We start from the raw sequence: 70,401 nt of genomic DNA, 5'->3' as shown, positions 1-70,401 counted from the left end.
ACTTGTTCCACCATTGATTTTTTTGAAGAGATTCATGTGTCGTGCCTCTAGAACTATCCACATGATAGAGGTGCTCTTAGACCTCCACTTCTTTTCCTCTAATTCTTAATTTACTTATCATAATTTACTTAGTCATTCCATGTATTCATAGAATTCATTATAAACATTACAATTGGATAATAATGAACTAATATTTTATTCAATTCACTTAATTAAAACGTGGGAGTGTGATTTGGCTTGACGACCACATGTATTCATGGACCTCTGATCATGCAGATGAATATCTTTAGTGTACACTAGTATATCATCAAAAACACTAAAACATAGCGTCGAAGATAGTTTTTGAATATAGACTTCATGAGTGACCAGAAAGTAGCATGCATATTTGATAGTCCAAACAACATTACATTGAATTCAAAATGCTCATGATGTGTCTTGAATGTTGTCTTGTTAGTTTCTAGAGGGTTCCTTATTACTTGATAATATCCTGATCAGAGGTCTAATTTAGAATAAACTGCCATCCCATGTAACTCTTCCAGAAATTCGTCAAACATGTGTATAAGAAAGTGATTAGGAATAGTCATTTTATTCAGTGCTCTAAAATCAATGTACAAGTGATAGTTCCCTTCTTTCTTCCTAACGAGCAATGCAGGACTAGAAAAATAGTTATTGGAATTCTGGATGATATTCTGATTAAACAATTATTGTGTAAGTTTTTTTAAAGCATTCTAATGGAGTTGTGAGTACCGATATGGCCTTATATTGACCAGTTGGGAACCTGGTAGTTGATGAACTTGGTGGTCAACTTCTAAACGGGGGTAGCATTTGTGGTCTTTGAAATACAGCTGGAAAGGATGCTTTGATCCAACTAACAAGAGAGAGTATACCTCTATAGTAGCTAATCTTTGTTGTTTGTTGATCTACTTAGTCTGTTGTATTGTGTTACCCATTCTTCTTCAACTTTTTCATCCTCAAATGGATAGTGACACTTTCATTCATCTCAGGGATGGCCTTTATAGTAATGACTTGATCCTGCCACAATATCTTCAACATTAGGTGGTTATAATTTGAATGGAACCAACCCAGAGTTCTTAGCCAAGGTGGAAAGATTTATCTAGTTTACCACATTCTAATGGGATCATGTTTTTTTCTACTAAAATTTCTTGTAACTGAAGCTGAACATTTGTGCAAAGTCCTGTAGTTAGTCTGTAGGAACCGTCAGCTAGCACCACTCTAATTTGGTGATACGGTCACATGGGTATACCCAATTGCAAAAATGAAATATGATAATGGCTCCCCCATCTATTAGAACTTATACTTTCTTGTTTTGAATGTATCCCCTAAATTTTGATGAGCCCAGTGATCTCTATGGGATATATAGGGAATTAAGTTGTAAACTTCTTCTTTCCTGCTCGATCATTCATATTAATAGCTGGGGTGGTTCAAGCTTGTTGGTTGACATTCTGACTTCACCCACCATGTATATACAATGTTCATGGCAGAGATTTAAAATTCAGATTAGGATCAGGATTAGGAGTTGTTAAACATTCTCCCTAATGGCCAATTATCCAGGACATGTAGATTACTTTCTGATTCAAGTGAAAATCCATTATCTCTTACATGCCATAAGGTATGTATTTATTCAATTCATCCTGACATAATGCTTTAACCTCCTGAGATATGCAATTTCATGTACACCCGTAGGTAGGTGAGATAGGAAAGCTGCTAAGTTTTAAAAATCAGATTTAAATTTGAAAACCAAACCTATTTGACAAAGGTTCACGAAAGTTTGTATCAACACTCAAAATGTTGTTTGAACATCACCCAATGATCAAAATATGTGAGATGATCATGGCTTGCAATTGTACTAAAATATGTGAGAGGATATTTGTTATCTCTGGTTGTTCTAGCAATACTCCTTTTCCCTTGTCATTGAATTCCTCCATGATGTTAATAATACGAGAATTTGGACAGTTTGCCCTGAATTGACCTTGACTGATTATCCTTTACAAACATCTTCTGATTTCTTTGCCCAAATCTTTAATGTTTGATGTTTCATAACTGTGAAAGAAAATTTTAGATGGAAATTATGATTTTTAGCTTCTCCTTCCGACCTCGTCGTTTAATATGATCAGCCTACGTAGGCTTTGAATATTTGTGTTCTTGCTTCCTATGTGCTTTTTAATAAGTCACTACAGATTGCTTGTCATTGATGACACTAATCATTGGTTCCTTCAAAAGAGTGGAAAATCAAGGCTGACGCAAGCTCTGATACCAGTTGATATGATCATGTATTTTGATCTAATAGTTCATCGAAAAATCCGAGATGTTCCATTTCAAGATTAGTAGTTCATCGAATGAAAGATCAAAGAGAGAGAGACAAGTTCAATTTGATGTAGAAAATGTATGGAGAGAATAGAATGATCGAAGAGTCAATGAGGAGGATTAAGCCAATCCTTCACCCCTTCCTCTGGTCGCAAGTTCTCCTGCCCTTTGCCATAGTACAACAACCACACCCCTTCCTCTAGTCGCAAGTTCTCCTGCCCTTTGCCATAGTACAACAACCACACCCCTCCCCCCCCAAAACTTCTTTAACAAGAAAACCCCTTCTCCGTCGAGCTCCTTGTCTACTTATTACACAGCCTCTTGAATTGAGATTCACACATGAGCCCCCCCCCCCCTGCCCCACATGTGCGACTTGACTTATCATGCTCTTTTGTTGAAAAGAATGTATCACACACACATGTATACATGATGGTGATGTGTAATCTTTTATGGGTTATCAATATCTTACGCATGGAAGTGGTGCACGCTGATGCAAAGCCATGTCACACTCTTATAATCATTAAAGCTTGTTTTTTCTTGTCTTTTTCTATGAAGACTATGGATTGAGAACAATGTGGCAGCATCCCATCCAATCATTAGATAATACTCATTAAAGTTAAGGAATAAACTCTAGATGAGAAGTGGCAGTGGCGCCAAGGATAAGTGAGAGAAATATTTACATTAAATAACAACTGATATTTGAACAACTTCAAGGCTTGATCAGAAAAGCACCATTGTCCTGGCGTAACATAAGGACCTAAGGTAAGTTCTCTTGGTTTACATTGATTCATCTCCATCACATCTACTAGGTTAGATCCATTACTTCTCTTTTTCGTATTTCATTCTACCATCACCGTCCCATATTTCTGTCTCCTTTCCATTTAATCATAAGCCCTAATTACCCATTTCAATACCTTCTTCCCTTATTCATCTTCTCCTTCCATTATCACCCCTTTTCTATCTCATCCATATTAATCCCCCATTCTTGCTTTCTCCATTCACGTCATCTTATTTGTGCATCTTATTAATACTTGTCCAAGTCTTTTTAAGTAGTTGTTATAACCTTCTCACCACATTATTTCATTCATTTCACTACTCATATATGTATGTATCTCCTCTCATCCTTCTTGAATCACCACTGAAAGATAGTTAAATCCCCAATTGTCATTCCCTATGGGGACTGTCAGAGAATTAGGATGTCAGACACTTCCAGCTGTCAGAGAATCGTGCCGCCAGTCATCTCCACCATTCTGCTGTTATGATGGACCTGTCAGAATGTCCAATAATCATGACATGTTGCCTTCTTGTAGTCATGATGACCTGGCCACAGATGTCAAGGTCACGTACGGCTCACGGCACTGCCTATCAATGGAGCCTCCACCGAATCGTACAGACGCTGACACCGGTCGAGTTGTGTCTCCTGAGGTGACACAAGTCCAAAGCTCAAAGGCGCTGGCGTGTCTTCCTAATGTGCTGCACACCTGCCATCAGAATCAGACACGACAGCCAGTGTCAGTCATCATGCTCAACAGCATGATGATGGACATCCGAGTTAGTATAGCATTCATTGCACTATCGCTCTTCTTCCCCTATATATACCGATCTCTGGGTATTGTTGTTCTTATGGGATTTTCCTCCTCAATCCCAATCTCTTCTTCTTCTTCTCAATCTCTCCCCTTCGCTACAACTCCTTCTATCATGGTATTAGAGCTGCAGGAATCCAACAGTCTTCCTATGCCCATGGCTATGCCTGTCCCTCCTTCGCCAATCGAAGCTCCCGTTGCAGGCATCCCTCAAGCTTGAGCTTCCACTATCACCACTATGCCGGCGATGTCCCTCAAGCTCACGAAAACAAATTACCTGCCATGGAAGATTTAGATCGTACCTATTATAAAGGCACAAGGCTTGGGAAGGCACCTTACTCATCCCATACCAGCTGAGGAAGAAGACACTGATGACAAAAATACTCTGTGGAAGCGTAACGACCAACAATTACTATCAACGATCATCTCCTCTTTGTCTGCGGAGCTTTTTCCAGTTGTCTCTGGCCATCTCACGACACGAGCAGCATGGGAGAAGCTCGCCATAAAGCGTTCATCTGCTTCAGAGTCACGGATAATGGAGTTAACCTCAAGGTTTCACTCCATTAAAAAGGGAACCAAGTCCCTTGATGAATATATTTCTGAGTTTCGTCATCTTTTGGCCGAGCTGGTTAACGCCAGGGAATTTGTCACCGATAGAACAATGAATTTTTTTTTCCTTTGAGGCCTTGGCTCCAAATTTCGATCATTCCGAACTCAAGTCACCACTCGGAATGAGAATCTCTCTTTTGATGACTTGCTTCCCTCCGAGCCGAGGTCTCCCTTGATATTTTTGAAAGTGATGACAAAGCCTCTGAAGCTCCCATTGCTCCTATGGAAAATCAAGCCCAGATGAATCACCCCAACAAGAAGTATATGCCTCTAATCATTCTCAATCATCCTCCTCACAATGAGAGCGCAATCCACACTATGGCTCAAGGGCTGGTGACAACCGTGGCCGAATAAGGTGTACTGGAAGATTTATTCCAAGATGCCAACTATGCTTGAAGCAAGGTCACCGAGCCCGAGAATGTCGCACCATCAAAGGACATCCTCCTCCGACCATGGCAATGCAACAACCAGCTCAGGCCTTCGGGAGACCTCCATAGGCATACACTGTCTTGTATGCTAGATCGACGGCTCCACCACAGTTGCACCCCTATCAAAAAATCTGGTACCCTGACAGTGGGGATACCCACCATGTTACAGCTAATGCAAAAAATCTACACGAAGTCGTCCCATATGCCGGATCAGAACAACTCTATGTGGATGACAGTTCAGGTTTGTCTATAAAATCTCTTGGTTCCTCATATGATTATTGCCCTCTTCTTAAAAATTGTCTTCATGTTCCTCAAATTTCAAAAAATCTCTTGTCTATACACAAGTTAACTACTAACAATCATGTCTTTGTTGAATTTCATCCAAATGCTTGCTATGTAAAGGATCGCACGACGGGGGAGCTGCTCCTCACTAGCACGGTTTGTGATGGACTCTACTGCATCACTCCTTTACAAGCAACAATTATTTTGGCCGAGAGACAATCGTCAGATATATGGCACTTACGGCTTGGTCATCTGGCCTTTAACGTTTTAAAACAGTCCATCTCGCATTTTGGATTACCTTTGTCTCAAACTCTTTCCTCGTTTCTATGTTCTGCTTATTCCATGGCTAAGTCTCACAGGCTTCCTTTTAATTCGGCCAACTTGAGCTCTACGTGACCCCTCCAAGTTGTGCATTCCAACTTGTGGGGGCCGGCTCCTAGAAAATCATACCTCGGTTATTCATACTATGTCTCCTTTATTGATGAATATAGCAGGTACACATGGCTCTACCCTCTGAAGGCCAAAAGTGATGTTCACTCCACGTTCATCAGTTTTCAAAGAATGGTGGAAAACCAATTCACCACAAAATTCAGATGTTCCAATCCGACTGGGAGGTGAGTATCAATCACTATCCATAGATTTTCTAACTTGTGGAATAAAACATCAGGTTGCATGTCTTCACACTCTGGAGCAGAATGGAACCGCGGAACGCAAGCATCGTCACATAGTGGAAACAGCCCTTAGCATGCTACATCAAGCCTCACTTCCAATGAAGTTCTCGGACGAGGCAGTTGTCACGGCAGCTTATTTGATCAATTGCATGATTTCACAATTATTGAAACATAATTTACCCTATGAACTTTCATACTCCAAAATACCCGATTATTCATTTTTAAAGGTTTTGTTTGGATGCTTATGTTTTCCCAATTTACGACCTTATAATGAAAACAAGTTTTTACCTCGATCAGAACGTTGTGTCTTTCTTGGATACTCCTCCCTGCATAAAGGATATCACTGCCTCGCCTTATCTAGTACTCGTATCTATATATCCTGTGATATAATTTTTAATGAATCTGTCTTCCCCTTTTCAGCATCATTTAATAAAAAACTACCTTCTGATGGATTACTAGGATCAGGACCTCCAGACGATTTATGCTATCACTTTATCTCCAGTTCATCAGACTCAACGTCTCCCGCTCATAACTCAACATGTTTAGATCAGTCGACAAACCCACAGTTGGATGGCGACAAGTCTCCAGATCAATAAACAGGTATGATATATGAAACAACTCACACTCCTTCACCCCTTTCATCCAAAATGTCAGATATTGCTTCATCCACTCCATCTCTACAAACTCGTCGGATTTACAATTTACTCAATCTTCCTCACTCATCGTATGAACGAGCACAAGTACTTTGTAAATCCAATGCACTCCAAGTTCAGGTTCATCCGTCCACTTCCCCCTCTTCTATTGAACCCACAACTATAGTTCAGGCACTCAATTCTCCAATCTGGAGAAAAGCAATGGAGGCAGAAATGTCTGCACTCCATCTAAACAAAACCTGGGAACTTGTCAAACCTCCTCCTCGAGTCAATATTGTTGGCTCGAAGTGGATCTTTAAACGCAAACTAAGAGCAGATGGCTCCTTAGAAAGATGCAAGGCAAGACTGGTAGCTCAAGGGTTTAGTCAAACTACAGGAATTGATTATCAGGATACATTTAGCCCAGTAGTTAAAATGACAATTGTGCGACTTCTACTTGCCATCACACTAAGCTACAACTGGGTAATTAACCAACTTGACATATCAAATGCTTTCCTACATGGTGATCTTTACGAAACCATCTATATGAGGCAACCACCTGGATTTGTTGAACCCTCTTATCCTAATCATGTATGTATGCTTAAGAAATCATTGTATGGACTTAAGCAAGCACCACGAATGTGGCACAAGAGACTATCTGACTTTCTAACTCTCCAAGGTTTTCATAGTTCTAAAACTGATACCTCATTATTCTTTAAAAACGTATCATCCTCAAAATTGTTTCTGTTTGTATATGTCGATGACATTCTTGTTATTGGCTCTAACCCCTCTATTGTTGCAGAAATAGTTGCCACTCTTCAACATATCTTCCCCATGCGTGATCTTGGTACAGCTAAGTACTTCTTGGGAATTGAACTTGTCCAGAACTCTAAAGGTATTTCTCTCACTCAGTCCAAATACTTGGCCAAAATTCTGCAAACTGCCAACATGGGTGAATGCAAACCCTCTGACACGCCATGTAGCGTCTCTGGTTATTCAACCACTAAAACAACTGAACGCCCAGACCCCACATTTTATTATAAAGTTATTGGGAGTCTCCAATATTTAACTGTCAGTAGGCTGGATATTGCCCATGCGGTAAATAAAGCATGTCAACATATGCATGATCCCCATGCTGAACATGGGGTTGCTGTGAAACATTTGCTTAGATACCTTAAAGGTACTGCAGATTTCTCCCTAATGTACACTCGAAGCTCTTCTATGCAACTTAGTGTCTATAGTGATTCAGATTGGGCTGGTGACCCAACTGATCGCCGCTCTACTTATGGTTATCTTATCTTTATTGGGCCTAACCTCATTAGTTGGTCCACCAAGAAACAACCCACTGTCTCACTCTCCAGCATTGAAGCTGAGTATAAATCAATTGCTAATGCAATAGCGGAGACTATCTGGGTTGAATCTCTCCTTGTTGAACTCAGACTTCACTCAGGTATACCTCCTACACTATTGTGTGATAACCTGGGTGTCACTTACCTCACAAAAAATCCAATTTTTCACTCACGCACTAAGCATATTGAAATTGCATTTCCCTTTGTTAGGGAACGAGTTTCTACTGGTAGCCTACGTATCTCTTTTATTTCCACTAATGATCAACTTGCAGATGTTTTGACAAAACCATTGAGTAAGAAATGATTTCAATTCCTCCGCTCAAAACTCAATGTGGCATCCACATTGGTTTTGTGGGGGCATGTCAGAGAATCAAGATGCCAGACACTTCCAGATGTTAGAGAATCACGCCGCCAGTCATCTCCACCAATTCGCTGTTATGATGGACCTGTCAGAATGTCCAATAGTCATGACATGCCGCCTTCTTGTAGTCATGATGACCTGGCCATAGATGTCAGGTTCACGTACGGCTCACAACACTGCTATCAATGGAGCCTCCACCGAATCGTACAGACGCTGACACCGGTCGAGTTGTGTCTCCTGATGTGACACAAGTCCAAAGCTCGAAGGCACTGGCGCGTCTTCCTAATGTGCTGCACACCTGCCGTCAGAATCAGACACGGCAGCCAGTGTCAGTCATCATGCTCAACAGCATGATGGCGGACATCCCAATTAGTATAGCATTCATTACACTATCGCTCTTCTTCCCCTATATATATTGATCTCTGGGTATTGTTGTTCTTATGGGATTTTCCTCCTCAATCCCGATCTCTTCTTCTTCTTCTTCTCAACCTCTCTCCTTCACTATAACTCCTTATTAGACATTCTGATAGGTCCATCATAACACCGGAATGGTGGAGATGACTGGCGGCGTGATTCTCTGACAACTGGAAGTGTCCGGCATCTTGATTCTCTGACAGAGACTACCGGTGCTCATGAATTACTACGTAAATTGACTTGCGTGAGTATCTGTTTCTCACAGACCAATTGATTGGTTAAACTATAAATCACCAATGACATAATCAGACCCTATTTATTTAGTTTATCACTTTACTTTCCATAAATACATATTCTTTTCTATCCAGCTTGAGAAATATAATTAACTTGAAAGGGAAACCAAGTTTTGGAATCCATTGAATTTGAATATTACGTTTTTTGAGGATTAACTTAATACTTGCAAGAAATTAATTTTCATATGGAAGTTCATGTCAAGATTTTGTTTGATTTATTATTTTAGTTCCACTAGCAAAATGGTAACTTTATAGTTTAATATCAACTTTGAACTATTAATTGGACTTCAAAACCATTACTACTTTTTAACTTTTGACTTTGACAAGTAGTAGTCAACATGGCCAGACCAAGATCAGATTGGACCATTCCTAGACCAGACCAAACTTCAGGTTTATGTTTGGGTTTTTCCGACATCCGAACTGAGACTGCACTATGACCTTCCCTATTGACTGATGACTTTAATCATTCAACAAGACTAATTGAACCACGCCAGTTATTGATTGGTCACATCTATGGGTTTCTTTTTTTCATATTAATTTCTTTTGAATACAGCTACCACATCTTCGACTTTCCTTCCAGTAGGTGGTACTCTAGATTTTTTACTCCATAAAAGATTGATCTTTACCTAATTATTCTAGATGGATTTTATCGCCTTCCTCCAACAAAAATGAACGTTCAGATTCCCAAATGCACCGAACCTTCCCCAACGGCCACCCTTTTATCTTCTTCTTTATACAGGCCCCAAGAACACGCCACCCTTGAAGGTTTTTCTGTCATTTAAACGTGGGACGATCAAGAGAAGATAGTTTGAGGGGAAACAATTGCAGAAGAGATCGCCCGTTTACCCTTGGCTTGCATCTCCATGATCATCTCCTTCACCACTCCCACCGATGCCTGCAGGTTAGCGACCATGTCCTCATTAATGCACTTGGCTGCCGATTCCAACCATGTTTGGAAGCGATTCTTGCCATCTGATTATAAGGGAATTCTCTGATGTGCGGTTTATCCCATGAATTACTTGTCCTTGAAGGAGCTTTTCTTCAAACTCTGTGAATCCATTCTGATTGACGGTGGTTGTAAGGTAATTCAGTTTCCGGAATTCTGCCTGTCAAGAAAATATTAGTTTTTAAAAGAAAGTCATCAATGGGTAAGTCGTACCTTCTTAGTCATACATTATCCTTATATTCTTTACAACAGTGACATAATTTGGTCGTACCTGCTTTAAAATTTTCGTCAAGATGGCAATTCAAGGGACAAGATGCATATACATCTTAATATTTCTAACAGAGAAATATGCCCATGAAATTTTCCTTGTGATGTATTCGGGACGATCTGAAATATCTGGCCTGATCGATTAATCAGCTATCTTCATTTTCTCAGAGATTATATTGTTGTGTCCTGATATGTATCGTAATATACAGAGGTTTTCGTTGAAGCGATCAAACGGTAAAATATCTTTCCAACTTTCAGCGAGACATCTTTATATTTACGAAGAATGGCCGCCCGCATGGAGTTAGGTTTCTACGTACGAGTCAAGGTTTATCTGCTTCCATCCTCTTCTACCCTAATATTCCATGCATGTCATTCAAACCAAACAAGAAATTTTGATCAGCCAATGAGATTTTGGACCATCTTCCGTTATTAATAATGAAAGAAACCCAGAACCTTGTCACCAACGTATTTTAATCCATGCTTTTGTTATTATATTGTTTGATTATTTTTTAGGGTTTTATTATTTACTTTCATGGATTAGTGCAGTTCGCTCTTCTGGGAAGATCTAGCTCTAGACGGAGCTCCACCCTTGACCACAAAATTCAGAGATTTGGCTCTCTTGCAAAGGAGTGCTTCAACAGAGGTCAGCGGATCAGTGTTTTCCCGCATGCTCTCGCCAAAGACGTATTACGGTGTTCGTCTGATCTTCAAAATCAAATCCGATTCTTATAATCTTCACTATCCCGTAGAGACGCTGATTCTCCTAGATCTCGTCCCATGCTACAGGAAGATTGTTCTTAATCCACGTATGGGACGTGGCAAACCGATGTTAAACAAGCGAAATCGGATGTATTCTGGTTTTAAGGATCCGATATTTCTGCCCGAGTTGCCGGAGTTGAGAGATGGGTAGGTTTTTCTGCGACGGTGAGAATGATGGGCAGGTAGACTTCTCGCTGCTGGTTACACGTTACTTCAGGAGTGGCCTTCTTATTCATGGTATTGAAGTGTGGCCCCTGAATTCGCAGATGACCCTTGTCATCTATCTCTCACTTTCTTTCTTGCTGAAACACAAATTACAGAGGTTGAAACTCTGCCTATCTCGTGCACAGACCCACGAGAAGTTACTTTGTAGTGCTCCCCACACCACATCCACATTCACTGGAACACACTCTCTCTCTCTCTCTCCTTCCTCTCTCTATCTATCTTTCTCTCTCTCTCTCTCCCTCTCTCTCTCTCCCTCCCTCTCTCTCTCTCTAGCTCTCTCTTTCCTTCCCTAGCTCTCTTTCTCTCTCTTCCTCTCTCCCTCTTTCTAGCGCTCTCTTTCCTTCCCTAGCTCTCTTTCTCTCTCTTTATCTCTCTCCCTCCCTCTCTCCCTCTTTCTAGTTCTCTCTTTCCTTCTCTAGCTCTCTCTCTCCGTCTCTCTCTTTCCTTCTCTAGATCTCTCTCTCCTTCTCTCTCTCCTCTCTCTTTCCTTCTCTAGCTCTCTCTCTCTCCGTCTCTCTCTCTTTATAGCTCTCTCTTTCATTCTCTATCTCTCTCTCCTTCTCTCTCTCTCGTTCTCTCTCTCTCTCTAGCTCTCTCTTTCCTTTTCTAGCTCTCTTCTCCCTTTCTCTCTCTCTCTCTAGCTCTCTCTCTCTCTCTCTCCATTCAAGTTTTCTAATACAACAATTATAGCTCAATATCATACATTAAAAGCATCTACCTCTCTGGTGTCACATAATATCCCTCTCTTCTCCTCCAACCAGTTTTCTATACAATAAGTATATCATAATATCACACATCAAAAGCATGTGCACTCTCTCTGGTGTCACTGAATCTATCTCTGTATCTATCATCCTCCATCTCGTTTCCTAATATGAGTATATCACAACATTATGAGATCATGTGTTATCTCATTTGATACATTTAGATGAACACCTGAGATTATGATCGCTTGATGGGCACCAAAGGGATTCTATCAGGAGTGCCCTTCATTTTCTGATAATAAAATCCCTGTATTAGGGTGTTCTAGCTGAATTCCATGTTAGGCTGTTTGTGCCAGGTGTCGTACTGGTACACTACTCCCACCACCTTCATCTTGGCAAGGGTCTGATTATTTCAAAGACACTCACTGATTTGCCATCACTTCTCTTCTATTGATTCATACATGTTCTCCAATATTTTTTTTGATACAACAACAATTGGAGAAACCAAAAAGATTTTCAAAGTTTATCTCCTTGTTTATAGATGTCAAAAGAGTTTATCTTTCTCTATGTCTTTTATCTCTATCATTTCCGCTATGCTGAAAAGATGGATAAAATGGAAATAGGGACAAATCCATGAAATGCGAAGGTTGCATGGATAGTTGTCGGGGCGAGAGGAGCAATGGTTCATAGCCTTTATAAGTGCCTAGAACTAGTAAATGGAAAAACTCATGGGGCACATACCCATGCTCCACCATCAGAAGTGATGATGCCTCCTCAGGAGGATATGACACAGGTAATGACACCTGTCATTGTCAACCCCGGCTCTGAAATCTGAATTCTATTTATTTTTAGCCCTTGGTCCCTGACTTTTATAAATTTTTTGTTATTTTCTCTCTCCTCCAAGGCATATCAATAGTCCATTGCTATAATGGATCATTTGATGATTTTTCTGACGATACTGCCCTAGAGATTCCTCTCTACCACCACCCGCTACTCCCACTGAAAATGGGGCCTCCTCTCCATGCCGCACCATGCCGTTTGTGTTGTGTCGTCTCATCCGTGCTGTGCTGCAACATTTCCATCACACTGTACCATTCCCACCACACCACCCAACCATGAGTTCCCATTCTAAGCAATGATTCCCTGCACTGCCGCATACGCATCATGTCATCCTATTTGCATTGTGTCACCTTGTTCACGCCACATCCATCATGCCTCATTTCCCCGTCCATGCTACATTTCCCAGTCTGTGTGGCCCTGTCTGTGGTGTGGCATCCACATTTACCTTTTAGGTTTCATGTTTGGGCATGTCAAAGCATGTGTCTGTGTCATACACCACACATTGCTCATACTTCTTGGAAACAAAAGGTGCCTAAGCATACTTGGTATGCATCTGACCAAGAAAATGATTATAGAACTAAAGATGATCAATAATCTGAAGACTTATCCAGTGCCTTTTAAGAAATAAAATGGCGAGGAGAAAACTACTTTTTGGTGAATACTTATAATGAGAAGATTTGATGTTACAGATATTCTATGAAATCATCATATGGAAATTCCATTGGGAGCCAAGAGACAAGTTTAGGATAATATACCAACAGTAGTTATGAAATATTATAAGATAACAATACATAACTTCCGTACATAATTATAAAGACCAATTTGAGATAACTAGTGTTCAAGATCTGTTTCCTTGACATAATGACAAAGATACACTTATCACTATATGCTAATGGATAGAATATTATGAGTAATTATATTATTTGTTCAAGTCTATGTGAAAAGAGGATCACATGATGAGACATGTGCTCTAATGCATTACATAAAATTTTGAAAGCTTGAATTTTAATGGCTATTAATGTAATGGGGATGATACTTAGTAACTGTTTTTTACATAGCATATTTATAAAATGAAAATTTTAGAATAATATTGAGGTGTCTTATGGATTTAAAACTATTATATATTGGTATGAAAAAACTATGTTATTACTACGTATCAGTTCGATATTATAGAGAACTTATGTACAACAATATTTGTCATGATAATAAAAACATGATCATAGTCCAAATATGATATAGAATTTTAATCCAACTGATCCATTATTATTTTAAAGGAAGAAAAATCTAAAATTAATAGCAGTGATATGAATCTTATAGCATTAATTAGTTACTTATGATGATATATAATTCATAATAAAGATGGAATACTATCCTGATAATTCATATATACATTATTTAAATATGTTGAATGTGGAAGGCTTTTAAGCTTAAGGTAGAGTGATGTTCTAATATCTGGTTTTTTTAGATAAAGATAAGGAGATGGTTTTCCATAGATTGACTACTTTTATTATTAGTTTCCTACTTTACTTCAAATCTATTAAAAAAAATTGTATGCTTACATGCTCATTTTCTATTAAAGCCTAAGGGATATATGAAGTAACGAAATTATGTTAATAGTTGAAATGACATTTTTGGGTTAATGTGAATATAAATTATCATTTCTATAGGTTCTGAAGGCGTGACTCTGGGAGGGAAGTCAAGAAATTTCCAAAGGCACGTATGAGCAGAAGCGACAGAGCGAGGTGCGAATTTATGAGCAGAATGCTAGCACCCTATTTTTGTGTTCTCTATCTTACCAATTTCTATCTATTTCCTCTCAGAATCTGGTATGGATTCTTCTTCTTCCTCATCGAGCCAGCTTCGGAAGATGACACTAATGAAGCTTCTTCTTATGAGGAAGATCGTCTGATTGAGGAAGAACAAGAACCTCTCCCCGAGGTTCAGCATGAACTGTAGATGTGCCCGGAAATTTGGAATGAGTAATAAATTATATTTTTCCCTTGATGCGATATCTGGTCTTAGAGAAATATATGAAGTAAATTTCAAAAAATTTTATCCATCTGATAACCCTAGTGTGTAGTCATCAGAATTTTTTATAATGAAATAACAGTGTAAATATGTTGTGGATTCACAAAAGAAAATTTCATTTATTAATATGTCTTATATAAATTCATTAAATCTAGGATAAACCACATTAAATTGAATTCTTGATGAGCATGTCATTAGAGATATTGATCTCAAGCTTATTAATATCAAAATATAATTTGTGAAAAGATTCACGGAACCTCAGATAGTAGAGAATTTAGAATGTTTAGAGGGTTCACCTACTTGTTCATTTATTTTTAATCCAATGTTCGAACTTTGATGTTCCCTCAGTAAATGACACCAAGTAGTGTTGAACTTATTTTATCAATGAGTGTACGCATTAAAGTTGAGACATCCATATTTATTTTTCAATATTTCTTAGAAATCAGAGTCATGTAATGGAGATCATCACTCATACAGTCATACACGATCATCTTTTATATCATGATTTTCTAGAACCTATTTAATGGAGCTTAAAGTCAAGCGTAATCTTTTGAGAGGGAACTCACAAATTAAAGCTTATTCAGTACTCACTTTTTATAATTTTCGAGGAGTAGATAAATAGTTATTCCTCCATTTATTCAATAAGAAATGATATGTGAATTTTATTGAGATAATAACTACATGAATATAAGTACCCAGAGATGGGAGGAGCCATCTTGATACTCAAACGGTGAGACAAATATCTTAGATAACTGTCAACGTTGTCATATGTTTAAGTAATAAATCGTGCAGCATTGAATAAGATGAAGGTCTTCGATTGATCAGAATAGGGATCTAGGGGTCAATGATGTTGGAAAGACAAAGTTGAATGATTTTGAAGAATGCTCATTTTTCACGACAGGGATTCAACGAGCATTTCCTTAATTCTATTAAATTAGGCAATAGCCGATTACAAACATATGCATAGTCACCAACAAATCAAATCAAAGAATTGTGATATTATCCCATCATAGCTAAGTTGAAAGCGGTTTTGAGTCTTAAATATGGAGTAAATTTTGATTTTCACATAGGTCCCAAAGGAGAGTTGAGATGTCAACTTGTAAAAATATGATACAATCCCTAAGCCCCAAACCCCCTCCTAGGGGTAACCGTGTCTTTTCCCTTACGCTTGGTTCCCTTTAAATAGGGTGCCCTCCCTTTAGCAGGGCAGCCAGAGAAGTGTTTGCAATTAGACGTACTTATCCTTCCTCTGTGTCTGAGGTTCTCCTCTTCCCTGTCGATCCCCATCCCTCCTGATCATTCTCCTCTTCACCGCATCTTCAGGCGGCTCGTCCTTGGCCGATCCCTACCCTGCTGCTCAGTAGACGTGGTCGTCCTGTTCTTTTTGTGCGAATTTGTGCAAATTGTTCGTTCTGTTCGGTTTTCCGAACAGAACAAAAACGAATTCGAACAGAGCATCGCACAGAACCGTGTGCAGTTCTTTTGTTCGTTTTGTGGGAATTTTGTTCTAGTTTTGTGCGAATGTGCGAATTTGTGCGACTGTGCGAATTTTGTTTGTTTTTTTTTTTTTAAAGAACAGAACAAAGAACAAGGCTTTGTGCTGTTCTTTTGTGCAAATTTTTTGTTCGTTTCAAATGAACAGAACAGAACAACAATGTCTACTGCTCAGCCCCTCCCCAACCATTCCCATTCTCTTCTTCATCCCGGGAACTATCTTAATTGTCAAATTACATCGTAGACAATACGTCCCCAGTGGGATCATATCAAAATACAAATAATTTCCAAATTTTTCGTATTCTATCTAAAATGGCTATATTAGCTCTTTTTGGGCTCTTAACCAACAAGCCCTTGAAACATGGATCAGCTACATAGTTTTCCATGAGTAAAAAGTTCACCCGCTTAAACAAACATAATCGAATTCCCTAGTTGAATCAAATCGGATCATGTTTCAGTTGAATCAAATTGCATAAGAAATCAATGAAAGTCCCAAAGTGAAAGAGTCTGCATAATCGGATTATTTTACTTACAGTTTTGAATTACAAAGATTATTCTTAAACCAAAAGCTTCATTCCGAAACATGTTAAACAACAGAGTCCTCCAATTGCTAGGAATCTTCCTTTCTAACCTATCACATCTGATTATATGCTTGAATAGGGCAACAAAAACTGCAGTATCACCTGCTGGAGGCAATGAGAACAAGCTCACAATTCAGCATCTTGGAATCCCAAAAGTATTGACATCAGCTACTTTATTTTGGCATGTTTTTTTGCTGAACATGCATGATTTACAGAGACATAAACAATCGCTAACGCTGATATGAGAGCTGAAGCAAGGGTAATACTTGACACCAGCGCTGAAATTTCTTGATTTCCAGAGGGCACGTCCCAAACAACCCTTTCCTCTGAACTCACGTCCCATATATAAACAAAGGAATAAAAAATCTCCTCTGAATGCTTGGGCTTGCAGAGCATCGCAACATTTGGTGGACCTATCTCAACTCTTGAGTAGCCACTAGAATCAAGGGGCTGAAATTGAGAAAGAATTTGAAGAGTAGAGTCATTAATGGAAAGTAGAATCCCAAAAAATGTAAATAACATATCAAATTACCCACAGAAGGAAACTCAAATGTCGTTTACTTCATCATAAAGCCATGGTACTTAACGTTAAGCATTGACATGAAGAACCAGGCCTATATTTAAAATAAGGGTGGGCATACGATAAAAAAATTTTCTTTGTCATTGTCATCCATTTTGGGCTTAGGGAAATAACTATGAAGATTCATCATCAAATAGTGGATGAAAGGACGAAAAAGCTCTTGGAAACTGGATGATGATGACAATGACAATATGTTGATACCAAACTAGAATTGGCAGACTAAGATGAGTTTTTCATAGTCATCTATGTCTGAGCTTGGAAAAATCTTGATGGTAATGACAATTCGTCATCAACCAAGGGATGATGATGTGGGTGACAATTCAAGCGGGGCATTTCATTTTTACTGTAAAAAAATTTAGGACAAGTGTCAGATATCTGGATAAATCCATATTGACTGTAGGATAAGAGAATCATCCAGAAGGCAAGGTCTAACTCTTTTGATAAATAAAAAAATGATCCGAGTACAATAGAGGTCCCGTTGATTCTCAAAAAAAGAGCAGCCACCCGTCTAGACACCTCAATCTTGTAGGCATCAAACTTGAGGTAAATACTCCACAATTAATTTTAAGATTCTTCACAGTTATCAGCTCTCTTATATTGAACATAAACAAGGCGAGACACAAAAATGGATACCAATGGACTGAACTCACACTGGAGCAAGCCACAAAAGAAAAATTAAAAAAGAAATGATACGGCAGGGGCTGTCTAATCTTATAACGGCGCACCGAGATGTGAAAAGAAAATGATACAGGCAAGCAGATACTTACAAAATTTTAGAAATATTAACTACAAAAATTACTCAATTTTGTTTGTTCTGTTTTGTAACCAGTTTGTGTTGCCATGTTTTGGATACTACTGAAGATGAATGGAATGCAAAGACATTTTGAAATAATGCAAATCTCTGTACTCATACAGCATAAATTTTTTCATGCAAAATACCCCTTCAAACATTTTTGCGTAGTTTAAATGACTTGTTTTCCAATAAAACTGTTTTTCTTTGACCTACATCAAGTAAAAATGCGAAATATCCATAGCAAGCGCATGATGCCAGCATTCAAAAATGTAAAGTATTCATAACAATTATGTATAAAAATTCGAAGATAAATTGTTTTACGTACTGGATATCTAGCATGAAGAGGCAATTCACATGACAGCCGATGCCTTTGGTTTGTAAATAAATCACTGTCCTCAGTGTTCAAATGAATTTCAACAGTCGACCTATTGGAAAGCAAGGAAGGTAATTCCAAATTTTTATCCCCATATATCTCAGCATCACGGTACACTGCAATACACAAACAGTAAAAGAGGTTATTCGTTAATATAACTATAAGCATCACGGTTCAATCCCAATTGATATGAATATTAAAGAAGAACAAAAGAGGCGATCCAAAAATTAAAAGATTTACCTCTTTTGTCGACAAGACGAGACAACTCAAATGAGTCAGCAAAAAGTCCAGTTGAAAGGCTTTCAATTAGCACCACGGTGCAATCAAAAGCATCAAGCTCACACATTCCATGAGGTGGAATCTCAAAGATGGCAGATGTAATTAAACGACGATGGGAACCATCTCCCACAAGATTGCGCCGCATGACAGACAGCTGAGGGATATTACAGTTCATTTTTGGAAGACTTTTACATGAATCATATGAACTGAGTTTCAGACGGAGTAATGTTTTGATCTCGGTCGAGGATAGGGTCTGATTCCCCTCAGAGAGCATGGTAAGAAGATGATTATGTGAACGGGAAATGTAACCAGCAGAAGAGAAAGAAACGCCATCACTCAAATCAGGAGGCGGGTTGAACCTTGCTTCCTGAAAGATAAATATGAGCAAAAAAAATCTGAAAAGCATTAAAAAAGATGACAAAGACGGACGCCAATGAAAGGTCTCGAATGAAAATAGAAAGCACGCCTAGAAATAATCAGAGAATGGCTGAAAAAACCCAAACCGTCATCAGTGATCCGTCATCAGTGATCAGAAATAGCTACACTAAAAGAGTAAGAAATAGAATACAATCAGCATCCGTCATCAGTGATCAGAAAAAAATTGTTCACAAGAAAGAACGTGACACAAATTTTGTGAAATTTAATACACAATTTCTTTATAGAAGTATGGATTAGTTCCAGTTGGACAGAAATCTGAGATCATTTTTCTCAATTAGACCAATTAAAACTTAAAATCCAATCTCGGACAGGTGAAGAGAAAAACGGACCGGTAAAACATGATTGATAGCAAAATTATGACCTGGGCATGTGAATATGATAATGATCTGTTGAAAAACAATCCTGCTAATAGTGGAAAGGTAGCGCGCCAATGCTATCAGCTATAGCTTTAAGTACAGTTGGTAAGCGCTTTGATCTAACATGATCTAAAGATGTGATACCAGGTTGCATCTATGAAATATTTCGGCCCAGGAAAGCATAAGAAGGCCTGGCCCAACTTCAGGGCCCTCTTTAGCCAAATGGCTCAGAGAATTGATTGGCTTTTGTCATATCACAAGTGCCCCTATTGTTCCTTCCGTGTTCCACCGTCTCCACCCTAAATGTTGCCTCTCGCAAATCTCCATTTGTGCAAGGGTAGAACAACCCTTCCCTCCGGACAATTGACGTTGTGAATCCAGTCTTGTCCATCTGTGTTGTCAATCTTACCGGACCTTCCTCTCCCTTCTCTTCTTTCTCTCCATTTATATCTTGGAGCGTCGAAAGACTTGATTTGGGATATTTGAAGTCATCATGGTTTACATCTAAGTGGTGTTAAACATTGCCGATAAAACTACGACTTTGTATCATCTATTAAGCTCAAATTGTTAGGAACATGGAATATAATCAAACATCTCCAGGTACAATCTATTTTTGTATAATGCAGAGAAAACTGTCAACCATATAGGATTCTCTTATGAAGAAATTCACTCTCTTCGCCACTTCTAAAAATTCAAAGCTCTAAAAAGAGGAACTGAAATGGCGTATAGCCAGTTTTCAGTAGCATCATCTAATCACTGCTCTTGACTGACCTCAATTACTGCCTACAACACAAAAAAATATATTGATAGATTACAAAACCCAATTTGGTTTTGTCAAAATGCATAGGGAGATTGAAATAGAAAGAGAAAAGCGGGCATATTTAATCCGCATTAGGGCCAAAGTACGTTGAAATATAAGAAAAAAGATGGACAACCTTATGAGAGACAGGATCCAAATTGCAATCGGATGTCTCAGCAGATCCCGCGCCGAAGCATGTACATAATATCAGCCATAAAAGAGAATAAATGACTGTTTTGATCGCCATAAGGAAAAGTGACAGGGAATCTGTAATCCCGAAGAACGGTGTTCTTCACCAAGAAAACATTTTTCGAAGATACGGTAGCCTAATGTCTCACTCGATAAATTCCCAGATGCCAATAGTCCCTCCAGTCAAAGGCCATGTGATGGGTTTTCCCCGAAAGTAGAAAGATTGTGAAGAAGATCAAACTCCACGGTGTACCGGCACTGATTCAATTTCTAATCTGCATTGATCTCGAAGTTCAATATCAACCAAAACACCGGCCAGCGATGCGATGAGAAGAATCGCCCACAATTGAAAATCTAAGCCACTTCCACAACCATTGATGGCGATTAAATGATTTTATGCTAATCTGTAACAACTTATTTACCATATAATATTTCATAAATATGATGATGAGCTATGGATAATATATGGAACAACCTTACTTGAATTAATTTTAAAAGGCAGAATTTGTTTGTTTATCTAGCCTAATTACACAAAACTATAGGTGAACCAGGTATACATCTAGTTTTGTGGTATTAGATTTACTCATTTTTAGGGAATGAGAGTAGAAGATAAAGAATACATGAAAAAAAAAATCACATATATTAGGGGTAGTCCTGCAATCACTTATTGGATGCTCTGTTTATGAGATTACACATTCTGGTCTTTGCCCGGTTTCAGCAAAGCCTAAACCTAAACCTGAAGTTCAGTTTGGTCTCAGTCTTGGTCTGGTCAAGTTGACTGGTCAATGTCAAAGTCAAAGTTATAAAGTTCATGGTTTAAAACAAAAATTAAAAGCCCAGAGTAAATATTAAAAGATAAATCCGCAACTGTGGTTGTGGAACTAATACAATAAATCAAACACAATCTTGACAAGAATTTCCACTATGAGTAATAATGCATACTAAAATGTATTTAGTCATCTTGGAAAACATTATATACATGTATATAATGTATATATCAATTTTAATGGATTCCAATAAACTTGGTCTCCCATTCAAGCAGATTACATTTTGCAAGCTGGGTAGAATAGAATACATAACTATGGGTTCAAGTTATAAAGGGAGAGAGAGAAAGGAAAAGTGATATAAATAGAGTTAGATGGGGGAGAGAGAGTGAGAGGGAAAAAGAGAGTTAGAGAGGGGTTTTGATTGAGGGGAAAGAGAGAATGAGATATGGGGAAGAGAGTAAGAAGGAAATGGATAGAGTTACAGAGGTAAGAGAGGGAGAATGTAAGAGAAAGAGTTCCACAGGGGAAGAGAATAAGAATGAAATATATAGAGTTATAGTGGGGGAGACAGCGAGAGGGTAATTTTGGATTTAATGGATGTGAGGAGATACACATAACATATGAGATAGTGAGACGAAGAAATGTGAGGCAAGAAGGTGAAAACTATAAACAATGATAAGATGATTAATATAAATTATGGTAGGTAGGTGATACTTATATGAATGAGATTATCATAATGAGTGAGACAAAAAAGGAACGTACAGATGATGAAATAAGAGGATGAGTATATACATAGAGATGTGATGGTGTGAGGAGGTGTGATGTAAGGAGGTGTGAACATAAACAAGAGGGGGAGAGTGTGAGAGAGAGAGAGAGATGGAAATGATAAAATGTAATCAAGAAGAACAAGAAGAAGAAAGGAGAGAGAGAGAGAGTGCAAGAGAGAGGTGGGAAAGTGATAATAATATTATGCATATCAAAATATGAACCACAAAATATCAAAATAGTTAAGATATAGTATCCTTATAATGTAAAGTTTTCAACGTTTGATCATAGAGTTTACAATCTTCTATAACATCTATGTTCAGATAAATTCCAGACTGCCTATGTGTTTCGTATTTAAGATGTAATTGTATTCATCTATATCTATTCCAATCTACTTTGAACTTGCATTCCACTAATTCTCGTATGGAGCATAGGGCACGTTTTTTAGCAATACCTAGTCTGTAAAATAAATCATATTTCTCAACGCAGTTGCTGATGGGGCTCCGAGTTATCAACTGGGCTTTAAGTTGTAGACTCCTCAATAAGAGAGACAGAGAGAGAGAGACTAAGAGGAAGATAAAGAGAGATTAAGAGGGAAAGGGAAAGGGTGTGTGAGAGAGAAAGAGACAAAAAGAGAGTGAAAGAGTGAGTGAGAGAGACAGAGACAGAAAGAGATTTAAAGCATGCGTGAGTGAGCGAGAGGCAAAGAGAGTGAAAGAGTGAGTGATCAAGAGACAGATATAGTGTGAAAGAGAGTGAATGAGGGACAGAGAAAGAGAGAGAGAGTGAGAGACAAAGAGAGAGAGAGAGAGAGAGAGAATCCAAATATATATATATATATAGAGAGAGAGAGAGAGAAAGAGTGAGAAAGAGAATGATAGAGATAGAGATTGAGATAGAGTGAGATCGAGAGAGAAATAATGAGAAACAGAGAAAGAGAGTGAACCAAAGACAAAGAGAGAGAGACCAACAGAGAAAGAATGTGTGAGAGAGAGTGAATGAGATAAAGAAAGAGAGAGAATGAAATAGAGGGAGAGATATCAAGAGAGAAATAGAAAGCAAGAGAGAGAATGAAACAAAGGAGGAGAGATATAGAGAGAAAGAGAAAGTGAGAGAGACAATGAAATAGAGGGAAGAGTCTGATGATCAGGTGACTCGTACTGGTCACTCCCTCAGTTCGCGTTGCCAGTGTTGTCCTACATCTCCCCAAGCTTAGACTATGGAGCACCTTTTCTTCCCTAGTGAGACTAGCCCTAGACTATTGGCACAAAATTACACATCATTTGTGCCCACTACTGCGTACCCCTTATACTCTAACACCGTTAGAGTGTTTTGAGAAGATTTTTCTCTCGCCAACACTCTCTAAGAAGAGCCCATTCCTTCACTTCACCATAGCTTACTTACTATGGGAGATTTGGAAAGGGTGAAATTCTTCTCATTTTGCAAGGGACCCTAAGCGAGCACTGGATATAATGCAACGAGTCCAGCAGTGGATATGGTGCACTCACCATCTTACACCACCCCTCGCGCGTAGCTCATCCCTCATATGCGATCTTCTTCGCACTTGGGGCATATTGGTGACCCTCGCCCCCATCACCATTCAGCTATAGCTTGTCCATTGGTACCCACCGCCAATTGGCATCGTCAAGTTGAATGTCGATGGTGCCGCCAAAGGGAACCCGGGACTCGTAGGAGGGGGTGGTATCCTTCATGACCACATAGGGAGTATTCTCTTCGCCTTTTCATCCTTTTATGGTATCCAAACTAATACAACAGTCAAGGCTATGGCGATTCGTGATGGTTTTCTCTTTTGTGAGGTGTGAAACCTTCACAAAGTCATCGTAGAATCGGACTCACAGGTATTAGTAAACATGCTCCGTGTAGGTACTTGCTCCTAGTGGAGACTACATCAAGTATGGCAGGACATCATATGGTGCTGCCCCCGCTTGATTAGCATCCGACACCAGTTGTGTGAGGGAAACCAAACTATGGATGCCCTTGTCAACCATGCGGTATGCACTCAAGCCCCTTCTTGTTTTTACTCCTTCTGGCAGGAACTCCCTCGGGCAGCTTGTGTTTGCCACCGCGTTGAGCTCCTCAGCTTGCTGGCTCTTTGCATGCGTCGCACTCTGTCAAAGGATGGACCCCGTGATAACACCCTAATTTTGGTCTTTATTTCATGTTATTAGCATGATTTATGCATTTAAAAGGCTTAAAATTGGGTTGTTATCATATATTTACACGAAAATAATGCTTTCAAGTAATTTCTAATTTTTCCCTAATTTTCTGTTAATTATATGAATTTGTAAGGATTTATTGAAGCTCGAAATAATTATTTTTGGATGAAAATGGCACATTAAAAAGTTTATTTCGACATTTATCAACATGGGAATTAATCAGGGAATTTTCTAGAATTTTCTAGAATTTTTTACGAATTTTTAGGAATTTTCTGGGATTTATTTCAAGATGAAATGCATTTATTCTATTAAAAAAGGGCATATTTATAAGAGAAAAGATGTATTTATGCAATTTCTAGACTTTTCGGGGCCTTTTTGCAACGTTTGGTTGCAAAAAGACCCTGAAAACAGCTCTCGGTCGCCACGGCAGGCGTAAAGATCCAATTTAAAATCATTCAGGGTTTATTTGCAATTGCATTATTAATTTTAGAGAAAATCGGAAAAGAGAGAGAGTGCCGAAAGGGCATATACACGAATATTTTTGGGCGGCGTTCGTTTACAATTGCTTGTTTTATTAAGGGCTTTCTTGAAAAAAAACGCAAAGAGCCTCCCGCCTTGTCGACGTGGCGCAACTTTAGCCGTTGGATAAAAATCCAACGGCGATCGCACATGTGTATGTGGCAGGAGGTAAGTTCACCGCCCGTGCGGCGCATACAATGCACGTGCACGGGCGGTGACGTGGCGACACACAAGTAGGCAAAGGAACGAAAAAACGCACGTGTGCGTGCGTATCAAAACGTACGCAAAATGCGCACTAATGAAAATTTAATTGTTTTTTTACTCTCTCGTCTGGGGTACGTGGCGCGATGAGAGAGTGCCCGCCAAAGTAGTTGAAACGCCGCAGCCAATGGGAAGTCGACACGTCATTGCGTGTATTAATAAATAAATCAATTTTAAATCCAATGGACTAAATTGGTTTAAAATTGATTTATTAATAACTTTTGATCCTGATGTCCGATTGAGATGATTTTTTTATGGATTTGCTCGTCTTGATCCCCTCTTTCTATCTGTATGGTTGGATCATTCAGATATAGCCTACATTGATAGATAAAAATTAATTACTAAACGGGGGTAAAATGGTGATTTTCACCATGTGACCTAGGTATAAAAGCTGAATTTCGAGAGGAGGGGCTCATTCTGGAGGGTGCTTCATCACAGCTGCAAGACAGAGAGGATTCCCAGACTGGATCAACAGTTTTGGTATTTTTTTCTTTCATTGTATTCAAACTTTTGTGCATTTTGAATGAAATAGGTTAAGTTGTTTGTTTCTTCATCTCCATTCTAGTCTTAACTTCTAAATCGCTTGGCTTGAGCTGCATGTACAAGCCCTGATTAGGATTGAGAGGAGAAATTGATAAATTTTACCTGGGCATTCAATTGCATTACAAAAAAAATTATAAAAAATTTAGTTTTAATTCTTAGAATTCTCAATTTCCCCATTTTAGTTCTGAATTATCAATCTGGAAAAATCAACCCAACTCATTTTAAGAACCCTCTTTCAACCTCTCTAAATGACTTCTTGGATCCTTTAATTAGGATCAAAGAAGGAAATTTAGAGTCCTTAATTCTTCTAGTCTTCTCATCTCTTCTATCCCCCTCTCTAAATTCTCACTTAATTAGGGTGACTTGATCCTCATTGAAGATCAAATTCATTCTAATTAGGATCTAAAACACAAAAAAATAAAATCAAATTGAAATTCCTACTTGCCTCCCTTGGACGACACTCATACTTATCACTATACGTCTTAAGTGGAGTTCTTATAAATTTTATTGCATAAGCCAAAATCCACAACGACAAGGGCTAAAAATTGCATAGTTTTTACCCCTATTTTCGGCTTATCACCCCGCGATTGGCATATGCTACGAGTCCCTCCACACTCCCTCTCGCCTGACAGATGTCCCGCCACACGCCTCAATGATGCCACCTGTTGATGGCGGGGAGAGCTCCACACACTCCATGCATTATCACTACTGCAGGTGGACTCGATGAGACGTCAACACGAGCCCCCCTCTTCGAGCACTTGCCAGGTATCACTCATGTACCTTTTTATTTTCCTGCACGTGGCATGGAAGCGTAGGATCCGAGTGTAATTGGGATACTTATGCTCGCTCCATGCCTATAAACACTGATAAGTAATCCACTTTATACATAAAATCCCTCTAAGTTGCGTCCATGGCACGACTAGATCAGTCTACGGGCACAACCGTAGGGTTGGACGTACCCAACACTGTGTATTTTGCCAAAAAAAGAGGGAAAGTGAGAGAGACAATGAAACCGAGGGCGTGAGATCCAGAGAGAAAGACAAAGTGAGAGAGAATGAAACATAGGGGAGAGATCCAGAGAGAGAGAAAGTGAGAGAGACAATGAAACAAAGGGGGGGAGATCCAAACAGAGAGAACTGAGAGAGATCTAGAGAGATAAAACCAGAGTGAGTGAGAGATAAAGATCCATAAAGAGAGAAAGAGATAGAGAGATGGAGAGATAAATAACTAGAGAGAGAGATGGATAGAGAAAGCCCCAAGGCAATTGAGAGAAAGAACAAGAAAACTAGAGAGATGAATAGGTAGCTAAAGAGAGGGAGAGAGAGATCCAGACAGAAAGGAAGAGAGGGAGAGATAAACAGCCAAATAGAGTAAAAGAGAGAGATAAACAGAGAGAAGCTTAAACAATTGGTGCAATACAAGACTGTACAAAATCATAACAACACTTAAAACTTAAGGATGAATTCAATTATGCATAGATGGTATCTGAGTTTTGTTGGTTCCTTAAGAAAGATACATTTAGTGATTGATGTTTCTAATATCTAGATATATCCATGAGATCTGTGGCACATCAAAACCATCATCTTTGTTCATCTCAATGATCCCCGTTATTGCTCCAACTTCATCGTTACATCGTTGTGATTGGAACAGGAGCAGATATGATTTTTAAATGGAGAAAGGCAAAATAACATGGGTGCCATAATAATTTTGGGTAGGGTGAATTTTTTTATGGTCTTATCTCAGACTTTATGTACATCTTTTGAAGTCCAAAAGACCATTGGCATGTGAACCTCCCAGCCCATGTATCTATATAGTGACCAATCTTTTGTGGCCTGCCAAATTAATTGTCAATATTTACATATTTGATAAATTAATCAAGGATGGATTTAGTCCAATCAATAGTTTGAGTTTCCAAACCTTAGGATGCCAAGCTACACCCATTTCTCTAGATGATACAAAGGGCATAATGACTCTCTTATGGAACCTTTCTGTCATCTGTTACCATGTACATATAGTGCCTCATCCACTTTATACTTCTACGAGAACTTAGAGTATGGTCACTTGTCAAACCCTGGTCAGTCCTCTGACTTAGTACTAATTGATTTATATGTCATCATATATTTCTTCTCAGATATTCCACTATCTTGGCCGACAATTTCATCACATCATCTTCCTTGAGCTATATCCTCTTATATCGAGGGCTAATGATCACATATTTGTGAACGCATGCTTCTCTTGTACTCAACCATATTTGTGAATCTATTATTTCACTCAATCATATTTGAGAACTTAGAGTATGTCAAAGCATAAACCTCCATCTGCAATACAGCTTTGGTGTCTCAGTTTTAAGTATTTAACTATAATATGAATCAACCTGATTTTACAGTTTTGTTTACCATTGGATTATTATCCACTAAAAGTACACACTTTCTATTTTTAGTAGTTTCACACTTGTGGCTATAAGATTGACCATACTCAAAATATGAATGAGACTAGCTTTTGATATTTGATTCAAATATTTTGATGTCCTCCATTGATTATTAGGTAACATCATATTAGAGCAATAAAATTATACTTTATACTTCTTTTTGCCACAAAATTTTAGATTTTCACTACCATTATTCACCATTTAAGGATAAAATGAGATATTTATGATCTATTTTCTAAAGCACTATTTGTATATATTTTATTAATTTTCGAGACTAACCGCATTTGACTTCTTTTTTTAAAAATAATTGACAAAAACACAATGTCAGGTATGAACAACCCTTAGATTATGCTCGTAGACTGATCTAACTGTGTCATAGATGCTACCCACTAGGGTTTTATATATGTAAGGCTGAGTGTTTAGAAGATTTTATAGGCGTGGAGTGAGTGTAAATATCCAAATTACACTCTAACCCCACTCGCCCACGTCCATGACACAAAGAAGAAATATACCATAGTGATACCACTGCATGTTGTAGTGGAACTCCACTTCACTCATTAGAGTCATGGATTTCTCACATCTTCTTAGAGTTTTATTTTAAAAATATGAGTTAATGAAATACTATGGTGAATTTGAGATACAATTGGGAGGAAAGTAGAAACCTAAGCAATCTAATAGATAATAAGAAGAGGCCCAATACACAAGAAGCCCACTCTAGAAACCCATTAAAACCTTGTTAAGGATCGGGTAAGGCAAGAATTGTGGAACTGACCCACAATTTATATTTAAAATGCCTGTCTTCAAATTTGGAAAGGAGGGAGCTTGGATCAATGCTTTAAATAAAGTAATATTAGCCCTCCAAACCCTTGGAATTAAATCTAATGGTTGTAAGAGTTAGGGCATTTTTATTTAATCTCTTATCCCCCCTCGTTGTACCTCATCTTGGATTTATGATCCCAAGTTGTTGCGTGACTAACACATCAGATTTATTCAATCCATTTTTTTTCTACAAGAGTGTGGGAGAGAGTTAAAGGGTGATCAAAATTCTTGGAGTAACGACGCCACTTGGCCCTCGGGGGAAGTGACAATAAGGTTCATGTGATCTCCTGAATATTTCATTTTAATTTTCTCACCATTTTCTCAGGGTAAATATTCTAGAGGATGGCATAGACTTCAAATTTTCCAACACATAAAATGACAATGAAAAGTTACAGGAGAAAATATTAAATGATCACTACTCATTCATGCCACAGTTTCACCCCAATAAGGGCGATCTAAGGTTCTATTTGTCACTAAAAATTATTTGTTTCCCTAAAAAATACAAAAAATTGTAAACATCTAATAAATCATTAGAACTTATTAGAAATAACATACATATTAATTTCATTTATTTAAAATAGTTTTGACTAGTTTTCCTTCATTTCATTTGTTTGCACTTTAGAAAATAGTTGAAAATCTAGAAAATATAAAATCACCAAAAAAATATTTTTAAAATATATATTGAATTAAAATTTACTCTCTCATTAACTGATCCTCGTGGATTCTACCCTTTCCCCATTCTACCTAAGAAATTTTTTATAAACATTGTTGCAGAAATCATAGCCTTAAAACAACCTATTTAATCCAAACTCTGAATTATCAATACCCTTAAAACAAATGCTTAAATACTATTGATCTCCATGATATGAACTCATCATAATTCACTACCAGATCATGCATTCATGGACTACATTTTAAGAAAAAATCTGCATTGTCATGAATATATTATGTCATAGAATATTGAATAGGATATGAAATGTATGAATGGCTCACTAACCATTCACATCCTCGCCAACAACATATAATTCCATCATTAACAATGTCAAGTGCCAGCATTAAGTGCCTTGCCACATGTTTTATTAAGACTTGAGCCAACCCTTCAAGTCTCACTTCTGACTATGAAGTAAGATTGTGTAATTGGAGAAATAGTCGACGGAAACCTAGATGGTATTGCACACGGTCACTCATAAAAGGTAAATGATAAAGTCCATAGAGAGGGATGACAATAGTCAGTTCACCCACAATAGGGATTCTATTGTTCTTCCCACCTCTTTCCCTCTCATTCTCTCTCCCATTCTCACTCTCCCCTCCTTCCCTCACTCACCCTCTCTTTCTCTCTCCCTCTCTCCCTCTCGACTTCTCTCCCTATTGAACTCTCTCTCTATCCCTTTCTCTCTCCCTCTCTTACTTTCTCATTATCACACACTACTTTGTCACGGGGGTGACATTTAGTTGACATCTTGTTAGATGTAGTGAGACGACCAAGTCAACTTGATGGCGCGGCACCGTCCGATACCGCAGGACCGTCGCTCGAGGAACCAGCATCGTCATCGAGCCCGCCACCGAGCCACAGCAGCGACGAGCCACAGCAACGACGCGCAACCCTGGGTTCAAATATTTGGCGTGACGACGCGCCATCTTCGACCCGTGCCTGCTCGCATTTCTCACTTTTAATTCTCGCTTTCTTAGTCTTCTTCGTACTCGCGTGTAGCGAGGGGAAGTTCCCATATGAGGATACCTTCCCCTTCCGCTAATGGGCCCTAGCCCTTTAGCCATTTTCCCTTTTATTTTGTTTGTTTTTTTGTTTCGAGGGGCCCATCCACCTATTCCCTATAAGAGGAAGGGGTGGGCGCCCTCTTTTGACACTCTTGAATTTCACTTTGAAAAGTTTTAACGTTAGAAGTTGAAGAGTCATTTTCGTTGAGGAGAGGAAGAAGAAGAAAGGAGAAGAAGAAGGAAGAAGAAGGAAGAAGGGGAAGAAGAAGAAGAGGAAAGGAGGGAAGAGAGGGGAAGGCGGAGGTCGCCGACGCCGACACCCTCCCTCCAGAGCGCCGCCGCCCGCTGCTCCACACGCCGACGCCGTCGCCGTTCCTGCCACCGCACGCCGTCGTCACATGCCGCCGCCGCTACTCTCCCCGCTGTTGCACGCTGCCTACACTGCCGCAGCTCTGCCGTCCTTTTTCCGTATCTGCCGCCGTCGTTGGGACAGTCAAGCTGCCGTCTCATGTCGCCGTGTCGCCATGCCCCGCGCCCGTGCGGAGCTCGCAACGCTTCACGCCATGCCGCGCCGCGCCGAACGCCGTCGCCCGCACTCCGAACTGCGGGCCAGGCCCCATGACCCACCGTGCTCCTCCCGCGCCCTGCCTACCTCTGCCTCGCCCGCACCGCACCGAATGCCGCCACCCGCACTCCGCGCTACGGATCACACCCCATGACGCGCCGTGCTCCGCCCGCACCCTGCCTTCCTCCGCCGACCGCGCCCCGTGCCGCGGATCGCGCCCAGCGCCACGCCGGTGCCGCCCTGAGCTGCATCTGGTCTCTGCGCCGCGCCCATGTCCTGTGCCGCGCCTGCGTTGCGCCGACCACCACCGTCCGTGAACCAGGCTGCAAACCGCGTCCCGCGCCGCGCCTGAGCTCAGCCCCGCGCCTGCGACCTGTGCTGCGCCCGTGCCGCTGTGCCTGCGCCGCTTAGTACCCGGCATGCCCGCGTCCCGCAGCATCGCAACGCCCCGTCAACACCGCTACCTCCGGTCCCTAGTGTTTGAGATTTTATCATCGCAGGACGCGACGAAGGTACCCCTCTCCTTATTGCTCTTTACATCTTTATCTACTTCAGTGCACTTTCGTATTGTCTCCTCCGCCTCAGGTTAGACGTAGGTGAGAGTGAGACAGGTTGAGAAAACGACGACGACAATCTATACGAGAGTCTTACCTGCCTGGTACGAGTCAGGTCCTCTTGACGTGTGTGAGCATACTAGCGGGGTATTCCCGTTCGGCGACGTATTCGCCCTCGACCCTCTCGGGCGAGGTTCGGGAGGTCCATTTGACCTCACCAGAAGCGATCCCGTCAATCTCTGGAACGGCAACACCGTATTTCGGCACTCGCACGTACCACAGTAGGATTTTTTTTACGCATTTCCGTCATCATTCATATCTGTCCATTCACATTACCGGACGACACTTGCCGTCGTCGTCCGATAGAGATCCTCATTCGATACCGAGCCGCTACCCTCGGTGTCGACCGGACGACGTCTTCACAATGTCCGGCGTCACAACTTGATTTTGACTTTCACATTGACTAGTCAACATGACCTACCCACACCGGACGGGACCGAGACCGAGACCAAAATGGACTTGAGGTCTATGTTTAGATTTTCCGTAAAACCAGACCGAGACTGGACCGTGTCCTTCCCTTCGAGTATTGTGCAATTTTAGAATATTAATAAAGAAACATTTCATGAGTTTCTTACTCTGCCCAAAAGGGCGAGCTCGAGCTATAAATTTGGGCCACTATTAGGCCTAAAAAGAGCGAGTTCAACCCAAAAACGTCCGCTCTTATTGGGCCTCAGACATTTCCAGCTATAAATAAAACTAAGTATGAACATCAACTCCTAGAAATTGAAGTCTTTGGTCAGTCTGGTGTGCTACGCGAGGGAAGACGAGAAGAAAATCAGCGTCCATCTCCGCAGAAATTCTTCTCCTTTCTCTGATACACGGTACGTGTATCAAATTCTAGCTGATATTTCATCTGTTTATCGCTTTTTCTTTCGTATTTTCGTTTGAAGAGGTTCAATCTCACCTCCGGCAACACTGCACTGTCGAATCGTATCCGCTGAACGTGAAATCCTCTTGTGATTTCCTTTTTTAAGCTGAATTTTTTTTAGGTTTAATTTCTTTTTCGTGCATTTCTTCTATTAGAATCATGGAGGCGGAGGTCATCGAGGCGGAGATCCTGTTACCGCCCGTTCTGAGCTTCAAGAAGGTGCAAATGTCGGAGAAGTACCCCAAGGGGCAGTCCAGAAGTCGTCTATGGAAGCACCTCAAACAAATTCTGCAAGCTGAGAATTATCAGGCCTACTCTCCGGAGGAACCTAATTGTGAGTCTTCACGCTGCTTTCGATCGATTATTTGCAGACAAAATATTACTGATAGTTCCTGAATTTTCGTCTGTTGAATTTACTCCCCGAATTTCTTCACACTTTTGGTCATAGACTTGAAACTTTTGGTGTTAATTCGAACTTGTGGACTTGAAACCCTTATGAGCGGAACGGAACACTTTGTTCGTTAAATCAAGTTTACAAATATGAATTTGAAAAACATCTGAAATCTATTGTTCTGTTGTCCAATTCTGTATCCTAAAAGTTTTCTATGTATTAGTCAACATTTATATCATTGCATCTTTGGCTCCTCTCCCGCTGACATGTCTTTAAAATTTTTTATATGATCTCCAATTTATGGCAGAAGCATTTTTGGCTGGTCTACTTGAATTTATCTCTTTTCTTGAAATACTCTGCCTCATAATGATCTTCAAGCATCAAAATTTGCTTTTCGCTTTGTATTGAAATGTTATTTTATTCCGAAAAAGAAAAACCTCTTCATTTTCCTCATCTCTTTCCCCTCAATAGACCATATCTTGTTTCTCAACTGCAGATGTAAATATCGAATCTCCTCCATCCTCCTACCCACCAAAGAGATTCTGTGATATCACTGGGTTTGAGGTAACTGTTCGCCTATGTTTTCTTAATTTTTTTCCAAAGTTGAATAGGACATCTCTATATATATTTACAGTCATAAATTCATATCTAGCTTCATTCATTTCCTTTATTCTTGGGCATCCTTTAAACAGGCTCCGTATGTTGATCCGAAGACCAAAATGCGTTATGCAAATGCGGAGGTGTTCAAGCGCATACGATATCTTCCTGCTGACACCATTCAGAAATACCTTGCCCTCCGCAACGCTGCAGTTGTACTAAAATAGGTAATCTTATGGTTCATCGAGTTATCAGTGTTCATTGGTCTCTATTTCTCACTCAATTGGCTGAATCATCTGCCTAGAGGGGGACAGAGACGATCCTGGGGGCTGTTCTGTAGTTCTGGTCTTTGTGCTCTCTTTAAGTTGATCAAATTTTCCTTCTTACAAGATCAGCGGGTGATAAGCGACAATTATTTTTCCCCTTAGTAGGATGACGATTATGTTGCATGATTAGATGAAAATGATATTTCAAACCGGTATGCTGATGATATTGATCAGTTCTCACTCTCAGTTTGCTCCACTTATCCTTCCCACAGAGAGATAGTTAATATTGGCCACTCGTTGGGAAAGTAATTATATCTGGTGCATTCCCCTCTACTGTTGAATATGACTTTTTTCTTAAAAATATGCCTATGCAAGACCAGAAAAGTGGATTACAACCATTTTTTCCTCGATGTGTTGATTTTTTTGCATAATTAGGAGGAAAAAGATGATTCCTATTGGTTTAGAGCAGATATCTGTCATATGATAGATATCATAATGACAATATTTTTTTATTTTTGAGAATTCATTAAAATTGCTTGAACAAAGAATTCTAAAGAAATAATGGGAGCCAAATGATATCTGCTGTGTCAGCTAAATGAGTGATAAGACCTGGAAATAAAATATTTCTCTTTGTCCTTTCAAGAGATTAGTAAGTCAGCAAGAAAGATACCTTAGCATGTTATGGATCTGCCTGCATCTGCTCATCCAGCCCAGTCTGCATTCTGGAAATTCTTGGAAGTGTAATAAATTTTACCTTGTGTGGACAGTACATCCAAGAATGTACTGCACCAAGCCTCTGTGAAACTTGATGGGGATGATACAAGCATTCATTATGTTTCTGTATGAGTGTATGGTTTACATCTTCAAATATGTTTATCAATCTCTCATCTGACTTGAGTTGAGTTTATTAAAATATCAGATTTCATTTTGAATGGAGCCTTGAGTATATGAAATAATGAGGCTTGGAAAAAATGGAGGTCAAGCAGAAAAATGTGATATGTTTTCAATTTTATCTGCCTTGCATAGGCAGTTGTAGGAATACAGATTTTACTTAATATCGAAAAATGATGACCTTAAAGATTCCATGCTGACTAACCATAAACCTCATTATTTCTCCATACAGACTCCAGCAATATCTGTTAAAATTTCTCTATTTCAGAAGTCACAATATTGAATGCATATTTATAAGGTGATATGATAATAGTTTGTAGAATCTATCTGAATGCAGACCACACATCAAATATTTCTATGCATTTCACATGAGCTGTAGTCAGATGATGTCCTGGATAACATACTTATATGTATCTCTTTGGTATTAGAACTTAAGGGAATCGATATAAAATATCAAGATTTTGATGTAACACGACTGTCAGGATCGGTTGGCTTGTGTTACACCACAGGGGAAGGCGATGGAAATGGATGCAACCATTAGAATGGATGCCGAGACTTTTTAAATTCAATGAGAAATACGTGGCAACCACTGACTAATTCAACGATTGATTAACTGAACGGAGAGGGCTAGGCAGCGATCAAGCTCCCAATGACTCGATTGTCCAACTCGATGACCCACGAAGTCGGAGACAATTAAATGTCCAGAGGCATCCACTACCCCTTATATTGTGAACCTAATTGATATCTCAAAGAAATCCTACCTCTCGACGAGTATGTGACTATTCCTATAATTCAATGATTCTCTCGGAAGTGGAGCAAGTATGAGGACGGCACTGGAAGGACTAATGATACTGCAAAATACGAGTGGAAGACGATTGAACTTGATGGGCCGAGACCCTAAAGTCCTTGGAGAGGATTCTGATAACTTGCAAATTAACATGATTAATTAATGAATTTTACATTATATTTATGTGTTTTAATGACTATATCTGTATGTTATCATATTAAAATAAAGATAAATCACTTACACTTACATTTTATTATTATTTCTGATTTTTTATCATTTATTACATGGAATTTGACCTCATTTTAGTAAAGAAATATTTTTTGCAGGGCCTTAAATATTTGACTAAAGGTTGGTAAGGGCTATTCAAAATTTTCTGGAATTTTTCCATATTTTTATATAATTTTTCGACCTCTATATAGCCAAGAAATGATTTTATATTTAAATAATACATATTTAATTTATTTGGCATTTTATAATGTATTTATATATATACTAAAGGGCATCCACGTCATTCGCCCAAAATTCGGGCAAATGATTGGATGATTATTATCAAATAATAAGGAGAGAGAGAGAGAAAAAAAACGATTGAATAAAAAAATCCAGCGACATGCACGTGCGTTAAGCACCGTGCAAGCGGCGTCAAGTTGCCGCGTGCATTTAATGCACGCGGCAACCGACAAGCACGTGCAAACAGTCTTATTTTTTTTATTATTCATGTATGCGGCGTTGATTTGCCGCGTGCATTAAAATGCACACGGAAATCAACGCCGCGTTTTTTTTTAAAAAGAGAGCTTTAGATAACGGTAAGCTTACCTCCATTCTTTATTTTATTTTTTTAGAATGACGCAGTCAAACATTGCGGCTTGAGTTGTCGTTTTGTGTTTTTTTAGAAAAATAAAAGAAACGGAGCGACGTGGCTTCTTTATAGCCACTCAAAGAGGCCAATCACTTTCCAATGATTACGGCCGTTTGAAGCGCGCAAACACATGCCGACATGCGATCCAAGGGTGGAGAAAACAAGGAAGAAGAGGCTCAGCCAATCAGAACAATCAGTTTTTTTTAGATAATAAAACGATCCAACGGCCTAGATTTACCCTCACTAAAACCTTGATATCTTGAGATCTAGACGTCTGATTGGGCTGAAATTTTGAGGGTAGGTTCGTCTTTTCCCCCTCTACAATCCAGACGGTTGGATCTTTACATGGAAGTCTGGAAATGGGTGAAAATCACTTTTAGAGGCTCTCCCCAAGCCATTGGCCAGGAAGGGCACAGGAGGGGTTCTTGAAGTCAACAGATCTTGCTTCTGCACTCAAATTTGTAAGTTTCTGATTTTTATTTCAATCATCTTTTTGAACGATTCTAAAACGGCAAGGCATGGGCGAAATGTACATGCCCTATAAGTTTGTTTTGAATGGAATTAGCACTTCATTTTGATTCTAATTCAAGATCTGATTTTTTATCCTTAATTCTGCATCAATTTAGAACATTTCTGCTTCATTAGATTTTTAATTTAGGGTTGGATTTCATCATTTCCCCAAATTCTTTACTTTCTTTCTCTAGGTTAATTTATCTAGTTTCTCTCTCTAGATTTTGATTTTTATTGTTTAGGAATTTAATTTAATATATAAAAAACCTAAAAATAAAATTTGATTCGAAAATTCATCCATCTTGAAGTCCAATTTCAAAATCCCTTTCTTGATTATTTAATTCCCAATTTTAATTCATAAAAATTGTCTTAAAATTTCATAATAATTGGGAAATTAATAATCCGAATTAATCTGATCTTAAAATTGAAATATTCCTATCTTGAGATTTCTGAACGAAATTTTAAAATCAAAATTAAGTCTTACTTGATTTTGATTAATTAAAAACATTATTAAGTGTAAGTAAAATCTATTAATTGAAAAATAATTCATCTTTGAATTAGTTCATTGAAATTGGATAAAAATTCTTATTTTTTGCCTCCCTGTGGTTCGACCCCTTGCTTGCACTATATTCTATATTTAGTGATCAAGGGAAATTATAAATTTTATTGTATAAGTCGAAACGTCAAATCAACGACAAAATTACATTTGTTTTTAGGCTTATCAGATTCAAAGTTGTTGCCAATGTATTTGTTGACGTTGCGGTTGACAGCGATAAGGAATTGTGTGCACGGGTCGATCGGCTCGGTGCACTAGCGAGTGCAATTGTCCATGGGCGCACGGGGGAAGTATGGTTCACAGGTGGTGCGGCAAGCGACGAGCGTGTGGACGCACAACAGTCATGTCGCAGGTGCTCTAGCGTGTGGGTGTGCGGCTGGTGCCTCCCGTTAAGAACATCATGATGGGCATTCTTGGCAGCGATGGCTCTGTCAAGAACATCCTGATGGGTGTTCTTGGCGGTAAGAGGGGGCAAGCAGGCCTTGATGGTTGCATTCTTGAATTTTGCTCCAAGAAATCCAAGAAGATGATATGGTGACAAGGAGTGACGTTGTGGCGGCAACGTTGTTCTTCCCCGGAGACGTGGCTTGACATGGTGAAACTGACGGCACGAAATGTGGGGGTCCTCTTGAACTACTCTGGAAAACTACCAAAGGGAGGAGGCGGGAGCCCAGATGAAGAAACTTACTTTCAATTTCAAATTAACTCCACTTGGCTCCTTGTGCATGCCTGCCTTTATATAGGGTTAGGAGGATGCCCAAGTGGGCCGAGGTAGGGGAAACTGTCCCGTGATGAGAGATTTCCCCTAAACGTCGAACCATACATGCAAAGTAAAAATGACGACGTGCAAGGCCTAAAACAAAGATGGCCAATCTGAAAATTCAGGAAAATAAAAAAAGTAGATGAAGATTAAAGGAAACCGTGACGACTCTTGCTAGGCCGTATACTTGAAGCTCGAGTCTCGGGCATCTGTTCGAGCTTCACGCCGTGGTTGTTCACAAACCATTGTTTTGCCAATGAGATGGCCCCACATCATATTTTGTAAAGTAATTTCCATTGAGCTAAAAAGTATACTTTCAGAGATGGTCTTAAGATGAAATTTGTGCCAAAAACTTCTTGAGAAGAAGTTAAGGCACTGACAGAAACTTACATGGGAAAATAAAATTTTAGGATAAAATATTGCTAAACTAAGTCGCTATTTGAAAATATTATTTCTTAACTATTTTTTAAAAGTTTTATAAATAAATTGGGATTATAGTAATTTGTAAAAACATGGTGTTAACATTTATAAAATTAATATTGCCATTTTATGTAGGTTTTTTGAGATTTTATGGAGTTTTTATATTTTGATTTGATTCAACCATTTCCTTTTCTACTGATCCATTTTTACTTGTTAATGGTATATTTATGATGCTGATTATTCACCTAATATCCCAGGTCAGAGTATTTTATTTTTTAATGTTTTATGACATCCAGGAATTTTATTGAGAAGTCATTTGGTTTCATTGTTGGTGAAAGTTTCACTTTGGCATGATAAACCAAAGCTCCATTATAAATACCTCACTTACAAATACAATAAGAGTGAGCCCATAATATGATTTTTGTTTTTAAAGATGACTCTATTGTAATAAGAAAGCTTATCTCTTTCATTAAGTGTATTATTTAATTCTGACTGTCAAACTTTTAGGATAAAGACTAGATAGTTCTGGTGCATGGAATGACAAAGGCATATCATAGCGCACAAACAGTGTTGGGGTGAGGAACAGGAGATAGAGGGCCACAAAGACCAGTGGAAAATGATAGATAGAAGGCTATGCCAGTATTGTAATGGCAAAAACATTGTCAGGGGAAAACCTTGGCTATGATATTAAGGGGTCACCAGATTACTTGAGAAATTATTAGTAAATAAATGTTTTAGCTTGAAAGTGAATATCATATTCCATATCAGATAATGTGAGATATGATGAAAAGTCTTTTGAATACCAACAAAATGTATTAGGCATCTCTATCACATTCAAACATTTGTGATTTCATTGGAGCACTCAGTGTGCTGAATAGAAGAAAGTAGTTCAAAAATAATGTAACCTTCAATTCAAGTTTAATGTGACCTTCTATTATCTAAGTTGGAACATACTTCAATTCAAGTTTAATCTGACCTTTTGTTATCTAAGTAGAAAGGAAGGGACACACATGAAGCAAGTTGGGTTTTCTGAGAGGTGCAAGTCTTTGTCTGTGGAAAGATTTCTACACAACCTGAATGATTTGATTTTTTTGAAAAATTCTCTTTAATGCTGAAGGTGAAAACCATCAGAATTCTTCTCACTCTAGGAGCTATGTCGATTCGAGATATGTTTCGAGTCAATATTTAAAGTGCCAACTCAATAGAGATCTTGAAGAGGGAATATTGATGTCAGTGAAGTCTGGTTATAAAATAACAATAACAATAACAAGATAACTCTGGTTTAGCACTATCTACACAAACTGAAGGATCTGATTTCTTTGAAAGATTCTCACCAATGTTGATGGTCAACACCATCAGAATTGTTCTCGCTCGAGGAGCTATGTCAATTTGAGATTTGTTTCAACTCAAAATACATATTGCCTACTCAACGGAGATCTTGAAGAGGGAGCATTAAAAGGAGTAAAGTCTGATGATGAAATTATAATAACAATATAACACTATCTCAAGACTGGTTTATAAACTTCATAGTTCACAATGGATACCATTTCATTAGTGGGTACTCACACCTATCATGGTCACTAGTTAAATATAGGTTTATCAAACTATTATTTATTGATTTGGAGAGCACATGATGACCTTGACGAGTTACTCTTTAGTGTTATACTTTTTCTTGATTTTCATGTTATAGTATTTACATTCCATCAACAGGAGGGGTGTTAGAATGGAACTTTTATGTGGGTCCCACATATTAATGGAGATTCTAACTTGGGGATTATTCCCCCACATAACGTGTGACATGGGTTTCCTCTTTTCTGTGTTCAACTTGGAAGCAACATGTCATGATCAAAAGTAAGTGAGATTAAAAATATTAAACCTTCATCTTGTTAAATGGAAAGAAAGTTTCACACAGGATTAAACATGTTAGAAAAAATAGGAAATGAGAAATTTAAAAAGAGCATGATTGATTATATATTGATGTCTAAGTCATTTGTATTGACTAACTAGAATTTAGTATAATAGTTCTAGAAAGCAATGCGGCTGAATTGCTGCGTCGTCAATCTGCACGTCAGAATCACTAGCCATTAAAGTCAACAATAAGAAACTAAACAGTAACTTTTTAAAACGGAGAGAACAAATAAACAAAATTCCATCACACAGAAAAGTAGACAAATGTTAATAAGTGCCAGGGGAAAAATATTAAAAGCTTTAATTAAAAAAATATTAATGAGTTTTTAATCATTTCCTTGGAAGGAGGTATAGAGTTTTACTCTTTTTGAATGAATCCAAAAAACTTGTGTTTCTTGTTTTCCATGTCGGTCCTGTTTCTTCCATCCCGTTCTCACTGATGCCGTCACCCAACCGTACTCTTAAGATAGCTTGACGATGAAGGAAGAGAGAGAGAGAGAGAGAGAGAGAGAGAGAGAGAGAGAGAGAGAACAACTTATAGTATGTGATGACAGAGATAGATTGAGGTAGACAAGGAACAACTTATCGTATGAGAGAGAGAGAGAAGAAACAACTTATCGTATGAGATGATAGTTAGATAGACAGAGAGAAGGACTAACTTATAGTATGTGATGACAGATAGATAGACAGAGAGAAGGACCAACTTATATTATGTGATGACAGATAGATAGAGATAGAGAAGGAACAACTTATCGTATGAGATGACTGGTAGATATATATAAATAGATCGATAGATAGATAGATTAGATAGAGAGAGGGAGAAGGAACAACTTATCATATGAGATGATAGATAGAGAGATTGATAGAGAGACTGATACTGAGAGAGATACAGAGAGAGCGAGATAGATAGGTAGAGAGAGAGATAAGGAGATAGAGATAGACAGGTAGAGAGAGAAAGAGAGGTAAATCTCTCCCGGATCGGCAGTCAACGTCGCGTCGTGTTGGGTATATCGGGCCGGATCCGAACCGGGAAAGCGACCCGGTTGCTTGCCGTCCAAGCGACACGAACCAGTCGCGGTCGCACACGCGGACCTCGCGATTCGTCACGGTCGGCGCCGCGTATCGAATCCTCTTTTGTCTTTTCCCAACAGATCCCCCGTCAACGTGTCCTCTCCACATCCCGCCACGTCTCCCCCTCAACGAAGCAAACCGCAAAATAGCCTCCCGCCACGCGTCGCCAAATCTCGGAGATCCGCGCAGCTCCCGCCACGTGTCAACCCGTCGGCCTCGACCTACGCCGACCGTCGGATGAGAAACGGGCGGCGGGGAGGAGTTTCATTCCGTTGGGGAGGCTATAAAAGGAATCGGGCGGGGATCGTTTTTCAAGTAACAAACCCGCCTTGCAAGCGCGCTCACGAATTGTAAACAGAAGACAGGAATTTAAGAGACGGCAGAGGAGAGGAAGGAGGAGAAGAGGGGAGGGAGGAGCGGAGCAATCGAGCTATTCCGGCCATGGCGATGAGCATCAATCACCAGATCAGAGCAATCTCCGGCGCGGCGGTGGCTGACGGCGGCGCTCCGGCGGCGAATCAGTCCACGGCGGCGGTGAATGCGACGGCGGTGTGGAGATTCCCCAATCCGACCGTTAATCCTCTGATCCGACGGCAGGGACAAGCGGAGATCGAGGCGACGGCTGCAACTCCGGTGAGTCTAAGCCGGTCGCCGCTGCTCGGCTCCTCCCTCCCCGGCCTGACCATCGCCTGCCAGGCTCTGGTCTCCGCCGACGCCCCCGCCGAGGTGGAGCACAAAGCCGCGGCGACGACCGGCGGCGCCGCCGGCGGCGTGCCGGTGTTCGTGATGTTGCCGCTGGACACCGTCCGCCCCGGCGGCGCCGGCCTGAACAGGAAGAAGGCGATGAACGTGAGCTTGCAGGCTCTGAAGAGCGCTGGCATCGAGGGGGTGATGGTGGACGTGTGGTGGGGGCTTGTCGAGAAGGACCGGCCCGGCCAGTACGACTGGCGCGGCTACGACGAGCTCATGGAGATGGCCTCTCGCATCGGCCTCAAGGTCCAGGCCGTCATGTCCTTCCACCAATGCGGCGGCAACGTCGGCGACTCCTGCACGTACGTTCCTCTTCCCTTTCTCCCCCTTCTTCTCTCTATCGATCGATTTCTCTAATCTCTATACCTGTTTACCTCTTTCCCTCTTCCTTTTCTCCCTTTCTTCTCTCTATCGATCGATTTCTCAATACATGTTTACCTCTTCCACTCTTCCCTTTCTCTCCTTCTTCTCTCTATCTATCGATTTCTCTATCCTTGTTTACCTCTTCCCTTTCTCTCCTTCTTTTCTACATTGATCGATTTATCAATACTTGTTTGCAGGATTCCGCTGCCGAGCTGGGTGGTGGAGGAGATTGACAGAGACCAGGACTTGGCGTACACTGACCAGCACGGGCGGAGGAACTACGAGTACTTGTCTCTGGGATGCGACACGCTTCCCGTTCTCAAAGGGCGGTCTCCTGTTCAGTGTTACGGGGACTTCATGCGCGCTTTCCGCGACCATTTTGCTGCTTACCTTGGCTCTACCATCGTGGTTAGTGATAGTAACCTGCCTAGACCGCTTTCTTCGGTCGCTGATTCCAAGTTTTAACGCTGCTCTCGCTTCTCCGTTGTTCGTTCAGGAGATTCAAGTCGGGATGGGCCCAGCCGGCGAGCTCCGTTACCCGTCTTACCCCGAGATGAACGGCACCTGGAGCTTCCCAGGCATCGGCGCATTCCAGTGCTACGACAAGGTACTTTCTTCTTCTTCTTATTATTATTATTATTATTATTAAGACATACATGAAGAATACTCAATGATCATCTTACAGCTGGGTTCTTCAGCAATACATAAATCCTAGACTTTCTTCTTCTTCCTCATCCTCCGATGACAGACGTGAAAAATACTCTAGGATCATCTTACATTAGGTTCTTCAACATTACATAAATCGTAGATTTTCTTCTTCTTCTTCTTCTTCTTCTTCCTAAGGTAGACATGAAGAATACTCGAGGATCATCTTACATTAGGTTCTTCTTCTTCTTCTTCCTCCTAGGATAGACATGAAGGATAATCTTACAAGGATATTCTCACATTGGGTTCTTCAACAAGACGTAAATCATAGAGTATCCTATTCATCTTCTTCCTCGGATAGACATGAAGGATAATCTTACAAGGATATTCTTACACTGGGTTCTTGAACCAGACGTAAATCATAGAGTATCCTCTTCTTCTTCTTCCTAAGATAGACATGAAGGATAATCTTACAAGGATATTCTCACATTAGGTTCTTCAACAAGACGTAAATCATAGAGTATCCTCTTCTTCTTCTTCCTAAGATAGACATGAAGGATAATCTTACAAGGATATTCTCACATTAGGTTCTTCAACAAGACGTAAATCATAGAGTATCCTCTTCTTCTTCTTCCTAAGATAGACATGAAGGATAATCTTACAAGGATATTCTCACATCGGGTTCTTCAACAAGACTCTAAATCATTGAGTATCCTATTCTTCTTCTTCCTAGGATAGACATGAAGGATAATCTTACTAGGATATTCTCACATTAGGTTCTTCAACAAGACGTAAATCACAGAGTATCCTCTTCTTCTTCTTCCTAAGGTAGACATGAAGAATAATCTCACAAGGATATTCTTACACTGGGTTCTTCAACAACACGTAAATCATAGAGTATCCTCTTCTTCTTCTTCTTCCTAGGATAAACACGAAGGATAATCTTACATCGGGTTCTTCATCAAATGCATAAATTATAGAGTTTAGTCTACGTTCTAAGAGTTCAGTCCCGGGAGCATGATGAACTTTTACTAAAACTCAATTCTTTCTAGTCCATCCCAAATTATCTAGGATTATAAATCGTATTGATGATTAGACATGGTTTTTCCGGTCTGTTTGTTTGAAATGAACAAAAAATTCTCACAAAACTAGAACAAAGTTCTCGCACAAAAAAGAACTGAACGACCACCTCTATTGATGATACAAAGATCTAAACTTTTTTGAATTAAAGATGCCTAATATTACATAGAATTGATAATGACGAGGGATTAATTTATCATTTATATGCAGTACATGCTGGCGAGCCTGAAGGCGGCGGCGGAGGCGGCGGGGAAGCCGGAGTGGGGGCAGGGGGGGCCGACGGACGCGGGCGAGTACAACAACTGGCCGGAGGACACGGCCTTCTTCCGACGGGACGGGGGGTGGAGCGGCCCGTACGGCGACTTCTTCCTGTCCTGGTACTCGAACCTCCTCCTGGACCACGGCGACCGGGTACTGAGCCAGGCCACGGCCCTCTTCCGGACCACCCCCGGGGTCAAGGTCTCGGTCAAGGTCGCCGGCATCCACTGGCACTACGGCACCCGGTCCCACGCCCCCGAGCTCACCGCCGGCTACTACAACACCCGCGACCGCGACGGCTACCTGCCCATCGCGCGCATGCTGGCGCGCCACGGCGCGGTCTTCAACTTCACCTGCGTCGAGATGCGCGACCACGAGCAGCCCGCCGACGCGCAGTGCCGGCCCGAGGGGCTGGTCCGGCAGGTCGCGGCCGCGGCGCGCGCGGCCGGCGCGGCGCTCGCCGGGGAGAACGCGCTGCCGCGCTACGACCCCGCCGCCCACGAGCAGATCGTCCGAGCCGCGGGCGCGTCGGAGGGGGCGGGGATGTGCGCGTTCACGTACCTCCGCATGAGCCCGCAGCTCTTCCAGGCCGACAACTTCCGCCACTTTGTGAACTTCGTCAGGAGCATGGGCCGGCCCGCGGACCACCCCCCCTGCCTCGAGCAGGCCGAGCGCCGGGCCCACGTCTTCGTCCCCAACCCCCTCGCCGCCCGCGCCCACGCCCCCGCCAATTGAGGAAATTCCCGTTTTGCCCTCCTCCCCCTCCAAAAAAAAAAAAAGGGACCGTTGTATGTATGTAATACCATTTACCGACGTGTAAAGAAAGTTTTACTTATTAAGTTATTATTATCCCCCATTATTCAATGCGCAAAAAGAGAGAAAAAGAAAACTAGCCGTTGCACCCCCCCCCTTCTCCTCCCGCATAAACCCTAGCTTTCACTCCTCTGAGTCTCTGACACCTGCAGCTCAGAATCAGAAGAAAGCGAAGAAGAGCCAGAAGAGCGAGAAGAAAGAAGCTAGAAGGAGCAGCTTGGAGGAGTAGACGAAGAAGAAGAAGCTCTGAGAAGAGAGGAATAAGCTAGAAGAAGAAGAAGAAACTAAGAAGAAGAAGAGCTAGCCAGGAGGAGAGAGGAATAAGCTATTAGAAGAAGAAGAGGAAGAAACTAGAAGAAGGTAGAAGAAGAAGAAGCTAGAAGGAATAAGCTAGAAGAAGAAGAAACTAGAAGAAGAAGAAGCTAGTGGAAGACGAAGAAGCTAGAAGAAGAAGCAGAAGCTAGAAGGAATAAGCTAGAAGAAGAAGCAGAAGCTAGAAGGAATAAGCTAGAAGAAGGAGCAGAAGCTAGAAGGAATAAGCTAGAAGAAGAAGAAGAAGAAGAAGAGGAAGAAACTAGAAGAAGAAGAAGAAGCTAAGAAGAAGAAGAGGAAGAAACAACAAGAAGAAGAAGCTAGAAGAAGCTTGAAGAGGAAGAAGCTAAGAAGAAGAAACTAAGAGAAGAAGAAGAAACTAGAAGAAGAAGGGCAGATGATGGGTTGGCGAGGGGTCGCAACGGCGGTGGCGTTGGCCATGGCGGTGGCCATAACGGCAGCGGAGGCGTGGGACGGGGTGGCGATAACGGAGGCGGACTTCCAAGGCCTGCGCGCCTTCAAAGCCGCGCTGATCGACCGGCGGGGCTTCCTCAAAACCTGGAACGATTCCGGCGAGGGCGCCTGCGCCGGCTTCTGGCTCGGCATCAAGTGCGCCCACGGCCAAGTCATCTCCATCCACCTCCCCTGGCGCTCCCTCGCCGGCCAACTCTCCCCCGCCATCGCCCAACTCCCCGCCCTCCGCAAGCTCAACCTCCACGACAACGCCCTCCGAGGCCCCATCCCCTCCTCCCTCGCCTTCCTCCCCAATCTCCGCGCCCTCTACCTCTTCAACAACCGTCTCTCCGGCTCCATCCCCTCCTCTCTCTCCCTCTGCCCTCTCCTCAAGACCCTCGACCTCAGCCACAACGCCCTCTCCGGCTCCTTCCCCACCCCCCCCGCCCTCCTCCGCCTCAACCTCTCCCGCAACCTCCTCTCCGGCCCCCTCCCCGCCTCCCTCTCCGCCATTACCAACCTCACCTTCCTCGATCTCTCCTACAACGCCTTCCAAGGCCCCATCCCCTCTTCTCTCGCCGAGCTCCCCTCTCTCGCCTTCCTCGACCTCTCCTTCAACGCCTTCTCCGGCCCCGTCCCCCCTTCCCTCTCCGCGAAATTCCCCGGGGATTTCTCCTTCCGCGGGAATCCCCTTCTCTCCTTGGAGAAAAAACCCATCTCGAGAAAGAAGGGGATGAGCGTGAAGGATATCGTCTTGGTCGTCGTTGGGGCGGTGCTCGTGGTTTTGATGGTGGTCTGCTGCGTGTTGCTGGGCTGCTTGGCGAGGAAGAGGAGGGAAGTGAAGAGGGGGGAGAAGAAGGCGGAGGAGGAGGAGGGGGAGGGGGGGGGGAAGCTGGTGCATTTCGACGGAACGGGGGTGTTCGCGGCGGATGATTTGCTGTGCGCGACGGCGGAGATTGTGGGGAAGAGCACGTACGGGACGGTGTACAAGGCGACGTTGGAGGACGGGAGTCTGGTAGCGGTGAAGAGGCTGAGGGAGAAGATGGCCAAGGGGCAGAGGGAGTTCGAGGCGGAGGTGGCCACGCTGGGGAAGGTCCGCCATGGGAATTTGCTGCCGCTAAGGGCGTACTATGTCGGGCCAAAGGGGGAGAAGCTCCTCGTCTTCGACTTCATGCCCGCCGGTAGCCTCGCCGCCTTCCTCCACGGTATTTCTTCCCTCTGTCGCTTGCCCGTCTCGAAATTTGTCGTCTTTCGACTGGTAGAGATGAAGATTTCTTCTTTTCTCTCTATTTGTTGGTGGGTTTTTCGGATTTTGGTCTTATGTTCTTTCTTTCTTTCTTTCGTTGTGTTATTCCGGGTGGGTTTTATGCGAATGCTCTGTGCCTCTGTCTAACACAAAACACAAATTCTCTCTCTCTCTCTCTCTCTTTGAAGTTTGAAGTTGGGTTTGGACTTTGAAGTTTCGATGAAGTTTTCTTCTTTTATCTCTCCGTTGGGGGGGTCTTTCTTTCTTTCGTCGTCCTCGACTTCATGCCCGCCGGCAGCCTCGCCGCCTTCCTCCACGGTATTTCTCCCCTCCTCCCTCGCTTGACCCATCTGAAAGTTGTCTTCTTTCGACTGGTAGAGATCATGGGTTTCGTCGACTTTCGATGAAGATTTGTTCTTTTCTCTCTCTCTGTTCGTGGGTTTTTCGGATTTTGTTCTTTTGTTCTTTCTTTCTTTCGTTGTGTTATTCCGGGTGGGTTTTATACGAATGCTCTCTCTAACCCGAAACGCAAATTCTCTCTCTTTGGCAGAGATCTTGGGTTTGGAGTTTCGATAAAGATTTCTTCTTTTACCTCTCTGTTGGGGGTCTTTCTTTCTTTCTTTCGTTGTTTTCTCTCCAACCCAAAACACAAATTCTCTCGCTCTCCCTCTGATTCTCTCTTGGGCTCTGTGATCTCTCTTTATCTCTATCTTGATGGGTTTTTCAGATTGTTTCTTCTTTCTTTCGCTGTTTTGTTCAGGGTGGGTTTGGTTAGATCGTTCTCCTTCTAACCCAAAACACAAATTGGTTACTTGGTTAGATCGCTGGTTCTCTCTCTCTCTCTCTCTGTTTCTCTCTCTTGATGGGTTTTTCGGGTTGTTCTTTCTTTTGTTCTTTTGTTCAAGGTGGGTTTTTTGGTTAGATCGTTCTCTCTCTCTAACCCAAAACACAAATTGTGCCCACCTCTCTGGTTCTCTCCCTCTCTCTATATCTCTCTGGGGCCCAGCGATCTGTCTCTATCTCTCTCTATTGGCGGGGTTCTTTCAGATTGTTCTTTTTTTCATTCATTGGTTGGGTTTTTTGGTTAGATTGTCTCTCTCTAACCCAAAACCCAAATTGTTTTCCTCTCTGGTTCCCTCTCAACCTTTCTCTCTGGGACCCTGGTATCTCTCTCTCTCTCTCTCTCTCTCTCTCTCTCTCTCTCTCTCTCTCTCTCTCTCTCTCTCTCTCTCTCTCTCATGCTGATTCTCTCAGACTGTCCTTTCTTTCCTTCTTTCGTTATTTTATTCAGGTTCCCTGCTCTCTCTCTTTCTCCCTTCTCCTGACTCTCTCAAAATTGTTCTTTCAGTTTTCTTTCTGTCATTCAGGGTATGGGATATCTTCTTAGATGCCCCCTCTCTGGTTTCTCTCTTTCCCTCATTCACAGTGTGTGGCATTGTTCTCTCTCTTTCCTTCTCTCATTATTACCCTGTTCTGGTTATCTCCATCTAATGGAACCCATTGAATTGCTGCAGCGCGTGGGCCGGACAGACGGGCAGACTGGAGCACAAGGAAGAGGATAATGGTGGCGGCGGCGAGGGGGCTCGCCCACCTCCACGACGAGGAGAAGATGGTCCATGGCAACTTGACCAGCACCAACATCCTCCTCGATGAGAGCTCCGACGCCAAGCTCGCCGACTTCGGCCTGTGGCGGCTCATGTCCACCGCCGCCAATTCCAACGTCGTCGCCGCCGCGGCCGCCATGGGCTACCGCGCCCCCGAGCTGAGCAAGCTCAAGAAGGCCAGCCCCAAGACCGACGTCTACAGCCTCGGCGTGGTCATGCTGGAGCTGCTCACTGGCAAGGCCCCCGGCGAGGCAATGGACGGCCAAGATCTCCCACAGTGGGTCGCCTCAATTGTCAAGGAGGAGTGGACCAGCGAAGTGTTTGACTTGGAGCTGATCAGGGAAGGAGACGGGTCAACGCCTGATGAACTGCTGAACACGCTCAAGCTTGCTCTCCACTGCGTTGACCCGTCGCCCTCTGCCAGGCCGGAGGTGAGCCACGTTGTCCGCCAGCTGGAGGAGATCGCCCCCCCTGTCAGCGATGGACGGTCCGGATCAGCCCCCCCAGCGTCCACGTCATCGCCCACTGACATCCTTGATGATCCGCAGAGCAGTAAACAGAGTGATTAAACATGGAGAGTTGACTCTGTGTTATCTGTATTTCTCTTTCTCGGCTGTTCTGGGAATCTGGTACTATTTTTCTCGGCAAAATTCAATTTGTTTTCAGTTGGCGACCAAGAATTCACGGGGTGGATGTGCAAACTTATGGTGCCTTTGTTCAGGAGACATGGTGATTGCAGGGATTGAACTTATGATGACTTTGATGATGATCCAAAGAGCAGTAAACATGGAGAGTTGACTGTGTTATAGTTTAATCCCTTTCTCGGCTGTTCTGGGATTCTGGAACTATTTTTCTCGGCAAAATTCAATTTTCTTTCAGTTGGGGACCACGGATTGTTGGTGGTAAGTGCAAACTAGAGATGACTTCTGTTTTGGAATGTTCATCTCTCTCTCTCTCTTACAGTGAGAGGCGTTATATATTTTTGCAAGTTATCTATCTCTGCTGTTCTGGGATTATTGGTCACGGCAAAATTCAATTTTTTTTTAGTTGGCGACCAGAAAATGACGGTGGAAGTGCAAACTAATAATGGCTTTGTTCAGGAAAATAGTTAGTTGAGGTGTTTTCACGAGGTACTAGATATTTATGAAAGTTGATCATTATGCAAGATGTCGATTAACTTCTCTGGGTCCAGATCATACGCCTCTCTCTTCTATTCTATTTTTCTTAAGCCTGTTCCAGGAAGCTGTCATCAATTGTCAATGCGATGTCCATCATATTGTCATAAATGAACTCCCATTTGAGGTATTTTCGTCTGTAACCATGCAAGAAACAATCTTAGGTGTTTCCCTTCTTGAATGTTGTTGTTTAAACATAGTTTGCCCCTCCTTGACTCTGAGGACAAACGACAAAAAGAATGAATCCACGTTGAAGTCGTGTGTGGGTTAGCCCCCCTTATTTAAGGCGAAGCATTCAAGAAGGGCTAAATTCCATCAATGGTAAATTTGTTTTCTGAAGAAGCCATCAATGGTACAATACGAACATAATAAAATGGACATCATACAAATCCTGTCTGCTGACAATAGCCTCACCTGATCTTCAACGGGCTTCCCTTCTTATTTCATCTCTTCAGTCATCTCTTCAGTCAAAGTTATCTATCTCTCTCTCTGTTTCTTGGCTGTTCTGGGATTATTTGTCTAGGCAAAATTTAAATTACTTTTAGTTGGCGACCAATAATTGATGGCGGAAGTGTAAACTAATGATGGCTTTGTTCAGGGAATTTTCATCTCTATCTCTCATTACACCTAAGGAGCTGAGAGGTGCTAGACATTACATCTCTATCTCTTTCCCTCTCTAGATTTTTATTCCTCTCTTCACTCCAATGTTTAAATCAATAACCCCTGAAATGTCCAAGATAAAAAAAAAATTCATTTGTTTTATAACGCGACCAACAGGAAGATATGAAGCACAGATGTCCAGGAAACCCATTTTCTTTTCTGACTCTAAAAATCACACCTTTCTCTAACCTCTCTCTCTCCTTCCAATTCTCGGAAACAGGAATTTAATTGTCCACAGAAAATCCATTCCTCCGTGAACTGCTTGAGATCAGTAAAATTAATTTGTTCCCAAGAACTCAATAACACGATGAGAGAGAAGCAACCCAAAAACAAAACTACCTTTTTCGGTTCAAGACTTTGCATCCCTTTCTCCCCGCCCTGTTTGTTCTGGGAAGCCAGAATCCTTTGTTCCACTCCGCTGACTTGCTCTGCCTGTACATTTAGCACTGACCATAAAAAAGAGGGAGAATAACAATAATTAAGGAAATATCATCCTTCTACCTGCCGACGTCACCAAGCCCGCGCGAGCCTGCACAGTTCTTGGCTTGGTGGGTTGAGGGGCGTATGGCCGAATATTCCTCATCACAACTGGTGGTGCCGCCTCCGCTGCAGGTGCTCCGCTACTTGACCAGTCTTCCGGCGCTCGCACCGGCTGCGGCGGCACCGAAGGCCGCCTTCGGTGGTATACATGTTGGTTGTTGAGTGCTGTCCTCGGCCTCTTCGTCGGGAAGCAAGAAGTCAAACACTGTTGTAAAGTCTGCTGTTTGTGGAATGGCCTTATCAGCGGTGGCGCTGGTAGGCCCAGTGGAGATTGATAAGATGGGTAATACGGGTTTGCCTCAGCGGATAGCCGGAAGGGGGGCGGTGCCACTGGCCCAGGATTGAACCGCACGGAGACGTGGGAATGAACGCGAGCTGACTCGGCCCTGACATGGGCCGCTGAGATGTTGGAGGGGCACGGAAGCATGCCGGCAACTGGTAGATTTGGCAGCGGCTGCCTGAGCCGTCTCAGGTGTTTTCTCTCTGATACCCATCTCTCTTCTTTGTCCGTAGAGTGACAATGGACTGACCAGTTTGCACAGGGCACCGGCACATCACAGACATAGCAATGGCACTACAGATTCCGCCGAGAAACATGAATATCAGAGAGACATATAGATGAACATACTGGCGGATGAATGAACGAAATAGAAAGATAAAAAGATAAATGGATGAACGGGTGATGTTAGATACGTGGATGGGAAGGTACATTAACAGAATATGGACAAATCCCATGGAAAAGAGATAAAGAGAGACATGTATAGATGGACGAATAAATAGATACAGATCGATAGTACCATGGATGGGCAGTGACGGATAGATAAATGTTAGTCCAGCCCATCTCACGTGGGCCCATTAAGAGATGACCGTTGGACTCCAACGGTCGTCCCTCCTTGTGTACACGACTATAAAAGCTCGATTGTACTTGTTGTAATTTGCTTGACTGATTTTTCATACAAATATATCGTTCTCCTTTTTATTCTCTCAATCTGTCTACCGGCATCATCATGAGGTTTCACATGGTATCAGAGCAATCTTGAAATTGGCGGAAAGGAAAAACAACATTTGGTGAAGTTTGTCGCTGATCCGCAGCGAAGTTAGGTTTCCACTCTTCGGTGGAGAAGACCGGCAAGGTCGTGTTTGTTTCGCTCGATTCTTCTCGGCGTGAAAGGTCGGCGAAGCCCTTTCGACGGGAAAAATCGGCGAAGCAGGATACTCTTGGCGAAGCCCTCTCGACAGGAAATAAACGTCTGCTCTCCTCTTCTTGGCGAAGAAGGCCGGCAAAGCTTGTCCTATTCTCCTCAGCAGGAAAGATCATCGAAGCCGGACCTTCTTGGCAGGAAAAGTCGGCGAAGCCCGACTTGTTTTTTCTCTCCCGGCGGGGAAGCTTGGCGAAGTCTGAACATTGCTTCTATTGGGTATTCCTTTTATCGGGCGTTCCTTCTATCGGGCGTTCCCTCTATTGGATATTCCTCCTATCGGGCGTCCCTTCTTTTGGGCATTCTTTTGGGCAAGAATACTTCTTTTGGGCATTCTTCCCAAAACGGGATTCTTCTATTGGGTATTCTCCTATTAGTCTATTGAACTATCCCCAAAACGAGATTATTCATTGGGGCCGTACTCATCCGGCAATAGTCTCATCTCAAGAGAAGAATCAACAACATTGTGCCGTATTCATTCGGCAAGCATCGACTCGACGTATAACTCAGGTCAGTGACTCTTGTGTTATTCATCAGTTAAGCAAGCTTGATGGGTGGTAAAACCCGATCAACGATGTTGGAAAAGGAGGCTGAAAGTTCGACCTCCAAGGAGACTGATATTACAATCCAGAACAGGGTGATTCTACCTGAACTGGATATGAAATACAACGGCGTGAATGGTCAAAAATGGGTTACGCTTGCTCAACGATCACTTAAAGCTGCATATTTGGGTAAACATCTGACAGAAGATGCACCCTCAGAGGATGATCCAAAATTATATATCTGGGAGTCAGAAGAAGCGCTAATAGTCAACTGGATGATACGAAATATGGAAGAAGAACAAAGGGACGATTATCTACTTATAGATTGTGTTCGCGATTTGTGGGAAGAGATCAATAAATCTTGTGCAGAAACTCATGGAGACTTTTGGGTCTTTGATCTCCGGGAACAAGAGAGGACACTGAAGCAAGGTAGCATGTCTATATCTTCATACTCAGCAAAGCTCAAAGCTACATGGAGGGAGCTGGATCTCTTGTGGCCTACAGGAGATAAAAACTCCCCCTCCTATCTGCGAGAAGTCAAATTCAGAACACTTACGTTTCTGGTGGGGTTAAATCCAGAATATGAAACTTTACGGAGCCAACTACTCCATCGGGAACGATTTCCAACACTGGCAGAGGCTATCTCTGAATTACAAGGGGCAGAGCGACGAAAAAAATTGATATGCAAGGGCGAAGAGCCCACTCCTCAGCCCTCTGTAGCTCACCTAGCAAAAAAGAGTGAACCACGGAATACCACAAGTTCTACCACGCAAGCACCTAAAGCAAATTCTAAAGAAGGTAATCCTCCCGACCCACCAGTTTGCAGCTATTGTAGGAAGGAAGGCCACGTAAAGGACTGCCGAAAATTGGCTTGGAAGGAGGAGCAGATCCGGAAAGGCCTTTGGATACCTAGAGACCAGAAGAAGGCATATGTTGCGAGTGAAGGGAGCGATCCCTCCACCAAGAAGAGTAATGACGGGGGCGAGATTCAGAAAATCATCCAATCCGAAGTGACTAAAATTTTGCAGAAGATGAGCTCCACGTCACTGGTCAGATCAGGTAAACACCTTGCACTTACTACTCATAATCATACAAGTTCCATATCATCATCTTGGATTTTGGATTCAGGGGCAACAGATCACATGTCACCCAAAAAATCCCTGTTTAAATCATATGAACCGGTTTCTAGTGGTCATAAAGTTTTTACTGCTAATGGTGGGATTTTAAAAGTAGAAGGAAGGGGGACCGTCTTTGTTAAGGGAATGCAATTAAAGGAAGTTTTACACGTACCTGACTTAAAAGCAAATTTACTCTCTCTAATGCAGTTAGTTGTTGATACTAATTTGAGATTCATTCTCGATGCCGATTCCTGTTTTTTGTGCTTAAAGGACACCGGGAAGAAGATTTCATCTGTTAGACGGGAAGGGGGCCTTTCTCCTACTAGACGGATTGGAGGAGGGTGATCATCGAAAAATGGCATACAACACCCAAAGTGAAGAGCGGGTCATCCTCCTTCATCGAAGACTAGGGCACCCCTCATTCTATCTTTTGAAACATGTATACCCCAACTTGTTTAAGGGAGTTTTTGTGGACAATCTGATTTGTGAGTCATGTCAATTTGCCAAACACAAAAGAATGAGTTTTCCTCCTTCGAATCATCGATCTTCCGCTGCATTTGAATGTGTCCATAGTGATGTATGGGGACCGTGTTCCACCACGGGTCTCTTTCATCACCGGTGGTTCATTTTATTTGTCGACGATTTCACTAGATATACCTGGGTATATCTGCTGAAATCGAAAGCTGAAGTTCCATCAGTCATTACACTTTTTTGCGAGATGATTCATACACAGTTTAATAGAAAGATCAAGGTTCTCAGAACAGATAATGCCAAAGAATATTTTTCTGGAGAGGTCATAACATATCTAGGGGATCAGGGAATTGTACACCAGTCCTCTTGTGTAAACACTCCTCAGCAGAATGGACTTGCTGAGAGGAAAATTGGTCATATTATGTCCACAACTCGAGCTCTTCTGTTCCAAGGAAACTGCCCCAAACAGTACTGGAGTGAAGCTGTTGCCACGGCCACTCACCTCATAAATCGCACTGCGTCCAAAACTTTAAATTTCTCTTCTCCTATTGATCTTATGTCTACAGAATTTCCACATTTGTGTTTAAAGACTAACTTGCGCGCCAAGATATTTGGTAGTGTCGTATATGTACATGCTCACCATGCAGGAAAGTTAGATCCCAGGGCACTCAAGTATCTCTTCGTGGGGTATTCATCGACTCAAAAAGGTTACAGGTGTTATCATCCCAACTCAAGGCGGATCTACACTACAGCAGACGTCGCCTTTGACGAGGGACGGATGTTTTATGACGCAGAAAGCCGGTCCGATGGGAATCTCGACTTGGAGGTGTTGACGAGTGACAATGAACAGCTGGCACTCTCTGCACCACTCAACACGAGTCTACCGCCCGTTGCAGATCCGCTTCTCTGCCCAATTTTGGAGGAAGAACAACCTAATCTCTCAGATCTCAATACAAGCACTGATGCCGCGGTGTGTGCCGACACTCCTAGCAACAATGGCTGGTCTATCGCCGTCAGCACGGGTGTCCGAGCATGCACACAAACAAAGCGATATCCTGTTGGAAACTATGTGTCATATAATCGAAGTTCCCCTGCATATAATAAAGTGATTCAAGCCTTATTGAGCGTGACGGTCCCACAAACAGTCAACGAAGCCCTACGGTCAACTGAATGGAAACAAGCTATGGATGAGGAAATGGAAGCACTTGAGCGAAATTCTACATGAGAAATGGGTCCTCTACCAGCTGGCAAGAAGGTGGTGGGTAGTCGATGGGTTTTCTCTATCAAACACCATTCTGATGGCTCTATTGCATGGTATAAAGCTCGCCTGGTCGCACAAGGATATACCCAGTCCTATGGTATTGATTATACTAAGACCTTTGCTCCGGTGGCAAAGTTGAATACAATTCGTGTGTTAATTGCTTTGGCAGCGCTCTTTGATTGGAAGTTGTTTCAATATGATGTCAAAAATGCATTTTTACATGGCAACTTGGAAGAGGAAGTATACATGTCACCACCCCCCGACTATTCTCTGAGTCACAATTCAGGCGATGTATGTCACCTTAAGAAATCTCTATATGGCCTCAAGCAGTCCCCTCGTGCCTGGTTCGGAAAATTCTCTCAAACCATGCTGGCTGCCGGTTTCTTCCAGAGTGAAGGCGACCACACGTTATTCATCAAGCATAGTCCTCACGGGAATATCGCTATTCTTATTGTTTATGTTGATGATATTCTAATCACAGGAAACGATGTGGACGAAATTCGGAGCCTTGAAGCACACCTCACTAGCTCTTTTGATATTAAAGCACTTGGCCTACTTACCTATTTCTTGGGCATTGAGGTGGCATATTTTAAGACTGGAATTGTTCTGTCCCAGCACAAGTATATTCTTGATCTACTACGGGAAACCGGTAAATTGGACTGTCGTCCAGCCGCTACTCCAGTAGACATCAATGTCAAGCTAAAGGCTGAGCAGCATAGTCAAGATGCCCTAGTGAGCAAGGCATCATTTCATCGACTTATTGGGCGACTGCTGTATCTCAACCATACTCGCCCTGATATTGCATTCGCTGTTAACTCCTTGAGTCAGTTTATGAGTGACCCTCGGGAGTCCCATCAACGAGCAGCCGATTGCATTCTTGCCTATCTTAAAGGATCTATTGGCCAAGGGCTCCTGTTCCGGACGGGCGGAGAACCCACTGTGGCTCTCTATACCGATTCTGATTATGCAGGGTCATTTGAGGATAGTCGGTCCACCACGGGGTATTGCAGTTTTATTGGAGGTAACCTCGTTACCTGGAGAAGTAAAAAGCAGAAGGAAGTATCTCTCTCCAGTGCTGAAGCTGAACTTCGTGCCTTAAAGAAGGGAGTGTGTGAGGGCGTGTGGCTCAAGGATATTCTACAAGACTTACATCTTTTTCCTGGTACGGGGCTCAATCTTTATTCAGACAGTAAGTCTGCTATTGCTATAGCCAAGAACCCCGTCCAGCATGAACGGACCAAGCATGCACGCGTGGCACGTCATTACATTAAGCAGAGCATCGATGATGGGTTTATTATTCCCCATTACATCCCAACGCTGGAGCAAGTAGCTGACATTTTCACGAAGGGCCTACCAGGCCCACAATTTTAAGCTTTGGTGTTCAAGTTGGGCATGTTTAACATCTATACCCAACTTGAGGGGGGGTGTTAGTCCAGCCCATCTCACGTGTGCCCATTAAGAGATGACCGTTGGACTCCAACGGTCATCCCTCCTTGTGTACACGACTATAAAAGCTCGATTGTACTTGTTGTAATTTGCTTGACTGATTTTTCATACAAATATATCGTTCTCCTTTTTATTCTCTCAATCTGTCTACCGGCATCATCGTGAGGTTTCACAATAAATGAAGTCGTAAGTAGGTGGATGGATATATATTGAATGAGACAGATAGAAAAGAACTGAGTTTTGGGTCACCCACCATTTTGCAGAACTTGCTGGGGGAAGTTTTGAAGGGGAAGATGGCACACAGATGCCTTGAATGAGGGAAGTCCCTGCAGGCTACCTGTCACGTTGAAAAAGATTGAAAATTTGACCCAAGAAACTTTGCGCAAGCATAAACATATTCTCTTTCGATTAAAGATTTTTTCTTCTTTCGTCCAAAGATCGCCATTAAAGTAGACATGCATGAGACGATTATTCCAGAAATAATTTTCATCTGAAACTGATCCCGGAAGAGGAAGTGAGCCACTGCCCCATTGTCCACCAAAGTATAGCCTCACTTAAATGAATATTTCGGTGGAAACTTTGACTAAGAAGGCAAACTATCATGTCGAATATATAATAAATGTAACATAAATTTATGAAATAACATAAATTATTTCAGGATTCTTCATGCCACAAACATAGTTTCAGACAGTTTTGAGCAGGTCTCGAAGATCAAATGGAGAATAATTGCATTTCACCACGATAGATTCTACGCAAAGTGGGAAAAATGAAATAGAAGCGAAACAGAAAGAACACCTGACCCGTTTCCCCCACAACCATCAGTTCATCTGAGCAGACCGCCTCTTGCTTGACGGGCTTTAATGATTTATCAGGATCCCCATCGAGAATCTCGCAATCATCGTCAGAATCACAACCAGACTGATACTTTTCTTCATTAGACTCATGCTTAGAAACTTTCACAGCCGGAGCAGCGCTTGAAAGCTGATCTGCCACATCAAGATCACGAGATATCCATGGATCATGGTCGAGGTCGAGCATATCTGCCAGCCAATCAATAGATGGATCATAATGCAGAGAGTTTGACCCAGATTTATGGACGATTTCTTCCTCTTCGTCGGAACTTATTTCAACAATTACCGGATCCTGGCCCATCAATCAAGCCAACCCCAAGAGTTTATCGACAAATAAATTGCCTACACTGAGACCTGGGGCTGCATCAGACGATCATTGAGATAATCTGAGTCTAAGTTATAATCTCAAAAGGCATACTCTCCTCGTTTATCGACGCGCAGCCCAACAGAAACCCAAGAGATCGGATTAAAGAAGAGACCGGATCCGACCTGAAAGAGAGAGCACATTCCTTCCTGCGAAATTTACGCTCAACCCACCTTCTGGCAGATGACAAAAATCGACTATGAACTGGGATGCCCTAAAACACAAGCCCTCGAATCCGCGAAGTAAAACGCCAACATCAATCCAACAAATCGCGGAAACAAGAGTGGAACAGTATCAGGGAAACCAGAAAGACTAATAAAATCAAACTTTTTGATCCAAGAAATCTCTGCCCGCGAAGTTCGCGCCAAGCTCCCCCCAATCCGCTTCACCAACACTTCAATTCTGTCAACTGTCTTCGAACTACAGAAACCCTTAAATACAAATAAATTATAACGACTATTTCTCAAAATTTTAATGGGCCAATTAAAGGGCCATTTATGTTTCAAAATTCTTCATTTTCCAAAAGGCAATTGGGCCGATCAATGGCTCATTTTATATTTTCGTGAATTCCGTATTTTCCGAAATAATAATTGGTTCGATTATGGAATTTCCTGAATTCCTTATTTTCCAAAAAGTAAGCGAGCCGATTAACCGTCCACTTAGATTTTCGCGAATTCCTTAATTTCCAAAAAGTACGTGGGCCGATTAATGGCCCATTTTATATTTTCGCGAATTTCTAATTTCAGAAAAACTAAGTGGGTCGAATTATGGAATTCCCCTAATTCTGCATTTTCCAAAAAGTAAGCGACCCGATGAACGGGATTATTTAGATTTTCGCGAATTGCTTATTTTCTGAAAAGAAAGTGGGCCAATTCATGGCCCATTTTATATTTTTGCGAATTCCTTATTTTCCAAACTATGCATTTTCCAAAAAGTAAGCGAGCCGATTAATGGGTTCATTTTGATTTTCGTGAATTTGATGTAGGACAACTAGGAAAAAAGATGACTATGGGGATGGGTGTGACAACAACGGGTAGAGGATGCTGGATGGTTTGGATAGAAGGATAAAACAGACCGCAAGATTCACACGATTGAATTCGAAAACAGAAAACCGATGAAATAATGGTGGTGCAGCCCCGTTCCTCGTCGAGGGCAGGAGTATTGTCTTCAACCACCGCGACGATGCCGAAGCACCAAATCCAATACTCGAATTCACCTTCACGGGAAATCTCACGAAAGGAAGAATTTTGTGGAAAGAAAGAGATATTCAAATCAAATCTGACGGCAGTGGAAGAATCCTCGTGGAACACTGGACGAAGAACACACGCCACTAAAGGAGTTCAGGCGTACCTCAGCACCGTAGTGCGTGATGAGGCTGCGGAAAATTCAAGTCGTGACGCGACTAGGCGATCCGGGCGTTGTATGGCCCAATGGACGAAATATCTGTGCGTTCCCCGCGTTGAGCGGCCTTGGTAATGGGACGGCCAGGCTAAGCCTGGTTGCTCGGTGGCCGGAGTGCTTGGGCGTGGGGCGTCGTTGGCGGGACGATTGACAGGCGCTTCGATTCGGGGTCGCGGATCCAACTGCGCAGTCGGTTGGCGGGGGGTACGGGGGGAGTCGCCCCCCTTGCGGGGTGTGGGGCAGCGCCCCGACACGTAAACGGTATGCATGACGACTTGTGGCGGCGAGGGCGTCTGGGGCGTGGACAGTCGACGTGGCAGCCTGCGCTAGCGCTGACGGTGTTGGCGTGCGCTGGCGCCTGTGGGTGGCCGAAGGCAGCCTACGCGAGCGGGCCTGCCGTGGGCAGCCGCGGCTGTTCGCGCAGATGTGCCTGCCGTGGGCAGTCGCGGCAGTCCGTGCGGGTGTGCCTGTCGTGGGCGGTCGCGGTTGTCGCGTGGCGTGCTCGCTGCGTGGCGGCGCGATTGTCGCGCGGCGTGATGGGTGGCGGCGGCTGTTGCTGTGCGCGCGCGCTATAGGTGGCCGGCGGCTGCTTGCACGAGCGCGGTCGTTGTGGCGGCCGGCGGCTGCTGGTCGCCCTTGGACGGGCGAACCCTAGGGCAGATGGACCAGGAGAGAGAGGAGGAAGGCGAAAGAGAGAGAGAGAGAGAGAGAGAGAGAGAGGGTGAGAGAGAGAATGGTGACGAAGGAAGAAGAAGGAAGAACGGAGGGAGGCTGGTGACGTCGACGACGGCGACGGCGATGGCGGTAGAGGTGGAGATGGGGTAGGGGAGGCTGGGCAGTCCTCCAAGAAGAGTTAAAACAAACTCAATTCTTGAATAATGACTACCTAGCTATTTCTTGAAACAATGGCCTATACATATAGGCCTTGCAGGAAAGAGAAAATACAGTTAAAAAAATAAAAATAAAGACGAGCGACGTGGTTTCGTGTCACGTCAAAGGACAGTTATGGATCTGCCTTTGGCGACGTGTCAAGACGCGCGAAGGGGTGTGCATGGGTGGAGACGTGCTTGACATTGGCTCATTGACTTGATCTGGTGACGATGGCGGCATGTCTTCACCGATCGTGTTGACTTCAGATGACGGTGGTGACGCGTCCGATGTCGATGCGTTGACGTCGTCGCCAACAGAATTCCTTATTTTTCAAAAAGTGGGCTGATTAATTTCGAATTTTATATTTACGCGAATTCCTTATTTTTCGAAAAAGTGGGTCGATTATGGAATTTCCTGAATTTTGCATTTTCCAAAAAGTAAGCGAGCCGATTAACGGGTCCATTTAGATTTTTGCGAATTCCTTATTTTCCAAAAAGGAAGTGGGCCGATTAATGACCCATTTTATATGCGAATTCTTTATTTTCCTAAATAATTGGGTCAATTTTGAAACTTCCCAAATTCTGCATTTTCCAAAAAGTAAGGGGGCTGATTAACGGCCCATTCATATTTTCGTGAATTCCTTATTTTCTGGAAACTAAGTGGGTTGATTACGGAATTTTCTGTATTCCTCATTTTCCAAAAATAAAGTGGGCTGATTTATTTAATTCGGGCCCATTTAAATTTTATTTATTTCCTTATTTTCCAAAAAGTAAGCGAGCCGATTAACATTCCATACATTGCAGGGACGCGGACGGGATGGTTTTTTTGTCCCGGGACGAAAAAATCGTCTCGTCCAGGGGGGGTTGAACGAACTTGCAGATGCAAAATCATCCACCGGACGATGGAACAGGACGATTTTCATCCTGTCAGACGAAAAATTCGTCCGTCCGATAGTCCTGGACGGTGGACAAACGAATGTGGAAGAAAAAAAAATTGGCAAAATTTTTATTTAATTCCCAAAAAAATGTATGGATTTTCAAATAAATTAAAATCCCCACTTCAGTGTAACTATTTTTTATTACAGTTGAGTCCATTTCCAATTTAATTAATCGAATTTACTTGGGGAGTTTAATAAATCAAAATTAATTATAGATATGGAGAAATATTATGTGTATGGGTTAAATTTTAATTTCTTAATTTTAGATATGGAGAAATTAATTCTAGCATCCCTGAAGGTAACAAGAAATTGCCCTATTACTTATTATTATATTGTGCTACGTATTAAAATATCATGTTTATGGCTTCAATTTTGATTACTTAAATCAATGAATAGGGAAAACCGATACCTAAAAAATCGGTTCCCTGTTTAAGAAATTGAATATTGCTTTCCTAGAGGTTAATTACTTGATCTGAGTTTTTAAAAAAATATAAAATGTCATACTTTTATTTTTCAAATTAATTTAATTTGTAGACATCAACTTACTTGAATGTTCATGCAGTCCCTTTAAATACTGCAATGCGAGAGTCACGGAGATGTCAACTCTTTTCTGGTATTGCTCTTGAGAATATACCTGACTTCTGATTATGAGTAAATGATTGTGAATGATATTTAAGAAGAGTAAGAAACATATTCCTTGAAAGGAGAAGACTAACAAAAGATTAGACAAGTATTTTCAGTATGAGGAAATTAGACGAACAATACGACGGAGAAGGGAACAGAAAATCCTGCTGATTACTTTAATAATAGGTATTTTGAGTACGAGGCCGGTAAGCACCGTAGCCGCACCGTAGCCGCCTCCCCCATGACCAAATGTCGGCCACTTCCTGAAGGTAAATAGAGTGATCGAGGTGAGACTTAATTATCACTCAACTTAGTTTTATCCTGAAAATAATTGAAAGTAATTCTAGAACATAACAAACTACAATATTTTTGAAGTCCAGAGCGGCATAAATAGTTGGTGAAAGTAAATATTAATCTTCAAAATCAATTGAAGACCAAGAATTAGAAATTGTAGCCTGATTGTCAAAGTTCGAAGAACAAAATCTGAACAAATTGAAGAACTTGAACGACTAACCCTGTGATTCCTTAATTCTTAAACCTTAGATTCCTTAATTCTGAATGGCCATTTAGATCACCATTTTTAAATACAAAAACAGCTAATCCATCACACCATCTCAACTAATTGTCCAATAAAAACTAAAAGAAACCCGGTATTTCTTAAAACTTAGATTCCTCATTTCTGAATGGCCATTTATAAAAGATCATTTTGAGATACAAAACGTTGTCGACGCATCAACATATCTCAACTAATTGCTCAATTAAAACAAAACAAAACCCCGTATTTCTTAAACATCAGATTCCTTATTTCTGAACGACCATTTATAATCATCTTGATGTATAAAAAACTGTTGATACAAAAAACCATCTAATCATCTTGACTGTCAAAGTTTGAAGAACAAAACCTGAGTCAAGTTTATCTCAAGTTTAGCATCTTGATTGGACTCGATTAGTTTATGAGTTTAATAGAGAGGGTCAGTAGGTAACTTGAAAGTTTTAAGGGAGTAATAATTTTTACATCATGTCCATTAAATTCATATAAAATATCCAGGAACTGCACTAAAATTAGCTTTTTTGTGCCATCGAGTTTATCTCAGGTTAAAGTGAAATAGACGAAGGAAGAAAATTGCTCATCTTAGTCTTCATTTTTAATCAAAATTGAAACAATAATTGAAATAGTAATGAAGAAGCATAACTTACAGTGAATGTTAAAGTGTATGAGCTAATGAGACCTGTCCACTACAATCATGTTGTCCCCCCGTTACTCTGTAACGTGTAATATAGAGAGTTAGTAAAAAGAAACATATTTCTAAAAAGGTGGAAAGCAATAGAGTGTAACGCACCAGCACCCGAGCTGTCATCATCGTCAGAGTCATCATTGGAGTCGGAGGAGTCCCGCTCTACACGATGGAACCATGCGTAGAGCATCATCAACATCTCAATGCTCTCTACATCGAGGCGTGATCTTCGGTATGTTGTGATTCCTTGGTCGACTGAAAAAAGCCGCTCCACCTGTGCGCTGGTCAAACTCACAGCGAGAAATTGGCAAGCAATTACTTTCAAATATGTCAAGTACCGCATCCTGACATCCGTCCACCAACCTAGAGGGTTGTCCTCCTCCTCACTGCATGGGATGTTAAGATACTTATCCAGCTCTTGCCTCGGTGTTGACCGTGGTTGTTGACGACTACACGGACGCGTATATTGCCGCTTGGATGAATATTGTGTTGGATGGCGACTTACCGACAACACTCCCTGCTCTGAGTCACATTCAGCTGCTTTTGTCATAGCTGCATAATTGAATAGACTGCTAATATAGGAAAGCACACTTTGTCGACATGACGAATCGACAACCTCTAATTTTGAGAATGGATCCAATGTCGCCGCTATAGTGTCGATATTATTGCACCAAAGTACCATTACATTCTGCATCAATTTGTTATGCATAACACCACACGCTGATCACAGGGGATCTCGTCACTCAGCATCCAATGCAGCCCCTGCATTGTTCGTAGCATGCTCAAGGTGATTCTTTAGCTCTGTGACCAATGACGTTACTTCAGTTATTGGCAATTTCTTTGCCGAGCATACAAAGTCCGTCCCATGGCACAGTGGGCCAAGGACGCACATGTATTCGTCTAACAACTCCTAGTCCTCCTGACATAGACCGTAATCTCTGTTGGGCATCAAAAGGAACCTCATAGCCATGTGGTCTAGAACAGCTTTCTTACCAAGAGCACGCTCTGACATTGTGAAAGTGGGGCTCCAGCGCATTGGGCAGTCAATCTTTATCTTGTTCGAATCCGTTAGGTCAAACATCTTGCACATATCAACATATTTTTCCAAACGTTGGGTGGATCCCTAAATGGCATTTACAATGGCTCTCACGCGTGAAACTGCTTCTCCCAAAGGTGCAACTGTTGCAGCAGTATCTTCGTCGACCTGTGAATCGGTTGGGTCATATGTGTCCAACGGTGTTATTGAGCGAAGATCTCTGACACGTAGCGTATTAGCTCTAGGAGGTTCTAGATTGCGAATGACCTTGAGTCCAGCCTGGACTACGAGGTTCAGTACATGGGCAACGCATAGTATATGTCAGTCCATGCTTAATTGGGGGTTTATTGTCCTGAGTTGATCCACAATGGAGACCATCATTGTTCTGTTGTTGGACACATTGTCTGTGGTGATGGTACATAGCTTCGACTCGATGTCGTATTGATATGCAACTTCCACAATGATCAACGCAAGGTTCAAGCCGCTATGGGATCCTTTGATGTGTCGCAATGCAAAACGGTCACATAGCTTCCAGTCATTGTCGATCCAATGGGCTGTGATTCCTAGAAGGGCGAGGTTATTTTGGGATGTCCAAGCATCTATTGTAAGTGAGACGCTAGAGACGTCGGCAAACATCTCCACCAATTTCCCTTGGACTTCTCTATACTACCACACTAGAACCAGGGATGTCCCCGACCACCTATGTCCTGTAGAACCACATTCTTTGGAAAGACTTCTTCTTCACAAGATGCCAAGGAAGATCATTGTCACAGATGAACCTAATGAACTCTTCTTTCATCTGCTCCGCGGTGATGCCAAGTAAGTACAACTTGTGGGAGAATAGTTCGTAGTGGAGAATGGTTCTCTGCTTCAGCTTGAGTCCCATAATTTCGTCATGAAATTTATGGTGCACCTTCCCTAGATGTCTCCAAAATATGTTTGTACTCTTATTTTTATTCCTCTTGATGATAACCATACGGATGGGGTTCGCTGCGGAACATAGCGTGCACTAATACTCATACGGGGCAACTTCAACAAATTGATCTAAAACTTTAGACCGATTGTGTCTTTCGCTACGAGTTGATATGTTGTCATCAACCTCTACTGTTATGCACTCCGTGGACATAGACAACGTAGCCTTAGCCATCTATTTTGGGGTACTAGCTGATGTAGACTCCATTACTCTACCAAGGTAATTAACAAGACGCAATCATTTGTAAAATACGTGTCACTTACATTTATGATTAAAATCTGTCAAACTGGAATTTCAGAAAATATTTTGAAGAGTCCTTTTCATGAAATAGATGCAACTCAAAATTTCAGAACACCACAATGAATAACAAAACTAACAGTATCAACACGATTCTCCAAAGTAAATAAATCCATGAAAAGTACATAATCAGTCAACAAGTTTCATTATCCTTATCCCAAGTTTCATAATCAGTCAAGTACATAAGCACATACCTGATGACCAGTTACTTTGTTTCATTATCCCTATTACACATTACAGACACATGATATATCTATATTTCTCATCGCTTATAAAAATCAGAAGACTTTGTGTTTTTTCTTTATAAACCAACATCGGTACATTTATTTTACTGAAATTATAAATTAACTCAAAGTTAAAAACAAGTTTTGAACAAGGAGCCAGTATTGAAAAAAAGGGTGAAGTTGGTGATGTTGATCAGGGGGAACTCGCTGTCCACAAGTCAGCCATAGTTGACCCAGAAAATGGGGTTGAAGTGAATATGGGAACTCAAGATAGTGTGAATAAACCTAATCTAGTGCAATATAAAACTGTTTCCGTAGAGGATAAGTTGGATAGAAAGATGTCTCGAGACATCAAAATCAGTCATAGCAAACTGTATCAATTAGAGAATTGCATTCAGACTGATGAAGAACTATCACGTGCAGGGAAAGTCGAGAAAAACTTGGTCATTTGTCAGAAATGCAGAAGAGCTGGATAATCTCAGAACGAAAGATATATAGAGAGTGAAGATTTTAATACAAAATGTCTGAGAGCGAAAGGAACTATCAAAGAGGTATACGTTTCAAAGAGGTACATTTCAAAGAATTAATAATTTTAACTTATAATTAAAATTATTACTATATTATAATTTTTTGTCTGGGACGATGGGCAGGATGGTTGTGAGCCTGGACGGGACGAAAAACCATCTCGAGACTATTGGACGGGGCGGTTTTTTTGTCGGTGGACGAAAAAACATCCCGTCCTTTGTCCCTACGCTAACATTGGACGTAGGGCAGGACGAATTTCGTCCCGAACCGTCTGCGTCCTGTCCCATCCGTGTCCCTGCACTATAATGGTCCATTTAGATTTGTGCAAATTCCTCATTTGCTGAAAAGTAAATGGGCCGATTAATGGCCCATTTATGTTTTCGTGAATTCCTTTTTTTCCGAAAAATAAGTGGGTCGATTATGGAATTTCCTGAATTCCTCATTTTCAAAAAATGAAGTGGGCCGAGTTATGGCCCATTTAGATTTTCTTTAATTCCTTATTTTCCTTTTCCAAATGGGAAGGTCCACCGATCGGACAGTCATAAAGTGGGGTTCAAATCGGAAGGTCCACCGATCTACAGTCCATCTCTCTCTTAATCAACGGCTCAGATCTATCTACGCGGACTGAACGTAGGATCTGCCTCTCCGAAGGCCTCGCTTGCAGACGGTTATCAAAGAGAAAGAGAGAGAAAAACGGAGAGAGAGGAGCGATCTAGGGTTTCGGAGGTAGAAGAAGGTAGTTCAAGGCGAAGGTTTCCTCTGCATGCTGTGTTAGGGCAGGAAATGGCGAGTGGAGTCTGCGTCTCCGTTAGCGCCGCTCAGGTGAATCTCATTGTTAATGGCTTGTGAAGAAACTGGATGAGATTTTGTTTCCTTAGATCAATGCGTGATGTTTGTGATTTGTGAAAAATTCTGCCGTAATTCTCTGTCGAAGGTTGGGACTTACTTCTTGAGGGAGTATTATCATGTTCTCAAGCAGCAGCCCGAGCTTTGTCATCAATTCTACACTGATATAAGCACCGCGATGCATATCGATGGGGAGAACTCCCATCCGGCCGCAGGCATGATGGTGAGCGTCTGTTCTTTGGATAATATATCCCTCCAAGGCTATTCCGAAATGTTTAAAAAATAAAACTGTATTCAAATTTGAGGAAAGTTGCGCGCTTGCCGTTCTGGTTACTTGGGATTTTGAACGAGTTGAAAAGCTTACTTCGACCACTTTTTTGAATTGAATCATTTGTCCTTTTTTAAACTGGCATTTCATCCCTTCCTTTTCTCTGTTTGTTTTTTTCTTTCGGGGCCAGCACAAACCGTGACGTCTATGAATTCATCACATTTACGTTTTTGATTTTGACTGGATTGAAAGCCGCCATTTTGTGTTGGTTTTGTTGTTTGAAATTTAGTACCATACATATATTCGGCCAATAATGTCTGAGCATTTTTCTACGATTAGAATGAGTTGGCTTTGAAAGTGTCTCTTTTGGTTTGTAAGACTGATATCAAGTCACAAATCCAGTATTCATGGTGTACCGTTTCCATTAGATATTAATCGATATTCCAGAATTGTCGCGTATTTCTATTTCATTATGTTGTCTAATATTTCTTCCAAATTTTTTTTGTTGTCTAACATAATTCTATATATGTGACAGGAAATACACACTCTCCTAACATCTCTGAAATTCTCGGGAATCGAGATCAAGACTGCAAACTGGTTGGATTCGTGGAATGGAGGTGTTCTTGTGATGGTATCTGGTCTTGTGCGAATTGAACAATCCAGCCGGCGCAGGAGATTCTTTCAGACCTTTTTCCTTGCCCCTCAGGAGAAGGGATATTTCGTTCTCAACGATATCTTTCAATTTCAAGAGGAAGAACAGGCCCCTCAAACTTCATTAGCAGATGATAATTTCGAAACTGCGGTTACCTCTTCTGCTCCAGTCACTGAGGCAGGTATTGTACCTTGAGTTCTTCCTCCTAATGTGTGGATTTGTTCTCTGTTCATCTTATCTAAGAATATTTATCTTTTATTTTTTATGAAAGTACACAAATTTTATCGATTGCAAGTTTTGTGATGCTCTTGCCATTTGCCAGTAGATGCTTCTGAATCTCTACCCGAAAGAGAAGTTGATGAAAGTGACTTGGCAGCTCCTGTTCATTCTGAAGAAAGTGAAACTGTCGATAAGTACGCCCTTCCGGAGCCGCAGGATGCTCTAGAGGGTGACGATGTTGGCGAGGAAGAAATTCCAGTTGACGAACCCGTGCCTCAGACTTCAGTAACTATCAATGTCCGAGAACAGCCTCGTCCGCCGGCAGATGAACCCGTTCATGAACCGCCTAAACACACATATGCCTCTATTGTAAGTATTCAAACATCATCAACTTGATTTATCTCTATTGAAAGGTCGCCAATATGGTTGATTCTTTGACCAAGACATCGATAATGGAGTTTGGGAGGATGACGATGGCTGGAGTACCTTTGATGGTTGGCGCTGATGTTGACTGGCATTGTCAACCAGATGTTTACGCCTCCATCAATGTTACCTTGTCAACATCAACATTACTCTCAATTACCCTATGATCTTTTAGCGTCAATGTAGTTGTCAATGTCAACAAGGGAAGATGACATTGACATTGATGTTTGTGGAAGCCTATTTTGTATGTTTTATTTCTGCTGACATGTGTTTATCTAATGCAAATGACAGTTGCGGGTGGCAAAGGGGTTCCATGGAGTCCCCACGGTGGGTCAGCCTGCTGTTTCCCGACGTCAGCCCACCCAGTCTGATTTGCTCCGAGCCCAAGAAGTTACCATGCAGCAACCATCGTCTGTGCTTGAGAAGTCTAGCATTGCAGAACTGGAGGAAGCTGTTGTTTTAGACGATGAAGGTTATTTCTTTAAAAAAATTATTGATTTAAAGACTTATTTGCTATCAACTCTTGAGAAAAACTGCAATACTGAATAATGAGAGTTTTCAGTCATTTGAGGATGCTCATGATTTCTAATTTTCCTTTTTCCAGCTGAGGTGAAGTCTGTCTATGTGAGAAACCTGCCGTCTTCTGCTACGGCATCAGAACTTGAAGAGGAGTTTAAGAAATTCGGCAGAATTAAACCGGAAGGTGTTCTTATCAAAAGCCGAAAGGTCCATGCCAATGCTTCTCTCTCTCTCTCTCTCTATATATATATATATATATATATATATATATTTATACACACACATTCCGACCCGTCATCTGCCAGTTTATGCATCCGCCCATTATCTCCTTGTCTTACTGCTGTTTTTTGCTCATTTCTTCCCATTCTTCCTCGCAGGATGCTGACGTCTACTATGCGTTTGTCGAGTTTGAGGATCTCACAAGCGTGCAGAATGCTGTCAAGGTCTGCCATCTTAACACCATCATTTACTTGTTTTCAATTAGGGTTTAGGGTTTAGAGTTTCAGCTTATGGGCTAGGGGTTTTGGTTTATGTTTGTATTTAGGATCTCC

The 70,401-nt window shown here is 41.7% G+C and overlaps 6 protein-coding genes and 1 long non-coding RNA gene across 10 annotated transcripts in view; 5 read left to right on the top strand and 2 right to left on the bottom strand.

Annotated features, from left to right (window-relative positions):
- Positions 1–10,452: 10,452 nt before the first annotated feature.
- On the top strand, positions 10,453–14,687 carry LOC144710702 (uncharacterized). The gene is made up of 3 exons (XR_013583382.1): positions 10,453–10,803; positions 14,353–14,427; positions 14,506–14,687. It is a non-coding gene; the product is annotated as an uncharacterized LOC144710702 (long non-coding RNA).
- A 2,006-nt stretch (positions 14,688–16,693) lies between these two features.
- LOC144710659 (phosphatidylinositol-glycan biosynthesis class X-like protein) lies at positions 16,694–20,948 on the bottom strand. The gene is made up of 4 exons (XM_078584484.1): positions 20,543–20,948; positions 18,775–19,180; positions 18,487–18,650; positions 16,694–17,238 (listed from the first exon to the last, which is right to left on the bottom strand). The coding sequence occupies exons 1-4, from the start codon at positions 20,651–20,653 to the stop codon at positions 16,957–16,959; spliced, it is 963 nt and encodes a 320-aa protein (XP_078440610.1). The 5' UTR covers positions 20,654–20,948; the 3' UTR covers positions 16,694–16,956.
- Positions 20,949–32,493: 11,545 nt separating this feature from the next.
- On the top strand, positions 32,494–34,819 carry LOC144710687 (chromatin-remodeling complex subunit). 2 transcript variants are annotated; one of them, XM_078584517.1, is made up of 5 exons: positions 32,494–32,590; positions 32,793–32,971; positions 33,525–33,592; positions 33,721–33,852; positions 34,659–34,819. In XM_078584517.1, exons 2-4 carry the CDS (start codon positions 32,797–32,799, stop codon positions 33,850–33,852), a joined length of 375 nt encoding a protein of 124 aa, XP_078440643.1. In that variant the 5' UTR covers positions 32,494–32,590; positions 32,793–32,796; the 3' UTR covers positions 34,659–34,819. The 2 variants fall into 2 exon arrangements, with proteins under 2 accessions (XP_078440643.1, XP_078440641.1); XM_078584515.1 differs by lacking the exon at positions 34,659–34,819 and adding an exon at positions 33,930–34,115.
- A 7,150-nt stretch (positions 34,820–41,969) lies between these two features.
- On the top strand, positions 41,970–45,585 carry LOC144709991 (beta-amylase 1, chloroplastic-like). The gene is made up of 4 exons (XM_078583628.1): positions 41,970–42,702; positions 42,961–43,171; positions 43,260–43,370; positions 44,699–45,585. Exons 1-4 carry the CDS (start codon positions 42,092–42,094, stop codon positions 45,479–45,481), a joined length of 1,716 nt encoding a protein of 571 aa, XP_078439754.1. The 5' UTR covers positions 41,970–42,091; the 3' UTR covers positions 45,482–45,585.
- A 723-nt stretch (positions 45,586–46,308) lies between these two features.
- LOC144709992 (putative leucine-rich repeat receptor-like protein kinase IMK3) lies at positions 46,309–49,940 on the top strand. Its single transcript, XM_078583629.1, has 2 exons — positions 46,309–47,529; positions 49,085–49,940. The coding sequence occupies exons 1-2, from the start codon at positions 46,311–46,313 to the stop codon at positions 49,741–49,743; spliced, it is 1,878 nt and encodes a 625-aa protein (XP_078439755.1). The 5' UTR covers positions 46,309–46,310; the 3' UTR covers positions 49,744–49,940.
- Positions 49,941–51,146: 1,206 nt separating this feature from the next.
- Positions 51,147–59,210, bottom strand: LOC144710358 (RPM1 interacting protein 13-like). Its single transcript, XM_078584104.1, has 4 exons — positions 58,382–59,210; positions 57,840–57,923; positions 51,511–52,123; positions 51,147–51,441 (listed from the first exon to the last, which is right to left on the bottom strand). The coding sequence occupies exons 1-4, from the start codon at positions 58,736–58,738 to the stop codon at positions 51,359–51,361; spliced, it is 1,137 nt and encodes a 378-aa protein (XP_078440230.1). The 5' UTR covers positions 58,739–59,210; the 3' UTR covers positions 51,147–51,358.
- An 8,369-nt stretch (positions 59,211–67,579) lies between these two features.
- LOC144710459 (nuclear transport factor 2-like) overlaps positions 67,580–70,401 on the top strand; it is a 3,492-nt gene continuing 670 nt past the window's right edge. Inside the window, exons 1-7 of one of the 3 annotated variants that reach the window (XM_078584232.1) lie at positions 67,580–67,745; positions 67,858–67,992; positions 68,573–68,870; positions 69,066–69,277; positions 69,623–69,803; positions 69,936–70,057; positions 70,228–70,293. In XM_078584232.1, the coding sequence (XP_078440358.1) occupies positions 67,707–67,745; positions 67,858–67,992; positions 68,573–68,870; positions 69,066–69,277; positions 69,623–69,803; positions 69,936–70,057; positions 70,228–70,293 (1,053 nt within the window). In that variant the 5' untranslated portion in view covers positions 67,580–67,706. Of the gene's footprint in view, positions 67,746–67,857; positions 67,993–68,572; positions 68,871–69,011; positions 69,278–69,622; positions 69,804–69,935; positions 70,058–70,227; positions 70,294–70,401 lie in introns of all 3 variants that reach the window. The other 2 variants (XM_078584230.1, XM_078584231.1) reach the window with 2 other exon arrangements.

The sequence above is a fragment of the Wolffia australiana genome, chromosome 12 (assembly GCF_029677425.1).
Source record: "Wolffia australiana isolate 7733 chromosome 12, ASM2967742v1".
NCBI lineage: Eukaryota > Viridiplantae > Streptophyta > Magnoliopsida > Alismatales > Araceae > Wolffia > Wolffia australiana.
The sequence above is the reverse complement of the archived record's forward strand: the minus strand, read 5'-3'. Positions and strand labels throughout refer to the sequence as shown.

Excerpts from the sequence above, each read along its gene's own strand:
- LOC144710659 (XM_078584484.1), bottom strand. The coding sequence starts at position 20,653 with ATGGCGATCAAAACAGTCATTTATTCTCTTTTATGGCTGATATTATGT. Across the intron at positions 18,651-18,774 it reads TCGTCTTGTCGACAAAAGAG|TGTACCGTGATGCTGAGATA; the intron begins GTAAATCTTTTA and ends TGTGTATTGCAG. Across the intron at positions 17,239-18,486 it reads CTCTTCATGCTAGATATCCA|CCCCTTGATTCTAGTGGCTA; the intron begins GTACGTAAAACA and ends TCTCAATTTCAG.
- LOC144710687 (XM_078584517.1), top strand. The coding sequence starts at position 32,797 with ATGGAGGCGGAGGTCATCGAGGCGGAGATCCTGTTACCGCCCGTTCTG. Across the intron at positions 32,972-33,524 it reads CTCTCCGGAGGAACCTAATT|ATGTAAATATCGAATCTCCT; the intron begins GTGAGTCTTCAC and ends TCTCAACTGCAG. Across the intron at positions 33,593-33,720 it reads GTGATATCACTGGGTTTGAG|GCTCCGTATGTTGATCCGAA; the intron begins GTAACTGTTCGC and ends TCCTTTAAACAG.
- LOC144709991 (XM_078583628.1), top strand. The coding sequence starts at position 42,092 with ATGGCGATGAGCATCAATCACCAGATCAGAGCAATCTCCGGCGCGGCG. Across the intron at positions 43,172-43,259 it reads ACCTTGGCTCTACCATCGTG|GAGATTCAAGTCGGGATGGG; the intron begins GTTAGTGATAGT and ends TTGTTCGTTCAG. Across the intron at positions 43,371-44,698 it reads CATTCCAGTGCTACGACAAG|TACATGCTGGCGAGCCTGAA; the intron begins GTACTTTCTTCT and ends ATTTATATGCAG.
- LOC144709992 (XM_078583629.1), top strand. The coding sequence starts at position 46,311 with ATGGCGGTGGCCATAACGGCAGCGGAGGCGTGGGACGGGGTGGCGATA. Across the intron at positions 47,530-49,084 it reads CCTCGCCGCCTTCCTCCACG|CGCGTGGGCCGGACAGACGG; the intron begins GTATTTCTTCCC and ends GAATTGCTGCAG.
- LOC144710358 (XM_078584104.1), bottom strand. The coding sequence starts at position 58,738 with ATGGGCCAGGATCCGGTAATTGTTGAAATAAGTTCCGACGAAGAGGAA. Across the intron at positions 52,124-57,839 it reads CCAGCAAGTTCTGCAAAATG|TGCCATTGCTATGTCTGTGA; the intron begins GTGGGTGACCCA and ends CGGAATCTGTAG. Across the intron at positions 51,442-51,510 it reads GGGCTTGGTGACGTCGGCAG|GCAGAGCAAGTCAGCGGAGT; the intron begins GTAGAAGGATGA and ends CTAAATGTACAG.